This window comes from Panthera pardus, unplaced genomic scaffold, assembly GCF_024362965.1.
Source record: "Panthera pardus isolate Hobbes unplaced genomic scaffold, ASM2436296v1 HiC_scaffold_15, whole genome shotgun sequence".
In the NCBI taxonomy this organism is placed as follows: domain Eukaryota; kingdom Metazoa; phylum Chordata; class Mammalia; order Carnivora; family Felidae; genus Panthera; species Panthera pardus.
Window position 1 is genome coordinate 28,752,977 of NW_026526710.1, and position 72,089 is coordinate 28,825,065.

General features: G+C 45.6%; 1 protein-coding gene across 1 annotated transcript; it reads right to left on the bottom strand.

Annotated features, from left to right (window-relative positions):
* Window positions 1-11,649: 11,649 nt before the first annotated feature.
* On the bottom strand, window positions 11,650-45,853 carry APCDD1 (APC down-regulated 1). Its single transcript, XM_019418490.2, has 5 exons — window positions 45,167-45,853; window positions 32,271-32,454; window positions 28,703-29,234; window positions 15,196-15,517; window positions 11,650-13,729 (listed from the first exon to the last, which is right to left on the bottom strand). The coding sequence occupies exons 1-5, from the start codon at window positions 45,222-45,224 to the stop codon at window positions 13,278-13,280; spliced, it is 1,548 nt and encodes a 515-aa protein (XP_019274035.2). The 5' UTR covers window positions 45,225-45,853; the 3' UTR covers window positions 11,650-13,277.
* Between the last annotated feature and the right edge of the window lie 26,236 nt (window positions 45,854-72,089).

Genomic DNA, 72,089 nt, shown 5'->3' on the forward strand with positions numbered 1-72,089 from the left:
GATTAAAACAACTCGTCAATGAGCACACAAGTCAGTTGGTAGCAGCAGAAGTGCTGAGTGTACTAGAGAGTAAGTTAGTCACACCTCTCGAGCTTGCATTGTGCACAGGAATCACCTAGAGAGAGATCTTACTGAAATGCAGATTCTGATTCAGGAGGTCTGGAATGGGGCCTGGGAATGTGCATTGCTAACACACTCCCAGGGGACGCCACGCTGCTGGTTCGTGGTCCACACTCTGAGAAGCAAGGTGCTGAAGCAAGCCCTGAGCACCAGCCAGGCCTCCAGGATATTTTCTGGAGGGAACCGGACAGTCCACGAATCCAGGACACTGATAAGTGCAGGTCTGCTATAAACATTTCTATCCCACCGGGTTAGACTTCTCATTATATGAATGCAGAAGCTGAACACAGAAAAGCTGAAGGACTTACTCAAAGAGGGCAAGTGGGCAGTGGGTGAGCAGGCATTCAGATGTGGGTCTGCTTGGCTCCGAAGCCTGTGGTCTTCCCACTGGATGTCTTGCACAGATGCTCAGGGAAGGGCTACAGGAAATGATGGCAGTTCTGGCCAACCCGCCCAGAGGAAACAGCAAAAAGGAGAAAATAGTTTCCAGGGCAAGATCGGTGACTTTCGGGATCGCTGACAAATCATTAGAAGGGTCAGCTAAAGGTAAGAGGCTAGACATTCTCTTCCTTAAATTTATGTATTACCACAAACACTTGGGGCTTGCAGAGTTCCTATTAGCTTGTAATTATTTTTGTCATCACCATTTTCTCCAACATCCTGGTGCTTTTTGAGTGAATTGAGACTGGAAAGTTAACTTCTTGGCTCTCTGTTGTCTGGAAAAATGATCAGAAACTAGGCACAAATGAACAATTGGGCATAGTACAGTGATGTTATTGCCTACCTCATTCCTTAGAAGAAAGGTTGCTCCAGAAATAGAAAGTATTGTTTTGTTTTGTTTTGTTTTGTTTTGTTTTGTATCAGACTGCTCATTTGAATTCATATTCACTGCTTTATTATGCTGAAAATTGCACATGACTTCTTTGGATCTTTGGCTCAATCATCACTTTGATGTTTTATTTATTGATGCAAAAAAGGGACCTGCCTTTCAAGTTTGTTATCTCTCATTTCAATGGAATTTTTCAAAGTATCCAGAAACTAGCTTCATAGTACTGTCTACCCAGTTTGGAATTGGCACAAGATTCTGAAGTGTTATTGGTGCCCCTGGGTGTTTCCTGCCATTTAGTTTCAAGCTAATAAGGAAATGCAGAGGTTGGCTAGAGTTTGCTATGAATACTGTAGATAGACATTTGTACTGGAACACACTCAAAGAAGTTTCTTTAGAGAATGCATTTTATCGTACCAGGGACTTTGTTTTTTTGGCCATTGAAATGATTTGTATTTGGAAATCAGAGCCATTTCTCATCTTTGACCAACTCTTTGTGAAGTCTGAACTTCCATGTTTATGGAATCTGTCTGTGACATCATTCAGCCGTTTCCATGGCAAAGAAAGTAATTTTTAAAAAGTTTAGAAAAAGTCAAGGAAAAGACAATATAAAATGTAATATTGTTTTTGGAGAAATGTCTATTCCAGTACTGTGCCTATTTTGAAAATTAAGTTACTTCCTTTGTGTTTAGCTACTGAGTTGTAGTAATTCCTTATACCTTATATTTCTTGGAATATTAACCCCTAATTAGATATATGATTTGTAATTTTTTTTTCCTATTCCATAGGTTGCCTTTCTATTCTATTAATTGTTTCCTTTGCTCTGCAGAAGCTTTTGAGTTTGATGCAGGCTACTGATTTATTTTTTCTTTTATTGCCCTTGCTTTTGGAGTCACATTCAAGAAATAATTGCCAAGACCAATATCATGAAGATACTCTCCTATGTTTTCTTCTTAGGAATTTTACAGTTTCAGGTGACATGTTTAAGCTTTTAATCCATTTTTATTTGAACTTTGTATATGGTGAAGGGTCCAATTTCATTTTTTTGGGTGTGGATATCCAGTTTTCCCAGAATCATTTGTTGAAGAGGCTGTTCCCATGTATTTCTAGTGCCCTGGTCAAAGATGACTTCCTGTATAAGTCTGACTTTATTTCTGGGCTCTCTATTCTGTTCTATTGGTCTATGTCTTTATACCAATACCACACTGTTTTAATTACTGTAGCTTTGTATATATTTTGAAATCAGGGAGTCTGATGCCTCTAGCTTTGTTCCTCCTCAAGATAGCTTGGGCTCTTCAGGGTCCTTTGTGGTTCCATATATATTTTAGTATTATTTTTTCTATTTCTGCAAAAAATGCCATTGAGATTTTGAAGGAATTACATTGAATCTGTAGATCTCTCTGGCTAGTATGGACATTTTAACAACATGAATTTGTCCACTCCATGAGCTGGATGTCTTTCCATTTATTGTGTCTTTAATTTCTTTCATCAATGTTTTATAATTTTCAGTGTGTAAATCTTTTGCTTTCTTAGTTAAGTTCATTCTAATATGAAAAAACAAGCTATGAAATTAGAGGATATATTTGCAAACTATGAATCTGACAAGAGGTTAATATTTTAAAAATATAACTCTTACAATCCAAGAGCAAAAGAAATAAATATCCTGATTATACAATGAACAATGAAAAGAATTATGCACAATAATTAAGTGGAATTTATTTCAGGCATGCAAGTCTGGTTCAACATTTGAAAATCAATAAATGTAATCCATCACACCAATAGAGCAAAAAAAAAAAAAAAAAGGAAAATCACATGATCACATCAATAGATACAGTAAAAGTATTTGACAATATCCAACATCCACTCATGATAAAAATCCTCACTAAACTAGAAATAGAGGACTTAAGTCTCCAACTTGATAAAGACTACCTACAAAAACCTACAACAAACATCATCTCCAATGGTGACAAACTGAAAGCTTTCCCACTGAAACCAAGTACAAGGCAAGGACATCCCCTCTCACCGTCACTTTTCAATATCATATTAGAAGTTGTAGCTAATGCAAAAAGGCAAGAAAAGGAAATAAAATACATGCGGATTGGGAAAGAAGAAATAAAACTGGGTTCACGGTTGACATGGTCATCTGTGTAGAAAATCTGAAAGAATCAACAAAAACCTTCTGGGACTAATAGGTGATTATAGAAAGGTTGTTGGGACATAGGAATAATATACAAAAGTCAATCACTTTCCTACATAGTAGCGACAAACAAGTGGAATTTAAAATTAAAAATACAACGTCATTTACATTAGCACTCCAAAAAAATTAATCCTTAGGTATAAATCAAATAAAATATGTACAAGATCTATATGAGGAAAACTACAAACCTCTGAGGAATAAAATAAAATAGCTAAATAAATGAAGAAACATTCCATATTCATGGATAGGAAGACTCAATAGTTTCAAGATGTCAGTTCTTCCCAAATTGATCTATAGATTCAGTGCACACCCAATCAAAATTTCAGCAAGTTATTTTGTGGATACTGACAAATGGGTTCTACAATTTATGTAGAAAGGCAAAAGACCCAGAATAATTGACACAATATTGAAGAACTAAGTTGGAGGGCTGACACTACTGGACTTCAAGATTTACTTTAAAACTACAGTAACCAAAACAGTATAGTACTGGGGAAAGGATAAGCAAATAGATCAATGGAACAGAACAGAGAGCCCAGAAATAGACTCACATTAATGTACTCAGCTGATCTTTGACAAAAGAACAAAGGCAATACAATGTATCAACAAATGGTGCTAGAACAACTGGACATCCATATGCAAAAAAAAAAAAAAAAATGAACCTAGACACAGACATTTCCTCTTTACAAAAATACCCAAAATGAATCATAGACCTAATGGTAAAACATAAAACTCCTGGAAGATAACATAGGAAAAAAACCCAGATGAACTTAGGTAGGGCAATGACTTTTTAGATACAATACCAAAGGCATGATCCACACACACAAAAAAGTAATAATTGATAAGCTGGACTTCATTAAAATTAAAAACTTCTGCCCTGTGAAATACAATGGCAACAGAATGAGAAGACAAGCTTCAGACTAGGAGAAAATATTTACAAAATAAACACCTGATAAAGAACTGTTATCCAAAATATACCAAAAAAAAAAAAAAAAAAAAAAAACCTATTTAAACCAAAGAATAAGAAAACAAAAAGTCCAATTTAAAAAACGGGCTCAAGACCTTAATGGACACCTCATCAAAGAAGATATACAGATGGAAAAGAAGCATATGAAAAGATGCTCCATATCATATGTCATCAGGGAAATGTAGATTAAAACAATGAGATACCACCACACAGCTATTAGAATGAACACCACCAAATGCTGGTGAGGATGTGGAACATCAGGAACTCTCACCCATTGCTGGAGGGAATGCAAAATGGTACAGCCACTTGCAAGACAATTTGATGGTTTCTTACAAAACTAAACATACTCTTACCGTATGCTCCAACAAGAATGCTCCTTGGTATATAGCCAAAGGAGTTGAAAACTCATGCCTAGCCAAAAACCTGCACATGGATATTTATAACAATTTGATTCATAATTGCCAAAACTTAGAAGCAGCCAAGATGCTTTTCAACGTGTGAATCAATCAACTGCGGTACATCTAGAAAATGAAATGTTATTCAGTAGCAAAAAAGAAATGATCTATCAAGCCATGTAAAAACATGGAGGAACCTTAAATGCATACCACTAAGTGAAGAAGCCAACCTGAAAAGAACTACATATTGTATGAGCCAATGACATGACATTCTGGACAATGCAAAACTATGGAGACGATAAAATGGTCAATAGTTGCCAGGGGTTAGTGGGGTGGAATGGGGGAGAGATGAATAGGCGGAACACAGAAGATTTTTAGGGCAATGAAAATGCTCTGTATGATACCAGAATGATGGATACATGTTACTGTACATTTGGCCAAACCCATAGAAGGCACAGCACCAAGAGTGAACTGTAATGTAAAACCATGGACTTGGGGTGATAATGGTGGGTCAACATAAGTTCATCTATCCTAACAAATGCACCACTCGGGTGCCAGGATGTTGATAATGGTGGAGGCTGTGAATGTCTGGGAGCAGGAAGCATCTGAGAAATCTCTGTACCTACCCCTCAATTATGCGGTGAACCTTAAACTGCTCTAAAAACATAAAGTTTTAATTTAAAAAAAAAAATGAGCAAAGGACTTAAGTAGGCATTTCTCCGAAATGACATACAAATTGCCAATGGGTACACTAAAATCATTAGGGACCTGCAAATAAAAACCACAATGAAATATTACCTTCTACCTGCTAAGATGGCCCTTATAAAACCACTTCACCACCACCACCACAACAAACTGATAACAACTATTGGAGAAGATGTGGAGAGATTGGAACCCTTGTAACTGCTGATGAGAATGTAAAATGGTGCGGCCATCATGGAAACTAATATGGTGGTTCCTCAGATCCTTAAAAATAGAATTGCCATCTGACCCAGCAATTCCACTTCTGCCTATTTGTTCAAGAGAAATGAAATCACTGTCTCACAAAGATATCTGTACCATGTTCGCTGTGGCATTGTTTATAATAACCAAGATGTAGAAACAACCTGAATGTCCATCAACAGACAAATGGATACATGGGGTATATGCACATCATGAAATTTTGCTCGGCATTAAAAAAGAAGGAAATCCTGCAAAATGTGACAACACGAATGAGCTAGAAGTACATTATGCTAAGTGTAAGAAGCCACTCAGAAGGACAAATGCTGTATTATTGCATTTATATGTGATATGCAACATAGTCAAACGCACAGGACCAGAGAGTGGAATAGTGGTTGTCAGAGGCTGTGGGGCGAGGGAAATGGTTATTGTTCTTCAATAGGCATAAAGTTTCAGTTATGCGAAACACATAAGTTCTAGAGATCTGCTATACAACATCGTGCCTATAGTTCACAATACTTTCCTGTACATTTCAAATTCTGTTAAAAGCCTAGACATTCTCAATCTTCTTACTATAATAAAAAAATAATACATGTAATACATACCACGTTTGGCATTGAACTCTTCATATTGAAAATAAAAGCGTCAACTAATTCAAAGTCATAGTGACTACGTAAGTCACCTACGGGAAGATTAATAGAGCACGCCGGCAAATAGAAGAGAGCTTGGGGTGAAAACGTGAAATCTGATCTGAATTAAATGATCAGTTACTCCCCTCCCCCAAGTGGAGAGTGAAGTTTGTGTAATATGGAAAATATTTTTCACTCAGCATGCCCTCATGGAACCTGAGCAGTTCAGCTTCTCGTCCACGTCTCTCCTCTTCTTGTTTGCCCCCTCCCCCTGTCCAGCAGTTAACCTGTCTCCATGGAAATGCGATCTGCAATGTGAGGGTCACCACATGTGTGGGCATGGGCCCCGGAAGATTGGGTCAGGTAAGGAAGGACTTTACTGCTTATGAAAGTAGGCAGCTCCTTGGAAAGGCTGCCACCAGATTCGCCCAGATGTCCTAGAAGCACTAAGGCATCGTCTGAAAAAAAAAAAAAAAAAAAAAAAAAAAAAAGATTCAAATGCATATTTATGTGTTCTCTCTAATGAGATCAGATGTGCCACAAAGATAGAAAAACAAAGCTGGTCACCAAAAGTGGGGGAAATGAAGGTTATTTACGAAGGAATGCACCAAAAATGAAGGGCAAGCAACGAGGGCCAAGCCTGGTGGGGAGCCATGCAGGGTGTGGGAGGAATGGTTTCCAGAGAGAGCAGAGAAGACAGCTGTGTGGAGAGAACTGTCTGGTAGGAGCCGTGGCTCTGGCAGCTGACCAAAGTGAGCCAATGGGGAGAGAGCCAGGGCTCCTACCAGCCAGTCCTCTCCACACCCTCTCCCACCCCTCTCCTCCTGCCTATACCCCCATTGGCTGAAGTCGGTTGGATGGCCAGGGAGTGCATGGCTGCCGTCTGTGTGGGGACCCAGGCAGGGTAGAGTGGAGCCCAGATCTGGACCTGGAGAAACCAGCAGATACTACCCTGCTCAGCTTACCATGGAGTGCTTCCCCTGGACTCTCCTCTGGGCCTCTCCTGCTGAGCATGGCTTCTGAGAACTTCATCCTCAAGACGTAGGTGAGCCTGTATACCTGAAATGTCTAGGCTATGGCCTGGCTGATAACACCACCCCACAAAGGGGAGCAATGGCTGAATATTTGACTTGGGTGACAGAACTGAAAGGCACAGTGGAGAGCTGAAGTGAGTGATGGACTGAACAATGGCTATTTAGCCACCCTGGCAGATGTGGCTTTACCTGGACCGTGTGATAAGCCAAGGCCAAGATGAAAGTTGGCCTAAAATATACTTTGGCCCCAGAGAGCACGGACGCTAGTTCATGTACTTCTACCCAGAGGATCCCTCCCATGCACAACATGCTTTTTCTAAGGACTTTCACTGAGTGCATTAAATATCTCTCCGGCTTGACCCGAGGGGCTCAAATACCTGTTCCTCGAACCTTAAATATCAAGTGTGTGCTCGTGTGTGAGGAGCCCATCCTGAAGGCACCTTTACCCATTGGTCTAGTAGACCTTGGACCAACCAGGAAAGATCAGGACGGAATCATTTTGGGTTGGCTGAGGAACCGAGGGTCGTCACTCAAGCCTGACGAGGTTTGGAAGTTGAAAAGGCCCACTTGTTGCAAAGAGGGCATGGGTTGTTCTGTCCAGATGGTTCCCGAAGACTTCTGGGAGGAAAGAGGCTCCCTCGGCTTTCCCAAGCCTGATCCTGGGAGGAATGATTGGGAGTTTCACTCTCAAACTTAAAAGCAGAGACTAATGCCCCCTGATTCTCTCTTCTCTCTCTATCCTGAAATCGGGGACTAACATATGCTTCGTAACCTTTGCTTGCTGCGTCTCCACATGTTCTGGAAGGGTGGGTGATAAAGTCCCTAAAGAAAAACTGGTTTGTTTGTAGGGAATTAGGACAAGCAAACCATGACCAGACTTTTCAGCAAGAACTCCAAACTGCAACGCGTGGTACTAGGTTGAAGATTAAACAAAGCAATATATGTGGACAACCAATTATGATGCAATATATTCGGTGAGCCTTCAAGAAACGGCTGCCGTGCTTGAGAAAACCAGGCTGAACTGCTGGGGTATAAAAAAAAAAAAACAGCTCACGGAAAGCTCTTTGATTCCCTAATACTTGACCTCAGGGAGCTTCACCTTCATCATCTATAACATGAAATTAATAACGGCTTTTTGTTCTGCTCTAGAGCTGATCGAAGTTTCCAGGCAGTTTAATGCTTGTTTAAGGCTATTCGCTAGCCTTATTTTAACAAACATTTAACACCTGGTCAAATTTCATGGGCAATAGAATCTGGAACACGTAATGGGGAAGAATTGATTTGTACGTTGACAAAACATACACACGGTTAAAAAAACAGAAAGATCTTCCCATTGATAAAGGGCCAAAAAAGCATTGGAAATGCATAAAGATGTCCACCGGAATTGGATGATGATTGCCTCTCTTTCTACATAGGTGGCAGAGAACTCTATAAACGAGGTTCTTTCTTTTTAATGGCCCACGGTGCATGTATTGCTGTGCTCTCCATCTGATATTAGGAAGAGAATTCATTTCAAAAGCTTAATTTGTGCAAAGGGATTTTAAGACAAAGCAGCCCTATGTGTTCCTAAGGTGTCTTTTGTTTCCAGGGAGAGCAAGGCAGCAATAGCGGGAAGAGGTGTTTTCTTGTGAATACGAGTTTCCCAGGACAAGCTGGTTGCTTCTAATACAATGCAATATACTCTCTTTTGCTTCGAGACTGCACACTCTTTTCAGGGAATTTTTTTTTTTTTTTTTTTTTTTTTTTTTAATGCTCTACTTAGGCACCATGAGTTGAGAATACTGCGAGGCTGGTTAACTATTTTCTTTTACGTAAGTGATGCTGGGACTGAGAGGGTAAGACTGCAACATGCAACCGATATCCTAATTTTTCCATCTATGAGATATCTCAGTTTCAATGAGATATCTCAAGACATCAAACTGATTCCAGGGCAGATGCATTACCCTGGGCCTAGCATATGAGAACACAGACTATTTTAGTTAGGGAACAGGAAGATATTCTGTAAATGAGCTTTATTTATTTTAAAAAAATTTGTGAAATGTTTATTCATCCATTTTGACAGAGAGGGAGCACATGCACGAGAATGGGGGAGGAGCAGAGAGAGAGGGAGAGAGAGAGAATCCCAAGCAGGCTCTGGGCTGTCAGCGCAGAGCCTGACACGGGGCTTGATCCCACTGACCGTGAGATCATAACCTGAGCCCAAGTCGAGAATCAGACACTGAACCGACGGAGCCACCCAGGCCCCCCATAAATGAGCTTTCTTAATACACAGTGTCCCTCACCTGTTTGTTATAACCTTGATCTTCTGAAGGTTACATACGTCCTCTCAATCGTCCTACCTATGTTGCCTTATCTGCTGCAGAAAAAGCCCGAGCCTCAAGTGCCTAAAGTCCTCAGGAAATACAATTCCCAGCCTTCTGAGGATCTTTCTCAGCCTTTCATATCGCTTGAGAGGGAGACACTTCAGGAGGAATAAGAAGGCCGGAGCAGTCCTTGAGCGGCTGACCAAGCTGCCAGGAGCCCCTCCAGCTCAGGAGGATGAAGATTTACCCACCGGCTGCCGCGGCGGCGTGGAGGCCTGGGGCTGCAAAGTGCTGCTCTCTGTACCTGCAAACCCTCTAACCTCTAAATTCTAAGGTAAGAGCTACACAAGATTGATTAAGTGAAGGGGGTGTGGAATTTCTCAGGTGGTGTTCCAGAGGGCGTAGGGCTCTCAGAGGTGACTGTGTGGCAGATGTGAGACACCAAGAGACCAAAAGGAATCCACGGAAACCATGGGGGTGCCCACCGGTCGGATCCTGCAACCTGCTGCCCAGTGTGCCGTGCATTGGAGTAGAAGAGCTGTGTTTGCTCAGTGTGGCACCCTTTGTGGAGCACAACTTGGTGTCGGGTCTCCCCTGGAGTAATGTGATTATGTCACGTGAGCGATGTGACATAACATCATCACGTCTCAGTCAATGCAGAAGGTGGAGGTCATAACCCCCCCCCCCCCCAGTATTTTTTTCTCACGATAGTGTCACTTACTTCTGCCTGCTGGAACACCGGGGAAATGGGGCAATCATAAAATAGGAGTCCCACGTACCTTCAGAGACCGTTTACCCTGCAAGCCGGAAACACTCTTGGACCATCACAGGGATTTAAAGCATTAGTACTTTAGGACACGTGATTCCGGAAAGAGTGCTTACACATTTTCTCATGAATCCAGAAATCAGTGAGAAACATCTGCCCCAGCTACCTTTATTTATTCTTGACGTAGAGGTATCCTTACGAAAGATGTTTGGATTCATGAAAGCTTCAATGTCTCGAAATGGCCGGAAAGTTCTGTGCCGGGCAGAGAAAGTCTGTGTCAGAGTGGACCCACTCTCGCTTGTATTTCCACCCCACATCCTTGCCCCAATACCACCACCTCGGGATGGTCTGCGTTTTCCTTCGAGGCCAGCGTCCCGAAATGCCCAGTGAGGTGCCATCTGTCAGTTTCTGCACTCCATTGCCACGTGCCTAGTAAGTCTTGTAGGGACGACGGGGAGGGGGGATTACCACGTTACAATAAAACATGGCAACGTGTGTGTGGACTGTTTTGAACACCATCTTTGTTTTCAAGATATATTTAAAGAGTTGGTGGAATACAGAATGGCTTTTCTATGATTGGGAAAGCCGTCCCTTCAACCAGGAATCACAGGACTTACATTAATCCAGTCATGTTTACAAGGTGTGTGTAAAGCCCCATTGAGGATGCCCTGACCCCCAGCCTCTCTTGCAGGCGTCCTTGGTGCTGGGCACTGCTGAGAGTCACCCCCGTAGGCTGCCACGGCACTGTGGCATCATCGCGGACTGTTCAGGATGGCGGGATGGACATCACAGACACTGGGCCCGGTGTCAGCTACTACTCTCAGCAGATGACCAGATCTGTCATGTCCGCACAAGTGGGGGACTGGAGGCTCCAGGAGGCTTCTGAGTCCAAGGTCAACTTGGACTTTACAATGCTTGCCCAAGGAACAACTTCCTGATCCTGACCATCATCAGCAACTACCCAGGAAGGGAGCAAGTCTAGTTGTAGCAGGCCAGGGAAGTCTAGAAGAGCCATCCTTTATTTACTTACTTCTTTCACCAAACCTGGAATTTACACGTGGACCTGCCCGCTACTAACTTCCTAACCCTTATGTGTGTTAGCACGTCGTAACCAAGATAAGATGTGATAAATGTGGGGGATACAGCAAGTGACAGGCATACACCTAACTGAGTTGGTAACTTGTGAATAAATTATACTGGCCATTCTCTGTATAGAGTATCAGAAAGTGATATGACCACATGAATGCCACCTTGTCCCTAAGACACATATACATACACATACATTATATGCATGTTAATACCTATGTATTTGGATATAAGTATGTGTGTGTGTGTGTGTGTGTGTGTGTGTGTGTGTGTGTGTGTGTACTTTTTAAAAGTGTGAGCAGCTAAGTCTAGGTGAATGGCTGTGAATTAAATGGCTATAAATCTATCACTTTTATGGCAAATCACTGAGGTATTCTTTAGCGGTGAACATAGTTTTCCACATAATTTTATTATATCCTTTAAAGATAGCATTAGTATTAAATAGATCCACAGGCAAAATGTATTCTGTGGGAGTACTGTTGACATCTTTGTTTATGAAACTTGGCAGACATTTAAGTTAGTATTTTCATTTGAATAAACCCCCTCAGTATGCACCACAACTTAAAATATATTCTAAAGATAAAGCACTTTGGTGCTCCATGCTATCCATTTAACTTATCACCATCCTGAATGCTACAGCATTTCATAAAGTTAATTTTTAAATACAAGTATGACTCTTGACCTTGATCATGGTTTGATGCTCACTTCCGGTCGCATCCAGGCTTTCAGTGACTTGCTATTTCCCTCCATCAGTCTCTATTAGCAATAGCACTTGGTGTGCAGACAGCACCGTTTGTAATAATCCAAAGTAATGGGCAGACGTGACTCAGGCGCCCTCCCAGGGCCTGTGAGGAAGACGCTCACAGATTCTGTAGAAGGTGACCCTGAGACTCTCTGCCACACGGCCAAGGCAACAGCAGGACAGAAATCGAGTCAAGCTGGCACGTCCGATGAGGAAGCGGCTTTACCCAGAGCCTGGGTTTCACACGAGTCGAGGGTCTAGTGCAGCCCCCGTGAGGGTGCCTTCACTGCACTCTCTGAACGGCCAGGCCCCTTAACAGCAAAGCGTGGTCTCTGAACAGTCATCTTTGAAGGCAGCAGAGATGGCAGAGTGAAGATGTCTGGTCGCCCCTCACCAGAAACACCAGGAGCCAGGACGACGGTCCCACGAAGAGGCAACTGTGGAAGGAACAGGCACTTCCTATCAGTAAGGTGGCACTTAACACACTGTGACCATCCCGGAGGTCACTGTTCCTGTCTGTACTGCTTTTGATATTTGCTCAACCGCCCTCGTCAACGGGGCAGGAATAAAGCAGTGTGCGTCCTGCAGCCACCCAGAAGCCGAGTCTCCTTTCCCCACCAGTTAAAACAATGATACTTTAAATTATGTTGAAACTTTAATTCCAGATACTTTTGCACTCAACATCTGAAAGCTTGGATTCCCTCCTTTTTTTTTGCATAAAGGCTGTCGAGGTGGTTAAGCTAAACCCTGTGTCTTTCCCTATGTACATATCTACACCCAAGTCTCTTCTTTATTAATGAAAGGTGTCTTGATTGCAGTTCCAAACCAACTCCACACTGGATTCCCAGCTCGTAAAGCAGTTGAGGGAAGACAGGAAGCGACTGCGGTATAGTGGCAAAAAACACCATAGCTTGATATCCATTTAAGTTTAACTCGGAAATTTAATAATAATTACAGGGAAGAAAAGAAGAGGACTTAGCTGTCACCCTGCCCCCTCTACCACACACACTAGCTCGACACTCTCTGCGGTCTTAAAGTGCAATTACTCTCGAGAAGGCACCCAGGCCTGGGATCCCATGGACAGAGTTCAAAGCAGGAACTTCAAACAGCGCTGCTCAGGACTCAGGCCGGGAGGGAGGGGGCCGGACAGCAGAAAAGGAGCCACAGTTCTCGGCCATTCAAGTGCATCACAAGAAGTGTCCTTCCTTTTTGTAAAGAAAACCTGTAAGTTGTAAGGAATCCTGGTGTGGAAAAATATACAGCTTTTTAACAACTTCTATCTGAGGACGTGCCACTGCAGGAGAGTCAAAAGGCCAGCAAGCACGGCCAGGAGCAGGGGACGAGCGCTCCTCCCTGGCGCCCGGCTCCCATACTGGTGACCCCGGTGGTCCTCGGAGAAGTCCTCGGCTCTGGGCGCAGAAGACGCACACTGGACTAAGGGCATCTGATAGGAGGTGGCTCTCTTCTCAGGCCTGTCCGGACTGGACCCGTCGCTGGGCCTCTGGCCGTTGAAGAGCAGATAGCGGCCGCGGGCATCCTGCTCCATTTTGAAGATCTCGTACTCGGTGTGAGGTAGCTTGATCCCCAGCGCCACACAGCCGTTGGTGTGGGTCACGTCCTGCTGGACGCCCACCTGCCAGGAGCCCTCGGCCCCACACTCGTTCCCATTGAAGACGTTGAGGAGCGAGGCTGTGGCCGCATCCATGGGGGTGACCTTCATGTGGTTCACTGAGAAGGAGAGACGACAGGGTGGTGACTCTAAGGGGGTCGCGTGCGGTGAAGAAAGCACTCTGTCTGCACAGGCCACCTGCTCTAAACCCGACCCCGCGCAGCCACCCACCTGTCGCGGCCTCCCTAAAAGCATTCCCCAGTGGAAAGAGTTCCACGTGTTGGTCCGAATGACCATCACATTGAATACAATGCAGGTAGACTGTATCTGGTGTATAAATGCGGAGCCCAGACTGTGGTTGACTGCCTGTTAGTGTGAAATCAAACTGTCATGCAGAGGGTCTCCAAGGAGTTGTCTTTGGGAACACTGACTCTTTGGGATTGACAGAATATTCGACGCAAACTGGAATTTTATTTTTATGAAAGGTTTGGAGGTTTTTAGTTTTGCTGTCATGTCACACACCTATACTAATTAGCGGTCTTGGAAATTAATATTGGCCCATAGATCAGGCAACTAAAAAAATTAGGCTGAGAGCAAGGAAAATGTGAGTAAACGCATTAAATAAAAATCCCAGCGCTTGGAGAGGGCTGTTTTTGAAAGACCCCAGGGGATTATATTTTATGTATCCCAAGGCAGCTTCGGGGTGGAATCAGACAGAGACGGTTGTTCTCTTGGCCAAATCTAGCAAAAGGTCCATATTTCCTGGAGAAACTCTTTCTCTCTAAGCGGAGGGTTAAGATGCCCTGGGACTTATCTGGGTCAGCAGAAATACTTCACATTAAAAAGACTGAACCACGGAATGCCATCCTAGAAGGGGTCACACCCAGTTTCTGGGCCACCTCTCTTTTATTTGTCAATGACATGACTGACTCCATCTTAAAAAGGTGTACAAGCTGAAAAGATTCTAGAAATAGAGGCCACAAGGCCTCCCTTGCGGATAACGGCCTGGTGAATTTCACCCCTCACCGTACCTTCCTCGCTTAGGTAATCATTGCAAATCTCAAACCTCCTCCCCCCAAGCACATGACAACTCTTAAGCGCGTGACAAACTCAGCGCTGGAAAGGACAACTGTGGGAGCACCTGCGGTGTGACTAACACTTGCTCTTTACCGCCCACTCAAGAAAGCACACTGAATGCAGCAAGTAAGTGTGATGTTATCACAGGGGCAGCTCAGAGTCGGCATGAGCTGTGCACAAGAAAGGAAACATGCAGACTTGAGGCTTCATTACTAGGAGAACATGCTCCTTGACCACATCTGACACCGTGCACAGCGGGGTGGGCGGCTCCAGCACTGTGGCCCATGGGCTGAGCCACCCCTGTTGGCCCCATTCTGAGCAGAGAGGACCTCAGAGTCTGCGGCGAATGATGAACTTGAAGCAGAAAGTCCTCCCTAATCTCTCCCCCAACATCTCTACCAGAAGAAAAGCCCTTTCCCTCAGGCTCTGCCTGAACAAAAATGTCCCCAAACTGCCCACTTTCTCACCCGTGGGGCTGCTCCCTTGGGAGTCGAGGCGGGAGCCCTACCTTTGAACACAAACTCAGTTCCTCCCATGACCCTGGAGGAGTGCACGCCCCGGCTGTAGCGGCCCTTGGCATAGATGGTGAAGGTGGGGTGCTTGCAGACGGGGTCGGAGTAGTGGTAGTAATGCCCTTCCCAGGTGTTATTGTTGTCATGGAAGATGAAGTGGCGCGTGAGGAAGAGGACTTCGGGCCGCACCTCGCAGCGCTGGCTCACCCACTCGCCGTGCAGCCCGACAGTCAGGTCGGCCTTGGGGGGCAGGAGCGGCGGGCGGTGCTCATCTGACCGGTGGATGATGCGGCAGGCTATGCAGGCGTGGTCGTGGTTCTGGAGCCAAGAAACAAACACACGGAGAGACGTTTGTCTTCATGACAGAGCAGCGCACACAAGCTTCCTTCAAGTGAGGCTCACCAGTGGGGCCGGGCAAGGCACCATTACTAGCCACCTGGGAACCCAAGAGAGCTACACCCTTGGGCACAGACAGGAGGGTCGCGGTGGGTGTGTGCACGCGCTGGTGTGGGCTCAAGAGTGCACCTGTGAGCACCGACATCAGGGACTTGTCTATTTCAGCCGCGATGTGTACTCTCTTTAGAATGCTATCACACGTCCTGGACACTTGACTTCAGAAAGGCGAGCCTCATCTCATACCCGTTGGGACGGCTACTCTGAGAAACATCTGAGCCTAACAGTGTTGACAAGGGTGTGGAGAAATCGGAACCCTCGTGCACTGCTGGTGGGAATGGAAAACGGGGCAGTTGCTGTGGAAAAGAACTACCGTAGGATCCAGCAACCCCACCTCCGGTTTATAGTCCGAAGAACTGAAACCAGGGTCTTGAGGAGACGGCTGTTCACCCGTGTTCACAGCGGCGTTATTCGCATGGCCAAATGATGAAAACAACCCGATGTGCACGGACGAGTGAATGGATAAACAAGACGTGGTTCACGCATACAACAAAATATTATTCAATCTTGAAAAGGGAAGGGAATTCTGACCCACGCTACAACATAGATGAGCCCTGACGACATGACGCTAAATGAAATAAGCCAGACACACTTTGGCTCAGGTCACGATCTCACGGATTGTGAGTTCGAGCCCCGTGTCGGGCTCTGCGCTGACAGCTCGGAGCCTGGAGCCTGCTTCCGATTCTGTGTCTCCTTCTCTCTCTGCCCCTCCCCCACTCGTGCTCTGTGTGTGTGTCTCTCCCTCTCAAAAATTAAGTAAATGTAAATAAAAAATAGGCCAGACACAAAAGCACAAATAACCGTACAATTCCACTTCTAGGAGGGACCCAGAGTGATCAAAGTCAGAGACAAAGGAGAACAGTGGTTGCCAGGGGCTGGGTGGGGGGAGGGGCGGAACGGGGAGTTAGTGTTTGACGGGGACAGAGCTTCAGTTCAGGAAGATGAAAAAACTCTGCGGATGGATGGGGGAGATGGCTACACAACGGTGTGAACGTACTCCATGCCACCGAACCAGATACCCTAAAATGGTTAAGATGGAAATTCTGTGTGAGTATTTGACAGTTAGATTTTTTTTTTCCCACTAAAAACAATGATGAGACACACAAAATAACACACACAAAAAGGATAACATTCTAATTGCTGGGATAACAAGGGGAGCTGTGTAGTAAAGCAGGGGTCCTTTCAAAGGAAGGCATAAAGGAGGAGGCCGGAAAGAGGGCGAGAGCAGCGGCCTCTGAGAAGTCAGCACGCACATCCATTTGTGTCTGCTGGCCCCGAGGTTTCAAGGTTTATGGGCTCTTCATTTGCTTCCTGCTTTATAGCTTTAAGCCACTTAATTAGTGCAAGATAGTTGCGGCTCTTCCGGGACTGCCTCCCTGTTGCATTTGCTTCAGAACGCTAACAGAGCCTCGGGGACAAGGGCCGTCTGTTTAGGGTTGTGGCTTAGAAAACCTCCAGTGAGTAGAGGTGGCCAGGGACTGCCAGCCACATAAATGCTGTCTGCCTAGACGGCTCAGGGCGCCCCTCAAAATGCCACGGTCTAGAAGACAGCAGAGCTGGGTTCTTGAGCACCCGCGCCATTGCCTGGCTATCTGACCTCAGTCAGAGGACGCCTGTGTGCCAGGGGCTGCCTGCCCCTGGCCGTGGGGAGCGTCTCTTCGGAATTCTCCCTCCCACACTGGCTGTGGCAAAGCGGACAGAAGCACGAGGCAAATCTAATCAGTGCTGTCGCAGGAGGGTGACAGTTGTGGTCCACTCTCAGGGGGACAGCTCCCGGACACCGGCCTGGGGCTCCCCCAGCCACGGGGCCCAGGGTGTGCAGCTGCTCACTGGTGCAGCCCCAGGCCTGAGTAACAGGGACTGGCAGGCACTCCCAGGAGGGCACACACGTGTTTCCCAAAGTCAGGAATCCAACTTCCCAAGGCCTTTTCATTGCCAGCACTGACACAGCGTGATGTTCCTGCGCTTGTTTGGTTAAGTGCTCGGATGTCTCCGAGAGCGAGGGAGCTGCCCTCCCTCCACATTCTCCTCCAGGGAGAACTCAAGGCTCACTAACTTGTCACCGTGCTCATTAGAGGAGCCTAGAGTTGTCACTGAGGGGAGAGAAGGCTTCCTTTGCTAACACCGATTATGGCTTGTAGATGGTAAGATCAAGTGGGCCGCCACAGAGTGAGATGAAGGCCAAGTCCTCACTGTGTTGGGGTCCCGATGCATCTGTTACACATTCTGTGCACAGAAGGAGAAGTTCTGGCCAGGTCCTGGGAGCCACGGGCCAGCCCCATGCTTTCAGCTGGTGACCTTGGGCAAGTCACTAATCTCTATTCCAATGTCCTGATGTGTAAAATGGGGGTCATTCTACTTGCATAACTGCTGCAAGAAATTAGCAGTAGATTAAGATGGCTCCCACTCAGTGCACCCAGAATCACTTTGGGGAGAAACTTCTCAGATAAGCCCCAGGGAGCTGGATCGCAGGCATGCATGGCATTTGACAGGAAGACTAAATAAAGGCATGTCTCCCACTACAGGTGCAAACACAGGTTAGGGTGGATAAGATAAAAATGTAGTTAAAGCACCACCGAATGCAAACTGGTGCAGCCACTCTGAACAGTATGGAGGTTCCTCAAAAAAAGAAAAACAGAACTACCCTATGACCTAGCAATTGTACTACTAGGTATTTATCCAAAGGGTAGAAAAATACAGCTTCAAAGGGACTCAGGCATCCCCATGTTTACAGCAGCACTATCAACAATAGCCAAACTCTGGAGAGAGCCCAAATGTCCATTGACTGATGACTGGGTAAAGAGGATGGGGTATATCTATGCAATGGAATATTACTCAGCCATCAAAAAGGATGAGATCTTGTCATTTGCAACGATGTGGATGAGCTAGAATGTATTATACTGAGCAAAATAAGTCAATCGGAGAAAGACAAATACATGTGGAATTTAAGAAACAAAACAGATGAATATACGGGAAGAGGAAAAAAGGAGGAGAGAGGGAAATAAATCACAAGAGACTCTTAACTGAGGGTTGACAGAGGGAGGTGGGTGAGGGATGGGCTAGATGGGTGATGGGTGTTAAGGAAGGCACTTGTTGGGATGAATACTGGGTGCTGCATATAAGTGATGAGTCACTGAATTCTACTCCTGAAACCAGTAACATGCTGTAGACTAACTAAAATTTAAATAAAAAATAAAATAAACATAAATAAATAAAACAAAGTACCACCAAATTCAGTAGTTTTGTCATTATGTATTTTCTTAGTCAACTATCAGGAGGGGAAGAATCCAAACTTCTTACCCTGGAATGGGGTTCTGATACTCAAAGTCTGGGGTGCAAAGTGAACATAATGTCTGTAACACATATGAAGAGGAAGCAGCCTCTTAACTGCTAACAAGTGTCATCATGACCAGCACCTTTACCAAACCATACCTGCTGTCCCTGGTCCCCTGCCCCTGCCCCACACAGTCTGAGTAAAACCAGCCCAGTACTCAGATCCAAATCCCTGAGATTTCACAGACAGGACAGCAGAGTTCTGGTGCCCGGGCCTATTACAACAAGGATGCTGAGCTGTGCGGAAGACGGCTCTGGAAAGAAAGAGGACCGTCCAGCCTGGCCCAGGCTGTTCCAGAAAGGTGCCATGGTAGCACCTGGAGTCCACTTGGCATTTTTAAGAATAATGGGGCAGGGTCCTGACCTTTGAGATGGGGACCTGGAGGAAGAATTCCTGTTTGGCAACAGAGAAAAGCAGGCCACAAGCAAAGGAAGCTCGCCGTCCAGGAGTTGGGTCGGTGAGAATTTAGGGACACAATGGGAAGAACCTGGCCCTTAGGTATTGATCTTGCCAAATTCTTAAACTATTTTAATTGTGGTAAAATATACATAACACACAACTTGCCATCTGAACCATTTTTAGTGCACGGCTCCGTGGTACTAAGTACATTCACACGGTTGTGCAACCATCACCACCGTCTACTTCCAGAACTTTTTCCATCCTCCCGAATTGAAACTCGGTACTCAAGAAACAACAACTCCCCGTTCTCTCAATCCCAGCCCTCGACAACCACCCTTGTACTTTCCGTCGACGCTAGGTCCCTCACACAAGTGAAAGCATACAGAACTTACTGTTTTTTTGTGACTGGCTTATCTCGCTTAGCGCAATGCCCTCAAGGTTCATCCGTGCTGCAGTATGTTGTAGAATTCCCTTCCTTTTTAAGGCCGAATAGTATCTCATCGTATGTATGGACCACACTTTGTTTATCCATTCATCTGTTGACGAACACTCCATTTTTTGGCCACTGTGCGTAACGATGCTATGAGCACAGGTGTACAAGCTATTTAAGACTCCACTTTCAGTTAACTCTGGGCATGTGCTCAGAAGTGAAATTTCTGCATCACACTGTAATTCTGTGTTTAACTTTCGGAGGAACCACCATACTGTTTTCCACAGCAGCTGCGCCATTTTACACCCCCACGCACGGTACACAAGGGTCCCAATTTCTCCACATCCCTGCCAACTGGTATTTTTTTTCTCTTTTTGATAACAGCCATCGAAGGGGTATGGTGTGCTGTACTTTGATTTGTGTTCCCCTAATGAGGAGTGATGTTGAGCATCTTTTCGTGTGCTTATGGGCTATTTGTATATCTTCTTTGGAGACGTGTCTATTCAAGTCCTTTGCCCATTTTTTAACAGGGTTGCTTTTCTGGTTATTGCCGACTAGTAAATTTTGATAACAACTTTTGAGAAGGCATTAAAAAAACCAAAGATGTAGCAGACAGGGGTGGGATTTTTGACCTCTCTGTGGATATTATCACCAAGAGACCAGTTTTAGTCATGGTTAGGTAAAGGGGAAACCACTCTGTTTTATGGACAGATTTTTAGATTTTTGTGCTCTTCATTCCCACCATCTTTGGCTTGAATAAAACCCAAAAGACCTATAGGAACAATAATGGGGAAGCAGAAATTAAGACCTACACACTGTATTGGCTCTAACGTTTCTCTTTTTCAGGATGCTTTCCTCAAATCGCAGCTCTTCAACACTACTAAATGAGAAGTTTTTCGACATGAAGACTCATGTGTAGTATGGAATATCACTTGCTTTATGGAATTGCTCTCTTTTTTGGTCCACACTCTGATACATGATTCTCCTCTGAGAAGCTGTCAGTTTGTAGGCTCTCCCACTGGGCTTCTTTCTACATCACTCCCCTCCCTGATTCTTAGAAAGGGCTGCTTTGAAGTCTGGGTTTCTGAACACAAAAGATCCGAAGGTTAAAGCAAAGGGACCAGAATATGTCTCCTTGTTACGACTCTTTCCACCAACCATAAAAAGCTTTAATTCTGAAGGAGGAGGGGAGAAAACAAGATCCCTATGTAATTAACATCGTAAAAGAAAACAACCAAACTTACTCTAAAAATGAAAGATAAACCTTCAACATCATAAGCGAGCAATGTTCTAGGCAAAGAGTGGGGTTTTGCCCACTCTGTTCTCCTGCCCAGCGCCCTGGCAACACGTCAGCTAAGGGCAGCTTTGCACACACAGGACATTTGATTCTGAGGAGGTTCAAATACACCATTCCCTTAGCTTTACAACCTCTCAAAGAGACCACGGGGACACTTCACAGATGAGGCCACCAAGGCACAGAGAGATAGAATAACGTGGCCCAGATGACTTTACAAGCCAAAAGTAGAATCTGGAGCATAATTTGGTCTTGGGCTTTGCTGAGCGCTACACCCTGGCCCCAGGCTGTCTCTAAGGCTGAGGTCCTGCAAAGAACAGATGTCTCCCTGTCAAGGACTCGGGTCCCTGGGTAAAGGTCTTCTCTGGCCGATGACTGATAGGGATTCTCTAGGCTTTCTCTCGTTCCTTGCCAATATTTATTTCTGGAGAGCCTTGGTCCGTCGACAACATTTGCTGACAGTATCCACTTGTTTCCAGCGTCTTCCCAGAATGGAAGAAATTACTTGATATCATCTTGCTGTGAACAGATCAACTAGAAAAGCAGGATGAATAAAACATTTCTTGGTCTAAAAGTTTTGCTCAAAGAGGAGGAGAAATGGGCACAGATGATGGAAAGTTCCTTTCACAGAGTTTTCTTCCATGGGATAAAAAACATTCATGTTTCTCAGGAAGAAACCTGCCAATGACTGAAGCTGAAAGCTTTTTTATTTATTTATTTTTTTTTACAACTCCGAATCTCCACACATTTGATTAAATTTCTACTGTAGGTATTCCTCCACATACAGACTTCCCAGGACCTCTCCATTTCACTGGAGAACAACTTCATCAAGCCTTTTGAAACTAAGACCAAAGTACTCTCCCTTTCTCCGACTTCCTGTGACATCTGGGGGGAGCACGGAGGGTATGATAAAGGTTCGAGAGTGACAGCCTGATTGCTTGAATGCGGTCACCAGCTATTTAACAATATGAATAGATTAGGCCAGCATTCATCACAAATGAGAGCTGACCACCTTGTGGAAGGGGCCTCACTGGGTGCTTTTCAGATCTGGGATCCCAGGAGTTCATGAACTTGGGCTCATTCTGACCACCTCAATGAGTCATGATGATTCTGCTTTCAGGAGGAAGCAAGGGGAACAGCCACGGTCACACCTGTTGTGTCTTACAGCAGCTTTCGGGGCCACAAGCGGTGGCTGATGGTGCCCACGAAGGGACGGGGGATGGAAGGCAGATGGAAGAACACAGGCCAGGTGGGTTGCTGACTCTCACGGATCACATCTGTCTCCCGAGGCAGAAGTCAACTCCACACTGTCTGCATCCTGGAGTTTAGAAGGGGCACATGTTTGGGGGTGGGGGGTGGTCTTTGGGAGCAACCCTTCATTTCCTAGAACGGCGTTCTCTAAGAAGTCTAGAATCTGAGAGGTTAGCCCACAAACGCCTTTCCAGTTTGCAAAACATCAGCAAATCACACAAAAGACAATTTTGCCTCCACCTTGCCTACACGTACACACTATGTACAGACTCAACAGCCAGATGTAAAGGGCCCTAAGAGGCTGGTTCTTTAAAACAAATGACTTCAAAAACGTTTCAGAAGAAAATTTCTCATAGATGTTTTTGCTTGTTTCTTCTACTCTTATCAATTTAAATTCATTTAAATAGTTGAAGTAGATTCATTGTAATAATTAAATTAAATCTGCTGTAAATCCAGCAGACCCCAAGGTCTGGCCCATCCAAGGGTCCACCCTCCTTCCACTCTTCCCCCAGAATGGGCTTCCTACAGACTTTGTGGATGGTTGATTTCTGGCACGCCCAGGCTCTCACTCCGTCCTCTGGGCTCTCTTGCTTTTTTTTTTTTTTTTGCTTTTTTAAAAAATTTTTTAACATTTATTTATTATTGAGAGACAGAGACAGACAGACTGTGAGCAGGGGAGGGGCAGAGAGAGAGAGAGGGAGACACAGAATCTGAAGCAGGCTCCAGGCTCTGAGCTGTCAACACAGAGCCCGACGCGGGGCTGGAACTCATGAACCGCGAGATCACGACCCGAGCCGAAGTCGGATGCTTCACCACCCAGGCGTCCCTCTCTTGCCTTTTAAGGGCTGAAATGTTTACCACTTGTTCCGTCCCTGACAACAAGTATTTCCTGGTCTGCTAACTCTTTAAATAAAGCAACCTTGCATGTCTGTTTATCTGCTGAAACACTCTGGAGTCGAGAAATGTAATGAACTGTTTCTGCAGTAAAAGTGTATGCCAGGAGCTGTGAGGCAGAGCAACTGTATGGCATTTCATACTTTGGCCCAAATAAAAGGTCCACACAGGCAACCCTTTCACAGTCAAGACCCCATCACTCAACCCCAGTCATCAGCTCTGTCTTCCCTTATGATGTGCAACATTTGCTGCTTTATAGTAGACACCCAGCCCCGGCGAGCTGGGCCACACTTCTCTTTAGGATTCATCCTTAATGCGAGACGGGCTTTCCTAGGTCATGACTCCTTGAGCTCTCCGGTCCTCTATCACCTCTTCCATTCCCTGTCGCCTCCACGAAGCCCGTCTCCTTTCCCTACGCTGGCGGGAAGAGAAGGAACACGAGATCTTCCACAAACACCATGCACGGCTCCCTCTACTGTTAGTTCCGTGACACCCACTCACCCACCCGTCCGGGGTTCCCGCCAAGCACATGCCTAAGGAGGAGCCACTTCCCACGGCACAGCCATCTCCCGGAGCTGGCCCGAGAAGTGAGCTGCCCACGGCCCTGGTCCACAGTCTCTCTGATGTCACAGATAGCAGAAAGTCTCTGTATTTCTCACATACTCTGAAAAGGCTTGGAAAAGCAAGCTCCCTCAAAACCGAATGCTCGTTCACAGTCTAGAAGTTTCTACAGAATTCAGGACAGAAAGCCCATGAGTATTTCCTTCTTCCTTTTCAGTCCTCAGCTACTCTTTAAAACACTTCGGTGCTTGTCCTCCTCCGATGTGCTATGCATGTGCTGGGGCAGAATACTTGAGATACACGGCTTGAGGAAAGTTGTCTGGTTTCAGACAACCCCTTTGATTTACGACCCTGTGGCTAAATCAGTGCAGGATTTTGGCGAAAGACCAATTCCATTTGCTTACAAGTCTGATCCTGAGGCTCTGGCGTTTCCCGGGCAATCATTTGCTTTTAATTACTATTTGATTCTACCACTGAAAGAATTCGGCTGGCTAACCCTTCAACTGCACAAAAAATCTAGGCAGAGGGTGACAGCTGCCCTGATGTTAAGCTCAGTTCAGGCAAAGCCTCTTCTTTCGGGGTTATTTTATGCAGTCCTGATTTTTCGTAGCAAAGGGTAGCCAATTTCATCCTGAAAGAATCCTCCCGGCACACCTGATTCTCTTCAAAGGCAATGTATTTGCCAAAGGATTCTGAACCTCACAGCAAAGCTGTATAAAGCTTAGAAAAACAAGTTGATTTAAAGTTTCTATTTTTACACGGTGTCCCGTTTCCAGAGGGGCTGAGACTAGTGGTTTCAAACTCAATTTAGCATTTAAACTAATTTTCAGCCAGGTCTCTACGGACCGGCAATTAGGGGGAGGCAAAGAGTTCAAAGAGGCGGGTGGCGGGGGGAGTGCGGTCTCTCCGGATGTGCTCCCAGCCCTCCTCCTTCCCGTTCCCAGCGGGTGAGGCGACCCGCCACTGGCCAGCAGGCAGGGAGCACCTGGGGCTTTGCCTGCACCGAGTCTGGAAAGGCACCAATGGCCAAGTCCGTTTATTCTTCTCGTAGCTGTCCTGGGGAAGGATCTAAAAACTTCCTGAGGACCTGGCGGCATGCTGCAGGCCAAGACGTTCAACGCCAGGGACAACAAGAGAAGAATGGGCCCTTTCAGCTCCCAGAGCCACACAGACCTCACTGGCCTTCGAAGGACGCCCCTGGCCACGCGGGCTGGCAGTCGAGGCGGTGGACAGCACGCATCGGCCCTGGACGCCTGCCTGGGTCCTCCTCCCAGCCCTGCTGCCGTCTTTAGCTGTGGCCACTGCACTCCTCTGAGCCTCAGGGTCCTAACTTCCCCAATTCATTGTAAGTGTGCATGGTGATTCTGTTTAGATAATATGGGTTCATGGCACAAACTGCAAAAGGTACAAAAAGGTATACAGTGTTGAGGCTCCATCCAACTGTCCTCCAACTGTTCCCTTCCCCGGAGACAATCATTTTGTTTCTCACGTCCCCTTCCAGAAATACTGCCCCCTCTGTAAGCTTATCTTGTTCTCCCTTCATTATTAGTTTTACACAGTGGTATCATACTGTTCATACTCTTCTATACTTCTTCTTCCTCCACCCCTTGCCCGTCCCCTTTCACCCTCCCCCTCCTCCTTCTTCTTAACAGTACTCCCAAGGTTCTTTCTACCTTTAAAATTTCTTAAATCAGGGCATTAGGATTGGGGCTTAAAGGATCTATGTCTTAAGAATCTGGGTAAATGTCCTCACAATTGCCTTAGCAGGGGAGGGAGCAGAAAATGGAAGGAGATGCTTCATAGTGAGTCATCATCAAACACCTGGAGGCCCGTGGTCAATGTCATCCCTCTAGGAGACACCTGCCCAGAAGGGCTACCTACTCCAGGAGTGGGGAGAAAGGAGCATTGGTGGAGGGCCCTTTCCAGATGGCAGGCAGCATTCCGCACACCAATCCAATCGATTCTTATAGTCTTACTACTTTATAGAAGAAAAATTAAGGCTTCAGAAGGTCAGATGACACAACCAACACCCCGCAGCTGATGGACACAGAAGAGAATTCCAGGATTGGCTACCACCTCCGAAGTCCATATTCTCATCAATTTATCCAGACAGTGTTAAAAAAAAAAAAAAAAAAAGCATGTCGCCCACTTTTTTGTTTACAAAAATCCTAAGGTCAGCCTTACAACTGTCATCCTTAGTCCCTGTGCCAATGGTAATAACTCACAGTCAAGACATTTTTCCTCCAGGAACCACAAGTGTGTGCCTTTGCCCTCCCAACAGACAGGCTCTGTTCAGTGAGTCGACTGACAGCACGAGAAATCCCTCCTACAGGTCTGGGAAGGAGTGGGAGAGAATCTTCCAGAGCTGCACGTCTTAGGGATACTGATTTTACCTGTCAGGCCTCCTGATGAGGCATGCCACAAGTACCACAGTGAATTCAGAGTGAGGGCGTAGAGGTAAGAAGAGAAAGGTGTTATGGTTAAATCTGTTTTTCTTTTCAGTCCTAAAAAGAGCCTCCATAGGCATCTGAAGCCGAGGGAAAGGAATCTGAACCTGAATGTGTGCAAGCTATCAGCCCAAGGTCAGGTGCAGACAGCAGAGCAACCAGACTCCAGCTCGGGCAGCTCCAGGGCTGCACCTGCCTCTTCCTGCAGCAATTCAGCCTCCTCCCTCGGACTCCCTCCTCCATATTCAGTTCCCTGCCTCAATGCTCCTGCCTCTTGGCTGTCTGTTGTTGAGCAGTGTCTCTGCTGGTGGGTGAGCAGGCCACGAAAAGGACTCTCTGTGCATAGCAGGTCTTCATAAAGCTTCAGAGTGGGACCCGGTTGGCGCTCTTGGCTTGCATAAGGTTTCTGGATTATCTGTGGGCCATTTTGATTCATGACATTCTTACCTCTCATTACCATAGATAGTTGAAGAGTTGGCTAGATTGTACTCAGAGAAAGCCAAACGTTTGGAGGAAAGCTCCTTTCCCTGCTGCTCTTTCACACCAGAGATATCAAGAGCAGTTCTACTCATAGGGCAGCCGGTGGCTCAGTTGGTTAAACGTCCGACTCTTGACTTCACCTCAGGTAATGATCTCACGGTTTGAGAGTTCGAGCCCCACATTGGGCTCTGTGCTGCCAGCATGGAGCCTGCTTGGGACTCTCTCTTCCCCTCTCTCTCTCTGGCCACCCCACTCACATGCTCTCTCTCTCAAACTAAACAAACATTAAAAATAAAAAGGAGGGAAGTGCTGTTTAGCAGCAGCATTCAGCACCGCCTCTGGATGACACCTCCGCCTGGAAGGGTCCCACGATGGTACTGGGAGCCTGTGACTCCTAAAAATCTCCCCAGAAACCGCACCCGTGCCCCGGTGCCACTGTCCTCTGGATGCCTTTGTGTGATGTGCATTTGGGTGGAGCTTCAGCTTCTCAGCTCCTCCCCCATCCTGAGGGGTGCTGGGGGATCCCAGGCAGATACTGGGACGAAGGCAGGCAGGAAAGGCCACCCTCTCCCTCACTGCCCTAACTCACTTCTTCCTCCTCAGTGCATCTGGCACCTTATGGCAGGACACAGTCAAGCTGTGAGCCCAGGGAACGCTGGGTCTGGGGCCCTGGGCCCTCCGTCTGGCTTCACCTCACACGTGGGGACAGTCCCTGGTGAGACGCATCTAGAGGAAGCAGCCTCCGCCAAGTGGGCTTCCTCAGCAGATTTCCCACAATTATAATAAAGGCGACTTTCATTACAGGAGCTCACAATAACACAGATAAATAGAAGATAACACCAAGTGGTCTTTGGCAGGGAAAGTACTCTGGGATATCTCTACCAGTCATAAATGAACTCAAAGGACTAAGAAAAAAAAAAAAAGATGAAAAATAATGAGTAAACTGTCAAACAGAAGTCAAATGGGGCCCCTCATTTAGAAAATCATTGTTCTAGAGAAGATTCCACAGAAGCCAATCTGATGCAGGGGAGCACTGGAGAAATCTCCCCTGGCACCCTCTCCGCACCCCCTCCCTGTCTAGAGCTTCCCCAACTTCTGCGGTGGAAACGATCATGTTACAGGCTGACACGGATTCTGAGCCCATGGGAAGGAAATGCTTTGTGAATTCCAAATATAATTACTGGACTATCATTCAAGAAAAGAACATTATAAGGTTTTAATTGTTTCCTGCCCCCCTCCGTCCTCCCTGGTGATTACAGTGACTTTACATTTCACTTAGTCGAATGGAAAGAATGTGGGGTCTGGAGAAAGAGGGCTGGGTTCAAGTTCCAGTGCAGAACCTCCCTAACTGGGTGACCTGGGGCAAAAGACAACCCCTTGAATCTCTGCTGCCTCTCCCTTCAGCCCAATAGGGTGGCGACATCTGCCTCAAGGGGTCGTTGTGAAGACTGACAGCAGTAACGTGGGTGGGTGTAAGACCACAGCCTTACAAGAGCCCTGTCGCTTTCCCTCAGGCACCCCTCTGCCTCCTCCAGGGCTGGGATCATTGCTGTCGTTGTCCCTCCCAAGTGTGGTTATAACATCTTCAAATTCCCTTTATGCTTTCCTCTTAGAATCAAAGAAGATATTCCTGGAGGGTTAGAGCTAAACAGAGCCTTATGAATCTTCTAGAATAACCACCCCAGGAACCCCTAGCATACCAACAACCCCGCTACCACCACTCATGTCAACAGGAAAACCACAGCCCCTGGCCGCAGAGCAAGGTGGTGGCCCAGCCAGGCCTCCTGCTTCTGCTGCGCGTGCCTCCCCGTGCAGCCCTCCACATCTCCCCCATGACGCCGGGTGCTTCCTCTCATGGGGCTCTTTGGGCCCCACTGACACGTCTCCCTGCGGGCCACTCATCTTACTTAATAAAGAACAAACAGCCCGCAGGCCGGGAGGGCGGTCAGCTGCAGGGTACCTTGGCATTCTGCAGCGGGGGCTGGTAACTGGACGGCCGATAGAACATCCTCTGTGAGGCATCGGTGTGGATGTCCCCGAGGAAGAGCTCCTCCACCAGGCGGTCCAGGTTGTGCTGGAGGTACTGCTTCTCCACGCGGATGAGCTGCAGCTCGTGCATGGCGAAGTTCACGGCCTTGGTGCACTCGCAGCCATTCTCTTCTCGCCACAGGTCGTAGGGCACGTCCTGCACCCAGGGGCCCCCGGCGGGCACGAAGCCGGGGCACGTGTGGTTCACCAGCTGGCTGAGCCTCTCGGCGACGGCCTCCGTGTGGCAGACGACCTGCACATTGTGCAGCTGGTAGTCAGCCTCAGTGCCCCCGCGGATGATCCAGGAGGCCTGGCGCAGGCGGACCTTGCCCCGGATGACGAGGGTGTAGGTGGGGCTCGTGCACCTGTTGCCGCCATAATAGAACTGGTAGGCCTTGAAGGTGTTGTTGTGGTAGAATCTGTAGGACCTTGTGATGAACTCTGGGCCCGACCTCACTTCACAGCTGGAGGAGAAAAGGGGAAGGAAGGCATTTTAAAACCCAAAGGCATGCGGAACAGATTCGTTACCCTGTCAAGAAATCATGGTCATGATAACAAACGTTTACTCGGCCGGACATTACTCTCTGCCTTCAGAGACACCAATTCATTGAATTCTCACAACAACCTCTGAGTAAAGTAGTACTGTTTCCATTTTACAGCTGGAGAAACCAAGGCACAAGAGATTAGGGAATGTGCCCCAGGCTCCAAAACCAGCCAGGAGCAGGAGCAGACCAGGAATCCAGGCAGTCTGGCTGCAGGTCTGTGTTCCTAATCTCTCTACACCACATTCTTTCATTCATTTCATGAACAAGCCAGGAGAGCCCAATCCTGCCAGCCTCACTTCCACCTGGGGGCCTGACTGCAGACAAGTGTCTTCCTTTCTGGTGGGATGAGGGAAGAGTATAGTGCCGGCCTATGAAGGAAGTATCCTTATGCTAGTGCAAAAATAGTTGATTTCCTGAACAATTCCCTTTTATGGACCTTGTCTAGAGCAGGCAGGTGCTGGATGTCTGTCATCCTGAAATGGAATCCAGTCTGGGGAGAAGTCACTTAGAGGCACTTGCACATTCACCCTCCCATCTAGTGAAAATTAATTTTCCCTCTCCTGGAAAAACAAAGGGTCCATTAGTGAAAAAGCAAAGCTAACATAACAACAGATATAAGGGTTCCTTTCGTCTGTGCTGACAAAATGACAATGATAAAATGGTTTTATGCTGTGGCTTTAGATAAATGCTGGATTCCTAGGCCAGAAATACTTGGACGAGGTCTACAGGGCACAAATGGCTCACAGGAACTGATCACCGCTGTACCTGTGGCCAGTTCCTGTCTCTGCAGCACAGCCCGCACCAGAGAAATGCTGGAGAGTTTCTTCAACACATCGGCCAAAGAGCCAAAGACTCCGTCCTCTGTAACCCTCTGCTAGATCCCACTCTCAGTTATATCATGACTTACATGTCATCAGTTTTGACCTTATAAATCTGCTCCAATCTGTGATATGTATATACATATATATATATATATATATATATATATATATACACACACACATATTTTTTCATATATATATACACACAATGTAATATCAGAACTCAATGTGATACACAATATATCATATATCATGTTATATCTATAGTATTTACTATATATTATTTATAATAATTTTGGTTTGAGCAGATCCAGCATCGCTAAATCAAGCAGTGGGGCTGAAATCTCAAAGGCCCGTGCTTCTCAAAATTGCTAACATTTCCTTTTTTTCAGCTCACACACTGGAGAGAGGTAAACATTACTCCAAGCGGGCACCTCCCTCTGGGGAGGGCGGTCAGTGAACGTCCGATGAGGGTGCATGCACAGAAGGCACTCAGAGGAACTCGGTAGAGTCTGCAGAGAAGGCTTGGAAGGAGACAGTCGTAAGGCTCCTCCCCCCCTAGGAAGGAGGCTCCCTTTGGCGTGAGTGGTTAATGCAGTTTAACTGCTCATCTGGGCACTGGTGGTGGTGTGCCTCGGGGGGCCCCAGAGCTCGGCGCTCTGAGCATCTCAAGTCCTCCACACTCCATGGACCCACCACCTCCCTCACCTAGGCCTCCTCACCGCTAGATGCACCTGCTGCGTCTTTTAATTGGTCACCCTCACATCACTTTTCTACCACTCAGCCAGGGTGCCCGTATGAAAGCATGGTCTTTGCTGCAAACTCATCAAAGACCTTCCAGTTCTCCTCTTGGATGGTAAGTCCAGTTCGGACAGACGTGCTGTGGCTGGCCTTGCCCGCCTCAGGAGCCTCCTCTGGAGCTGTTCTCCCCAGATCAGACACCCAGGTTTACTGTACCTCAGCTACAAGGATTCTGGGTCAGTTCTTTCTCCAGCCCAGCCTTTGCTAGTTCTTCCAGATGGAAAGCTCTTCCCCGGGTCTTTGCACAGCTAACAACATCCCAGCTCAAGTGTCCTCTCCTTCGGTAGCCTTTCCTGACCCCACCCCCATCCTAAAATAAGGTCCCTGGTATTCCCCTTTAGCACCTGTTGTTTTTTTCCCTCTTCATAGCACTTCTTTGTATGTTTATTTGAAAAATTCCTGAAGACGGGGACCATGTCTTGTTTTGTTCACTGCTATGTACACAAAATCTAGAACAGTACTTGGCACACAGTAAATAGTTATGCAATCAATAAATATTTTTTTGAATAAAATGATAAATTATTAAAAGCACATCACATTCAGGCTGTGCAAATATTTACCATCTCCTTATTTTAAGAAACCCCACCTTTAGAAAAAAATAAAACCTCTGGGTCTTCATCATCTTATAAAATTCCTTTTTTGTCTTCTCTGTGTGCATTTGATCCCTCCCCAAGGTACCTGGAGGCTGCAAGGGAGAAGTGATTAGATCCCAGAGTGAGCCTTGTTAATTCTCAACAATTTAATGGGTAGGGGAAAAACTGCAGGTCTGCCTCTAGGCTATTTTTAAAAGCTCTAATGGAAGATAAGCCAGAGCTCAAACTGGGATAAATCTCAGCTCTGCAACCTGGAAAAGAGTCCAAGATATACGCCCTGGCTAGTAGAGGTAGCCTGAGTACTTTTTCACGTACTCTTAGAACCCTGAAGCCGTATATTAAATTACCAGAATATGGCTAGAATATTTAGACCATCAGAACCTTGCAAGTCATGTTTCAGGGTTGGTGAAACACAGACTCCTAATTTCACTTGCTAATGGTTTCTTTTCATACACGAGTGGTCCCACAGACTTCGGTAAACAAGGACCCATTCACTCACACCCCTTGGTTAACAGTGGTACATCTCTGCTTTAGCTAAGATTTCTACAGTACTTAGCTCTGTTTCTTTACCAACCAGAGTTTCAAAGTGTTGCTTGGCTTTTAGTTAGAACTTAGATAACACCTACACCATTGCAGATAGGAGAGAGTCTCTGTGCATCTGAGAAACCCTAAGAAAGGCCTTCCAAAGACGTTGTGCTCTCTGGTCCCTCCCTGGCCCGGTCCAGCCCTGGCCCTCTTACCCAGTGGACACCCAGTGGCCCTCGATCGCTGGTGGCATCTGCACAGTGATCCTGGCGCCATTGTGGAGATGTTTGAGCATGTGATGGCACTGTGATTCCTTGAAAGCCCTCCAGGCACTTTTCTCTAAGGATCTGGGATGGGATCTGCTGTCAGGATGAAGGAGGGCAGAACCCTCTCCCAGCCCTGAAAGAGAAAAGTGGAAGTTCGCTGAAAGGAGAACTTGCAGCAGACAGGAAGGAGTCAGGCTGAAGAATTGCTCCTTGGCCGGAAATCACTGCAAGTGGGAAACGCACTCCTACCCCGCCATGCTTATCACTGTCTCTGTTCTCGTGGAGTTCACATCTCAAAGGCAGAGGTGTCCCTGGAGACCGTTTCCCAGGTGGGAAAGCCGAGGCCCATGGAGACAACACGGACTCGCGGGAGGTCTCTTGGCTAGTTCCTGGCAAAGCCTGAGCTCAAATCCGTGCATCTGTGAAGCAGCAAATAAGGTCGTGCATCCAAACGAGCAGCTTACCGTGCAGGCAAATGAACGTAACAGGGACTGAAGAGAGAAAGGAATATGTCCCAAGGGAGGAGTAAGAAAGGGGTCGTGCAGGGACACATTTAGGGGAGGAGGGGGAAGAGTGTGGAGATCAGCCTCAGTGGAAAGGGAAAGGGAATTGTGATGGAGGGGAGAGAGGCCCAGGAACAACTCGGATGGACTCCCATCTGACATGTGCTCCCTGGCTTGGCTCCCAGCTGTTCCCACCAAGCCTTCCATCCTCTGGCTCTGTCTCTGGACGGACACCCTCCACGGGCTGCCCATCAGTAGGGTATAAGTCATATTACCCGCCCGACACTGGGGAAGTGTGGGACGCTTTCCCCCAGTTACATTCCTACTCCAACTCTTCACACCCACAAAGTCGGTGACAATACAGGGCTCTAATAGGAATAACTACAAGAAGGCTGTACATTTTTATTTCCCACGGGTAAAGGGATATTAGGACTAAGTTTGTCTTCAGTATAAGTGGTTTATGTTGCCGGACACTTAACCATGCAAAATAGCCACCAGCCCCACGTTCAGAATAAAGCCAAGCTGGCAAATGAAGTTATAATCTGAAAACCCATTGTTCTGAGATTCACTCCTGAAGTAATTAACACATTAATACGACCTCATCGTGGACCTACTAAGTACTCAGCACCTTGTTAGCAACCCCCCCCCCCCGCAAAACACCAGTTAGACAAATGTATAAAAACAAAATAGAAATATACACGAAATAAATAAAATGCATCTGTTAGAATGCTACCTATGAGGGGGCAATCATATATTTTTTAATCAACACCTTAATAACTTCATAGAGAAACCATGGCTTACAAGAGAAAATTTAATTTAATTTAAAAATGAAACGTTAGACCCAGAATATGGTGACTTACAGCAACATGATGAAATCTACTGGGAAAACTCAGACCCACAGGTTGATAACATTCAGATATTTGTAAAATATTCAGATTTTCAGATATTTGCCATGATTCAGAGGGCTGAACGAATCCTTTGTGGAAAGTCCTTGGTACTGAGAAGACAGCAGTCTCCACGTGGGAAGTCTGGGGCTTTCCTCTGAGCAACGTGCTGGCCGTGGGCTAGAGCAGGGATTATTCTTATGTATCTTAAATGAAGCGAACAGGGAACGAGGCAGAGACACCTATGGGTACAATTCAACTAAATGACAAGTGTGAAAAAAGATTCTAAAACGAGATGATGGTGCTGTGTTCAAATGGCATGCAACCTCACCACCAGCCCCGTGTCGCCCAGCCAGGTGATTGGGACCCCAGCCAGGTGATTGGGACCCCAGCCAGAATGAGAGAAACACTCAAATCCGAAATCCACGTTGGGCGGTGTCGATGCTCGTGGCTGTTCCATGAGGACCTTCTTTCCCGTGGCCCCTGCTTCCAGGGAGGAAGGAAGAGTGGCATTTCTCGGTGCCCTTTCTGCCTCCCTCATTCACCCTTCCCCAGTGAAGCCCGGTGCAGGATGGAGAAGGAAACAAGTGTGTGTGACCACGCCACTTTTCTCTTTCTTTGACAAACTGGCCTGTTTTCAAAATATAGTTCACCCTTGAACAACATGTTATATGTTTTATGTACTGTATTCTTACAATAAGGTAATCTAGAGAAAATAAAATGTTATCAAGAAAATCATAAGAGAAAATAAATTTATAGCACTGTAGTGTCTTTATTGAAAAAAAAAATAGTCCACATGTAAGTGGACCCACTCAGTTCAAACCTGTGATGTTCAAGAGTCAACTGCTAGTGTATCTTGATCAGCTCCCACACTCGCCACGTAGTAAGGACCCCACCCCTTCCGATGTTTGACTGTGGCACTAGGCCAGGTGGAAAGTCTGAAAACTTCAGGGGTGAACTGTTAGCAATCCTATCCTGGCCATCATCTATATGGTATCTTCTGATTTTTATCACAATCCTCATGTTTTCATGTCTTCATCTGTCTGAGACCTCTGTTGATCTGTCAGTTGGCTTTGAACTAGAGGAGGGAGAGGGGGTACTATGGACTATACCTCCCACCAATCCCAAGAGTTGTAATTATCCTGATGATGGGAAGCATTTCCTGGATTCCCTGTTAGGCAATCAAGAAATGAAAGACAGTACAGCTTGCTGTCTCTGGTAGGTCAATGGACTGTGTGATCAATTACAATGTTAATTCAAGTTACAAAGCAGTGGGAGTTGGGGAAGGCTCTGCTTTAAATGCGACACTAAGCATTTAGTAAAGAACCATCAGCTCGCTATCAACCAAGCTATGTTCTAAAACTCGATTTGTAAGCCCCTTTATACCCCGCAACTGTTTTCCTGTAAAGATGATGAAAGCCGGGAGGATAGTGGGTATGGGCGAAATATCTGGAGCTAGGCTGCGTGAGTTTGAAACTGGATCTGCCACTTAAAGGATTTCTCTGAATCTAAGACGTCAAGGATTGTTAAGATGCATCATTATTTTACTACTAGTGACAGAACACTTGTATTTAAATGAGGACACAATGCCTGAACTACAGTCCCGAGATACCCTGAATCAGAGTAGCATTTGCTACTCTGACATTGCTTTTATCTGTTCCAAGAGATTTGACAATGTCTCTTGCCTCCGGCTGCAATGCTTCACACGTGACAGGCAATATGTTTGCTTTGCAAGAATCTCAACAGCAAAACAACAAACACAGCCACACCGTTTTGTGGGTATCTTCCTTTCCAGGTAATTGATCACTGCTAACATGAGAAAATATAGAATTGCAGTTATTCTTCCAGTGATAAGTATTTGCCTCATTGATGTCACACTAACGCTCTGCTGCTCTATTATGAGGCCACTCCAATTTTCACAGTGGTTTTTCTTTTCAGCTCAAAGAGTGTAATTTATCAGTAAGTTACGGAGAAAGCAACCAAGCATGCGGGCTCAAACGTTTACTCTACTTTCAAAACCAACCTGTCTGCAACTAATCCATAGACATGGAGTCGCAAGGACACACACAAGGGAAGTGATGGGATGACAGTGTGTGCTACTATGTCCAGGTTCACAGAGGCAAAGGCCGTATCACCCCCTGACTGCTCCCGGCAGGCTAACAGGGACTAGAACCCCCATCGACCATAAGATGCATATCCACTGCAGAGATCTTAAAATGGGAAGAAAATGTGTTTCTTACAACTGATGAAACACACCATTAGCACTGTGACCTTAAACAAATGACTTAACCTCGCCAAGCTTCTGTGTACTCATCTGTAAAAAGGGGATAACACTACCCATCTCTTAGGGCTGGTCTCAGGATTATCTGAGACTGTCTTCCTTAGCACAGGCACATAGTTCTCATTAAATGTGTTATTATTTTAAATAACGATTAGGCTCTTAGACTGCCCTCAAAAAGTCCATTCTAACTAATAGGACAGGTAAAATAATGGGAAAAGTCATCCAGAGCTAGGCCCCTCTGGGCTCTGAGAATGACACGGGGCTCCCCGGCAAAGTTAACTGGTGACCCTGATGCAGAAGGTGGGACCCAAAGCACCAGGCTCTGTGGTTGTTGACGAGTTCTACTCAGTTTAACAAATGCCTATTCACTGTTACTTTGTATATTTCAGGAGCTGGAAGCATGACCAAGAATGAAGATAAGTTTTTCTGACCTTGAGGCTCTTAAAGACTCACTGGCCTGGATGTCAAAGAACAAGGGTGGAGATGATGAAGGAGGGCTCTGGGAAGGAAGCTGGGAGTTCAAAGGCAGAGGAAGAGGCAGTGGTGGTCAGGATTTGCATGGATCGTTCATAAGGCCAGTCACACAGGAAGGGAGCCTACCGTGATGCTTTCTAACCGAGGGTGGAAGAAATAAAACCCCAGAACCGCCAACACACAAACCATTTGAAAGCAGGCAAAAGATCATTACATCACTTGGGTTTCTAGAAACATATCTCCACTTGGCCATCGCTCTCATCAGACAACGAGTAAAGCTCACAGACCCAGCAAGGCTGTCAGGGGAGGAGAGTGGTAGTGTGAGCAGCCAGATGGAGAAGAACTCTCCAGTTAGCACAGCTCCTCAGCACACAGTGAGTTGGGGTTTGCACTGGTGGCTGATGCTATACTTTTAGCGTAGAAAAAATGGGATTTGTTCCCTTTCTATCTTTGCCCTTTGAAGTACCCACCACCTTGGTTACCACGAAGGAGCAAAATTAAATGGGTCACGTGAGGGGCGCCTGGGTGGCTCAGTCGGTTAAGCGGCCGACTTTGGCTCAGGTCATGATCTCACAGTCCGTGAGTTCGAGCCCCGCGTCGGGCTCTGGGCTGACGGCTCAGAGCCTGGAGCCTGCTTCAGATTCTGTGTCTCCCTCTCTCTCTGCCCCTCCCTCATTCATGCTCTGTCTCTCTCTGTCTCAAAAATAAATAAACATTAAAAAAAAAAAAATGGGTCACGTGAAAGTAGGACCTGCTGTATGGTAGGAGAAACTCTTTGGTCTGCAGTCAACTGCCAACAGTGGTCTCCAACGTTTACTCGTTTTGTCTGGTGTGGAAACTCTGGGAGGCCTTCTCATGAGTGCTACTTCTATTAATTGGCTTAGAATTAAAAGGCCATTTGAAGCACCAAGTCTAGCTGCAATAGAGGTCAGGTATAATAGCTCTCCTTATCCCCCAAGACTTCCTCCTCTGTTTCAGCCATGGTGTGCCCTCCAAGGAGACCAGCCTTACTAACCCAGGGACCCCTTTGTTCATTGTATCGCTCAGAGTATGTCAACTCCAATTTGGGACTGAAACTAGTAACTCATTCATCAGAATGAGAAACCATCAGAATGGTTCTGAAGGGCCAGACTCTGTTCTAGGCACCGAAGCTACACACATTATGCCCTGAGGGAGTCTCAGTTGGGCCAGAAACCAGACCCCGAGTGGGCTTGTAGAGGGCCTCATAAGGACAGAGAGAGCAGGCTCTACATTCATCCTTGGAGGGTTCATGGAGGGGCAGCCATGTCTCAAACACTGAACCAAAGTGGTCTAGGCAGAGTGTGCAGCATATCCAAACATAAAGAGACAGGAGGGGATCACATAGGAGGAACTGGGGATAGACTCAGGGAGGGGGGACCACAGGGCGGCCCATGAGAGAAGAGCAGAGAGGCAGGGCCGTGATCAAGAGTGTCACGGCCATATTGAGTGTGCATTTCACTGGAAAGGTGAAGAGAAACCATCAAAACACTTTAAGCTATGTCACAGCACAATAAGAATTCCAATTGGGGAAGATCACTTTTCCCATTTTCGGAGGGATGGGAAACAGATAGGAAAGAGGAAGATCCATTATGAAGCTTCTACTATGGGTCAGTGTATCGTCTGGTTCAGTGTATCATTTTTGCCTGAATATATGAGAAGGGAACCACTCTGGACAAATAGCAGTAAATCTCTTTTGTAGTCTTGGGAGTTTTTTGTACTGGCCATCTCTTGCGTGTTGTAGAGAAGGTATATGAGAAGTTATAGTCAAAGAAAGGAAAGGGGGGGGGAACGGAGGAAGGGAGAAAGGAAAACAAGAACCTATACTAATTTAGCACTACATCTGAAATAAAACTTGTGCAAAATATTTCTATGTCCTACTTTAATTTTAAATTGTGTAAAGCCGTCATCCTGGTACTTAGCAGTGTAGTAATCAAGGATGGTGACTATCATAATGGTTCCTGTCTGAGTATTCCTATTATTTATACTAAACGCGCTTGTTATATATAATAACTTTTTAAAACCTCCACTTAATTGGATTACCTATGTAACTGGAAGTGTTGACTAATCACAATATCTAGTTGTTGAAAATTCGGCCATTGTGTGTTGAACGCAGTTGACATTTACGGTCTTTCTTTGATGATTTAGGTTCTCAAAGTGGCTCAAGGTCATTACTAGGAACATCAGTCCTTGTAGGATGGTACTTTGGATACAGAGATACTGGGGTGAACAGGTAATAACTCTGTTTAAGCCATGAAAGTTTTTTTTTCCCTCATTTTTTTTAATAAGACAAGAGTGACAAAGTCTGTGTGTGGGAATGCGGGTGCAAGTAACATCAACAATTTGGTTAACTGAGGATTCTAGACATTTTGGCTAATTGAGAAGACTAGTTCATTGGGTTCTCATTTATTAAGATTTTTGCTGCAAATGAATCCAAGGGAAAGAGCACCTCAAAGGATTAAAAACCAACACCCCTACAATAAGAAAGTGACTGTGAATTCAGTCCCAAAGGCAGCTTTGGGTGGGTCATGTAATATGTGCCTTTTATCTATTTAAAAGTAAAAATTATAGTAATGGTAATAATAACTAAAGTCGAAGGGTTATATAGATTGCCAGTCTGCGACACCAACTAAACTGGAAGCTCTCCACAGCATCGTGCCCTGTCCGGCAGAGGTCCAAATCAGGAAAATGACTTCGCCGTAAGATGGTCTCCAGCATTGGGGGGGGGGGGGGGAGGGGGGTTCCCTGGCCTGGGCTCAGATAAAATTATGATGACAAATGCGTACTTCTTTCAAGTGAGTGTGGGGGAAAAAAGTAGATTCTGGAAGGAAATTATTCATCTATTGAAAAAAAAATTAATTCCTGAAGGTTTTAGGATATAATTCTACAGATTACCATTTCTAGAGAACTAAATGAGACCCTGGAGCTCTGGAGGGTTTATTCACGTGTGTGCCTGTGTGTGTGTGTGTGCGCACACATGCACACACACAAATGATTTACTCCCAGGGAATAAATCATTCTATACTAGTAATCCAAAATGACTGTAGAATGACCTTAACCACTATCATAATTGTAACAGTCTACTGTTCAGAGGCTGATAACTCTCAATGATATCAATAAAAAAACCATAGATTTCCCAAAATGAAGCATAGGGTTGACCACTTACACAGAGATTTACACCCTAAATACAAAGCATATGGGACCAGGTGACTGTTTATACCACCGAATTCACCAGATTATGCATTCAGAAAGCAGTTCTTGGCATAGTTTTCAGAGGGAATGAATATAGTACCTCTCCTACAGTCATCCATGGCAAACCTTGTTCCTAAACCCACGGTGTTGTCAGGAAGCAAGCCAATCCAGGGACAGGGACCAAACAGAAGAGTGAAGGGTGGGGGTTTGGGGAGGAAGCAGGGGCTACTTGCATTTTGAAAGTCAATATTCATTCATTCACCAAGTAGCTGAGTGCCTACTACCTGTGAGGTTCTGTCTCAAGCATGGGACATTGTTTATAAATGAAAGGAAAGGTAGGTATACCCCAAGTCCAAATTGCCAACTTTTCAGTAACATATTAAAATTTTTGAATTTTCTAGATATATTCCAGAGTTTTTCCCCTATCTAGATTGAGAACCAAAAGCTCCAAACTGCTTTATGTGTCGTAAAATGCAAAATCAGTGGGGAAGGAAACAATTTTCCAGCACACTGGGACTGAACCAATCTTTGATCAGGTCAGTCTTTAGAATATGTGGTTGAATGCTTCAAAAAAATTTCAAGAGCTAAATAAGCATAATGTGAAAATATTAACAATGGTTGTCTCTGGGTAGAGGGTTTTGAGCAATTTCTTTTCTTGCTCATTTCGCATGCTCCTGTTTTCAATAACGTGACATATATTACTTGGATAACCAGAATGAGAAAGTATTCTCAAGTTAGAACTGGTGTGATATGTAAAAACCCAAAGCAGATAAAATGTGACTGATTAGATTAAATGAAGGTAATTACTTGGCCATGAAATTGCCCAGCCCAATTATATAAGCAGTCATTACTGTAAATGTATGCTTTACCCTGGATTCTGCTAGATAAGCCCCAGCACAGTTTTCCACGTGCTGGAATAAAAGCACGCACGCATTGCAGACAAACTGGATTTTACGACCGTGTGGGTAGCTGTGCCTACCAAACTCTTATCCCAGATTGTTTTTTGAGACAAAAGCTAAAAGAGCTGCTTTGCCAATCTTTAAGCCTTTTTATCTAAAGGATATTATATTATAATAAAGTCAAGATTTCAAATTCCTGGCTCCATTCAGCTGTCGTTGCAAAGGAGGTAATTTTCGATGTCCTTTTCTTCTAATGCCACAGTCCCCAGGCTAGACACTGAGGTTGAACTGGAGCCACAGACTGCGAAATTTGCATGTTGCCTCTGAAACTGACTGCTGCTGCCACACCCGTACTCTTCAGCTCGGTCGTGTGCATGTGCGTGCATGTGTGGTGCGTGCGCATGGAGTGTGTGCGTGGTGTGCACGTGGTACGTGTATGTTTGGCGTGGTTTGTGGCGATTCTCAGCAGGGAAAATACTGCAGTCATCTAGAGCCTGCCACGCTCCCAGCTCTGCTTTTGTTTCCTCGCCCTTCGATATTCTTTGGGGCTCTGCAGGAAAGGCAGTGTGCGTCTCCTCACAGCTCCTGTCCCTAGCATGCAGGGCCTCTTGGCCCAGAGTAGGACCTCATAAACGTACCTCCTGAACGAGTGGTTAGCTGAACGAAACGGGACAACTCCCACAGAACAGAATACTCTTAATGATTTTAGGGTGGCACTGTATCATTTCTCTGACCTAGATACCTATCATGTGACTTTCCTGAAAAATTCTATTCCCGCATTAGAAGGAAACAAGGATCTATATACACAAAATCTTAACACAGCAAGAAGCTGTGCGTGGATGACAGTGGCAGGTTCTGTGCTTCAACTACATACACGAGACTCTACAGAAGACATGTCCTCCTGTGTTAGCTGTCAGCAGATATATACAATCACTAACATCTCTTTTTATGTTTCTAGTCTTAAACGTTCTATGCTCCACTTTAATTGATTACATCAAGTTGTCATCAGTCTGTCCCTAAGCAGTATATAATTACACAGTCATATCATCCACTTAATGTTCGATTCTCTTCTCATTTGGGGAGAAAAAAGAATAAATGTGGCTATTATAGATCTGCCTGGCCACATGTTTGAAGCAAGTCCATTTATTTCACAAGAGAATATTTAACATCTAAGACCCTTGCTCCCTGTTATGTACTAATGAGTCATATTTCTTTTCAAGATTTCATTTTATGACCAACAGGGAAAGGGCGCAGGAAACACAATGTTTTCTTGGTTACAAAACCGGTCTTCAGAAAAATGGTATTTCAAAGATTCCTATCTTACCCTAGTTAAGGGTTTCCTTAGATTTTGTTGGTGAAGGTATCATTAGGAAATCTACAGGTTTTGTGTGTGTGTGTGTGTGTGTGTGTTTCAAGTTTTGCTAGAATATGCTTGAATGAAAGGGAATGGCTCAAAAGTGCCTTCACCTTTCAAAAAAAGTCAATGAATTCTGAACAAGTAAACAGCTCTGGGGAATAGAACATCTCCCCCAGCATCAGTTCCAAAACTTAAAATCAAAGGTTTCCATTAGCAAAGAGAGTCAGCACTTTGCTTCGCATTAAAGCACCACTTATTCTGGAATACCTCATGCTAATCTGTGTTTCTGGAGCCGAATGATTTTTGTGGCTTTTCATCTAAGCAAAGAAAACAGTGATAATGGACATCTTCCAGCTGCATTCTTCCGTGACATTCAATAGGTTTTTTTTGGATTAAGAAATGCAATTGTTTTCAGAAGCTGAAGGAGAAGAAAGTAAAACTGACATGTATACTTTTATTCCATCAAATTTTGAACTTGAGTTTTGCACTACATTTACAGCTTTACAAAACAGCAAAAACAAACAACAGGCTCGAGTCTAGCTGGAGCCTAACTTACTCACCAATAGGAGCCGGGGGTGATTTATGACTTGCAATGAGTTGAAATAAAAGTAACCAACAAACTGGACAAAGACTGGAGGCCAAACATCATAGTTTCTACAGCATCCTCATGCAGAATCTTCATGAAGGCCCTGTGCCCTTTTAAATCTCATTAATGTCACTTGCAGGTGTAACAATCTATAAATGTCTGAAACTACATTTATTAAAGTTGGTCACAAATACACTCATAACTCTAGAAAATGTGTTTTTACCTACTAATAGTTACCATGAATAGACAAATAATGTCCTATGGTTAGCAAAATAAAATGCCTAGGTATCGAGGGAAAAAAATCATGAAGCCATTCTAAAGAGATCTCAGGTAATCTTCAGACTCATAACTATTAAAATATATGATCAAGTTCATCTGTCACTGCCAAATTTGTAAATGCTTGTAAAACCCCTCACTATAGAATAGGACACATTCATCAAGGCAGTCTCCTGGATTAAGTTGATTAACACCCATTTTCTGTTAAAATTACTTCCATCGGGTAGAATCAGGAAGAAAAGGGGGAGAGGGAGCATACTCCATTCCTTCTTGGTGCTTTACACTATCCTAACGAATTATGACAAGCCCTTCTTAAATCCCAAGGATTCATGCATTGCACAACTATTCCATCTGTTTATTTTTTGTGCTAGGGTCCAACACTCCCTGCAGGATCTAAGTTGATCTTTGAGCAACTTCAGTGTTAATAATTTTGCCATTGCAGATTCACTTTGAAATCGGATAGCTTTTTGCAGGGTATCAATGTCATCCAATTAAACTTCGCAAACTCCTTTTTTATCTTACATCCTCTTCGTCACACAGGCACACACGTGCACACAAGCACGGGGTCTGCCCCCCTCCCCCTTCCTCGGGTTACAGTGCAGACTGGCCCCTTCCTTCCTCCCTCCCACCACAAGGTTCTCTCCCCAGCACCACCGGGTCTGGGTAAATCGCTCATTCCAAGACGTTCAGGCCAACACGGACTCAAGTTTGGAGATTAGGGGCTATACTCACTAAGGATATACTTGGGCTCTTATTACGAACTATTAGTTACTATCCCAGCTTGGACTGGCGGGGCCGTAATTACAACCCCCACCTCTGAAAAGAGAGAGAGAAAGTTGGGAATGAGACGGTCCGCACTGCACATCTGAGGACCACTTTTGTAGTGCAAAAGGCAATGAGCTTATGCGAAAAAATTCTGTTTATGCCAAACTCTCAAGTAATTTCTCATTTCAAAAGTCATTTGACCACACTGCCATTTTTGCTCACAGATATTACAACAGATTTTTTTAAGGGGACAATTTTGTCTGTTTCATCTCTCTCACCCTTTTTTTCCCCCCTGGTGTGTGTGGCAGCTGCTGTTTGATCTGTTCATTGGCTCTGATTTGTTTCATGTTTCAGCCAAAGATTAAAACTGCTCTGTAATTCTAAGCAGATGGGCCTAGGAGCGCAACCCTATAATTATACCTTCTCTCCCCGGCCCTCGAACTGCAAGCCTTCCATCCTGACTTTTAAAGTCTGGGATCACTGGGGCTCGGGGTACACACCTTGGCAATCAGGCAGGTCTGGCCCCACCAGACACCTTAGCAGGGCTGCAGGGCTGGAGCTGTCTGCCCTGAAGCCCTACTACAAAGAAAAGAGCCACTTCTAGCCCCTAGATTCTCCCCCTCTTCCCTTCCTAGATCTTGGGGGGGCTGGGGGGGGGGATGGGGGGCACAGCTTGGTCTTCAGTGCTGGCAACAATGCATCAATGCATTCTGAAGCTCCATCCTGCTGCAGATCCTCAGAAACCCAGAGTGTCCTCGAGGGTGCTCATCTGCCCTGCAGGGGTTGTGGAGGCCACGGCGTTGACGCTCTGCCGAAATGTCAGGTGTCCACCATTAGGGAAAGTTCACTCTGGATTTCTGAATCAGCACAGTGCGTTCTGCCACCGCCTGCAGCGAGCATCAACACCAACCTACCACAAAATCTGCCTTATTTTTCTCAGGGCAATTCCTGGAACTCTTTGAAAGCGCTGATGAGTTCTCCGGCTAAGGGGTTACCGGAGCCCCTGAGAAAATGTGGCACACGAAGCGCAGAAACAAAACCATCCAGCGAGAGTATGCGGGAGATGAGGGTCCCGGAGAACCTTAGCAGACTGGTTTTAATGACTACACCGTGGCCGTGAAAGTGTCCCCTGCTCCTTGAACTGCACCCAGTCCACTTGGGAGAGAGCCCCATCGCCACACCTCGGGAGGCACCAGTCCTCTCTGAGGCCACAGAGAAACCCGCGCGGGCTGCTTTTCCCCCTTAAACGACCACAGTTTCGCTTTACAGACCCACAAAAGCCTGGACCACATCAAGAGCCCCTCCGGCAGGCGCCGTGACACTTTGGAGACGGGATCGCCAAGCCTGCGATTTCATGACAGTCTGGACTCTGAAAATCCAACAGGCTGCCTAAAAGTTTTCCCTCGAACTTGAAGCAATCCATTCAGGAGCTAAAAGGTGTCTGTGTGTGAGCTCTGCACCCTTCCAGAAAGCAAGCTCCAGCCGCAAACCAGCTCCGGGCGCCGCCGGGGAACCCGCGAGCCCCCCTCCCGGGGGTGGGGGGCGGGCAGGGGGTGGGGGTGGGAGCAGCGGCTGCGCCCGGGTTCCGCGGCGCCGACGGAGGAACTCACCGTGAAGCAGGAGGGCCGGGAACAGGTACGCGAGCAGGAGGCGGCACAGACCGGACATCTCCAGTCCTCCTCCGGGACCGCGCGAGCCGCCCGCCGGCCAGGGACGCCGCTCCCCGGGAACGGCCGCGGCGCCGCGCGCGCTCTGTCCCCCCGCCTCCAGCCCGGAGGACGCGACGAGGCGGCGGCGCCCGGCGAGGCGAGCGCGGCGGCGCGGGGACACGGGCGGCCGGCCCAGGCCCCGCGCGTCAGGCGGCCGCGGCGCGCCCCATGCCCCAGGGGCGCGGCGCGGGGGCTGCGGGGCGCGCGCTCCCTGGGCGCCGTCGGGCCCCGCGCGCCCGGCCCGGCCCTGTCCGCGCTCCCAGCCTTCAGGCTCCCGGGCCGTCCGCGTCCCGTCCCGGCCGCCGCCGCCGCCTCTGCCGCCGCGCGCCGCTCCGAGCTGCAGTGGCCGCCACCGCCGCCGCAGCTGCAGCGTCTCTTCATATTTCCCGAGCGCCGCCGGCGGGGCGGCCGTGCCGCGGGCCGGGGGAGGGGCCGGGGGAGGAGTCGGGGCGGCGACGCCGCGCCACCGCCTCCCGGGCCGCCGCCGGGGGCCGGGGGCGCGGAGACTTGAAAGGGCGGGTGGGGCACCGCCTCTCCAGCTTCCCCCTCCAGCCTCCTCCTTGTCCTCCTCTCCAGCCCCTTCGCCTCCTCCCGCCTCCTCCCGCCTCCTCCCGCCTCCTCCCGCCTCCCCGCCTCCCGCTCCCCTCCACCTTCCTTTCCCCTCCCGTTTCTTAGCCTCCTCCCCCCCGCCGGCGCCCCCTCTCCTCGCCCTGGGCTCAGCGCCCCTTTCCCCCTCCATCTCCTCCTCTTCGGCCTCCGCGCACTCGCAGGCCAGGAAAGAGGTGCCCTTCGCCGTCCCGGCCTCCCCCTGTTCTCCGTCCCCCCCCCCTCCCCCCCGGGCACTCTGGACTCTTTCTCTTCCCTCCCCAGAGGTGGAGGCACCACTTTTGAAAGTAGTTCCGAAAAGGGGCGGGGAGGGCGCTGTAGAGCTAGGGGGCTCATGGCGAGGGGGGTGGGGGGTCTGAGAAAAGTCCACTTGCAACGATTGGGGTGTGTGTGTGTGTGGACGCGTGTGTGTCCGCGCGCAGGAGAGAAAGGAGACGAGGAGAGACAAGAGGTTACTGCAAAAAGAGGAGTTGTGAGTTCTGGAAAATTGCTCAGGGTGGCGAGGCTGCAGTGCCTACTCCCTGGGGGGGGGGTGCAGTGTGCGCTTTAACCGGCCGTCCTACCGGGTGAGCAAGGAGCCCGGTCACATCCCCAACCTGTGAAGCGAATGGTGTAGGCAGCAGGAGCCCTTGCTTCCCCCGCCCCCTCCCCCCTCCCGCCAGCCTTCCAGGAGGCAAATGACTTGTTGAAACACGGGAGAAATCTCTGAGAAACACTCGCTGTCGATCTCCAAGAAAGTGCACGGAGGCCCGTTTTCTGGTTCCTCCTCTCTCCCAGCCCAAATCTTGATTTTATTTATGTTCTGTGGGCCTTTGGGGGGTATGGTCAATTTTACAGACCCAAAGGCAGGAACGGCTTCCACTTTCTTCATTCCCCAGAGCCCTGGTACAAGCTGTTTGCCTACAGGGCAGCTCCCCTGGGCTGATGTGCCAGGGCTCCCTGATTTATCTGGAGGTCCCTCCTCTGCGGAGCTCCTCCACGGGCCATTCAGCAGCTCCCAGGAGGTTTAACCAGGCTCCTAGGCTAAATGTCACCTCCTCCTCACACTGGGATAAGGGAGCAGCCACGGGACCAGATGAATCAAGAGACCGTTTCTTGACTCTGCTGCTGTTTTTCATAAATAAAACACTTAAAAAGAATGCCTGACTTCCCAAGAGAGTTCTCTGCCCCTTTGAACAATGTAACAATTCAACTCCTTGTGCTCTAGACTTTCAAAACTAGTGGGACCTTAGCATGGGCGTACAATTTAGTAAAATAGATAAGAATACATTTGACAGTTTCTACTTTTCCCTTCTTTTCTTTCTTTCCTTCCTTCTTTCTTTCTTCTTCTTCTTCTTTTTTTTTTTTTTTTGAGAAAGCCATGAGTCTTTTGATGTGATAGTGCTGACACTGTTTGATGTGCTTCAATTTTTATCACCATCATTATCATCTTTCCATCTTTAATACGAGGGATCATAACATGTACCACCTGCCTGGCTCACAAGGATGTTGTGAGGGTTACGTGCCAATGTTTGCAAATCTCAAAGATGAAAGACTAGCTGTGTGCGAGAGAAGGGAAGGCAGAGCAGCAGCATTGTTTTGTGTTGGGCTTGAATCTCTCTGGGCTCACTTTGTCCCCCGGTCTCTGGCTTGTCCCTGTTACGAGGTTTGGGTAGCAGACTATGACTGGTTGGATTTGAATGTTGCCCAAAGGTCAGTCGTGTTTAAAGCAGGAACTTGATTTCCTCACGAATGTTGGGCAGTTGGAAATGATGTAAACAGCATACTTGGCTGCTTAAGCAGAACATTAGCCTTGTCACCAAGAACACATACTAGGCAGTGTTTCGCTTCTCTATGCCTCCTGGTCATTTGATGCTTTTCTAGCCTATCCGCGAAAATTTGAAACAAGCAAGCAACAGGACAGAATGTTAGGGTTGGTGTGTTTATGAATAAGCACTGGGTGGACAGTAATTGAAAAATGTTAAGGTCATTCATTACATGTTAGCAGAAAAATTAGGTAATATATTTAGTTAAATAATTACTTGATTCTGTTACTTAAAAGGAAGAAGAAGGAGGAGGAGAAGGGGGAGGAGAAGGAAGACAAGGAGAAAACCAGCAGGCCAGCCAATAATTTGGTGTCATCTTGACAGTCAAATTGATTCAATTTTTGTTTTCCAACTGGTTTTACTGGTGTCGTATAAACATAGCCAGGATGATGTCATCATTTTAAAATGTGTTTTTGCCAGTTTATTTTCCACATGTAGTGTCATAGGTTTAAATGTTCGACCCTCAACTCTCAACATAACATCCAGCCAGAGTCTCTGCTCCCTCATAGCCTTCCGCCTTGTCGTAGGAGTAAGGTTCACTCTCTGTGTTAAATTTTAGTTTTACCCTGAGTGTACTCTCTTCTGGAAGAGAATAATGAAAACGATGTTAGATATTTGTCTCAGAGTGATTACACAGTGTGTGGCTATCTGCTTAAAGTAATACAGTTGGGATGAGGGCCTTTTCTAGGAGGTAATAAGGTGGCTGTGAGCTCCAGCTCAGAGGCGGGCCCCTGCCACCTGCACGAGAAATTCCCCCAGGCCACTTGTGAGGATCGAGCCTCGAGCAGGAGCGTGTGTGGCCAGGTCCTGGTGATAACGGGAGAGTCCCTGGCAGGGGTAGGGGGACAGGTACCCTCAGCAGCATCAACAAGTGTGTTAGAATATTCAGAGCTACTCATAATTCACTTTTGCCCGGTCGATGGAGAAGAGCAAACTCAAAGGGTCTGAGTTCTCAGCCACCCCGCAAATCAGAGGCACACTTGGAACTCCTAGGAGTGTTCCATCACCGGCTCACGAGGTGTCTCACATGCTCAGCAAGTGGTATTTTCCCAAGAACACTGCTGATCCTCACTCAGAAGCTCTACAGTTGGCCCCGTCTTTGAGTCAGAACCAGCCCTTCGCTCTTCCCGGTAAACTCCAAATCGTGAGCACATTCTCTGGAATGGACTGTGCTGGCCCCAAAGCTTGTGTCTCGGGTTTTAGTGAGCGCACAGTAGTGGACAGCTCAACAGCATCATTGCCCTGGGAGGTGCCAGGACCAATGTCCTTTAAAACCTGTGCTACAATTTGGTTTCCTAATCAGTCCTTGGGGAAATTGATTAAGGGTGGACGATCGTGCAAGCCATTTGCAACTTGGGGGATTCCATGTCTTTTGGTTCTCGAAGAAAATGATAGTTTTAAGAAGGGTCAGAGGAATGAAAACATTAATCTTGAAATATGTTCAACTATGAATAAGGTTGAAAGCATTTTACTACGGCCGCGTCCTCAGAGGATGGGAAATGTCCCTGGGAATAGGCTTTTCTCGAAATTTGTTAGACGTCAATGCCCAGTCTGTGACACCGTGGAAATGCCTCTGAGTATCAGAGTCTGGAGGATAGGAATGGTGTCTAGTCATGACTTAACCCTTTTAGCACCTAGGCCAGTGTTTTCAGTGTTTTGCCCCAGCAGGACTTTAGCAGTTGATAGCAGTATTAAATTTAAAAAATCTTTTATAGTTTTCTCAGAGACAGAGTTAATAAAATTATCCTGAGGAGTCCTTAGAAGGGGACGTACGTCTGAGTTACATTTTTACAACACATTAGTTTGAACAAACTATTTTGAAAATAAAGTGTAGTTCAGATATATTTCTGAGTGACATGGTTGTCTGAGCTTCAGAAATTAAAGGTTACATTCCATTTTATACTCATGGCGGTTATCAAGGGAAACCAGTAAAATGTTTGTGAGCTTAGCATTCATTCATTCATCCATCCCAACACATACGGACCACTGCCAAATACAGATGTATGCGTACAACGATCCAAAAATAGGGATAGGTATGCAGGAGGATGGCCCAGTTTAACCACCCATTCATCCCATGTCACACGTCTATTTGGGGGGCTGATAACAAGACTGAGGACCCTTATCACCAAAGGAAAATATGAGATCAACAGGGACAGGAGGCAATAAAGGACCTTGGTAACATTTTGGTCTTTACTTTCATGTGCCTCTTGTAATATTCTTCCTTGTAGTGCTGGTCGCCCTGGTTGTCTAACTGCTTTATCTGCTTAACGAGATTACTTGGCTCTTGGAGGGCGGGAAGAAAATTGGGTATTATGTTTGTATCTCCTCCCCCAGCCCCTCCGCAAGTCTTTCCATAATGGGCATTTGTTGGGCTGGTAGATGAGGCAGGATAAGATCAGACCATCAAGAAAGAGTCTTTATGAGGCCAACACTACCCTAAGCCACCGCAGCACACAACTACAGAAACAGGAAGACACAAAAACACTGGTATTCAATCCGAGCACGCCCTGTGTTGTTATGGAGCACATGGCAACGCTCAAACATGTTTGTCAAATGAGGCAGTGTGACACAGTTGTTAAGGAGCCAGATTCACTAGGCCCAAACCTCTCAGCTCCAGGACCTTTGGCAAGATATTTAACGTGGCCGTGAGATGGGCGTAACGGTAACGAATACCTGCACGTAGCCAAGCAGTATGTAAGCGTACCCTAAAAAAGAACTCACTGACAATGATGACTTCAGACTAGACCATACGTTGTCAGTGATGGTGAATTTGCCCCCAAGAGGGTGCAAATTGAGTTTCGGTGCGGAGAGGGGACGACGACGATGACGAACACAAGGGTTTGTGGGTCTCCAAAGGGGCACAGTGCTTAAACAGGTGTAATGTATATTCACATTCCCTACAATTTGATGGGCGTGGGAGCAATTAGCAATAAATGTCTAAAAGGCTCGTTGGGGACCAATAATGAAAAAAAGTCTGAGAAACAGTACTGGAGAAATAAAGTTTCAGGTCAGTCCTATTATAGTTCATCGTATATCAAACATTTACCATAACTTTATTTCTTTAATCCGCCTGGTATGTTTTGATTACGTGAACCCAAATAGGTTTTACTTCCGCTGGCCATCTGGTGTGGCATTCTACCGTCTGATTACACCCTCATCATATCACATTCAATATTGTTGGTCTGTGATTTAGATACTTTAACTATTACAAGCCACTTCACAGATGGGAGCACTAAGGCCAAAGAGAGTAAGTGGTTTGCCTAAAGGTCACGCAACTTTAAAAATTTTTTTCAACGTTTTTTATTTATTTTTGGGACAGAGAGAGACAGAGCATGAACGGGGGAGGGGCAGAGAGAGAGGGAAACACAGAATCGGAAACAGGCTCCAGGCTCCGAGCCATCAGCCCAGAGCCTGACGCGGGGCTCGAACTCACGGACCGCGAGATCGTGACCTGGCTGAAGTCGGACGCTTAACCGACTGCGCCACCCAGGCACCCCAAGGTCACGCAACTTTAGAGGGTAGGCTCCCTAAGAAGGTGCTATTTTCAACTCTAATGCTATACCGCCAAAAATAAATGCCTCTTACCTCTCCGAAGGAAAAGGTTTTTGGGGTTAGGTGAGTGTTCAAGCTAAAAAACGCATTGCCCTACAGGCTATCAGGACACTGATTGCAACTGCCGTCTGGATGGTTGGTGCCACGGTTCTCTGTTTTACATGTAAAGCACCCAAACAGTCTAATCTCTAGAACAGATGATTACAATCTGTAAACTAGGAGGGGTGAGCAGATGGTCACGTGCTGCCCGCTGCTGTGAGTCTCCGAACTCAGCATTAGGACGTGCCCAGCCCTTTCAGAACATTCGCATCCGTGTTACTGTGTTTTCGGTTGTGCGCAGGCCGAGTGATGGATGGGCTGTGTGGGTGCGGCTGTGCGCAAACGCATTTCATCTCCCCGAAGCACAGGTCTCTAAAGCAGTGTTGAGCTTAAGCAAAACGGTACGCCGGGCCGCCGACTGCGACCTCACCAGGTCCGTAGCGATGCCTAACCTCCACGTTGGAGTAACACATCCCAGTTCTCAAAAGGCTTCCAAGTACATGGTCTCTTTTGATCTTCATGCAATTTTGTGTAGGCCAGAGGACAGTCAGGCCTTTCGATTTAGAGATGCCAACTCCAGTTTCAGAGAGGATTACGATGTCTGTGCTAAGATCCCCTCACGACACAGAACACTTCTCAATTTTGCATCTCCACGCACCGACAACATTACTTTAGTTCTATCAGGGCAGAGCAGGTGCTAACTTAGAATCTTTTTATTTCCTTATACAGAACGTGGTGTCTTTGCTGCCCTTATCCTTATGGAGGCAGCGGGGGAAATCTTTTTTTTAAAGACAGACAGCACTCAAAAAGCACCAGAGTTTGGTTAAAAATAAATTAATCATGGGGCGCCTGGGTGGCTCAGTCAGTTAAGCATCCAGCTCAGGTCGTGATCTCATAGTTCATGAGTTCAGGCCCCGCGTCAGGCTCTGTCACAGCTCAGAGCCTAGAGCCTGCTTCAAGTTCTGTTTCTCCATCTCTCTGCCCCTCCCTCCCTCATGCTCTCTCTCTCCCTCTCAAAAATAAACATTAAAAAAATAAAAAATAAATTAATCCTACTAATCTAGGAAAACTGCAAGTGTACAGACAGTTTATTTTCTCACATCTCATCTCTAGATTTTCCATCTGCTTTAGCCTAAATTAGTAGCTATTGACAGATTCTCCATTGGTTAGATGGAACCTAGTGTTTTACTGTAATGGAACCATTGAGTCAAATGAAAAGCAGCAAATACGCTAGCAAATCATGCTGGAAACTGGATAAGGAGGTAAGAAACTGAGTCGTCTACACCAGCCAGGCTCATAGAATAAGATGTCAACAGCCAGTAAGTCCATCCAGAACAAAACATCACGCTTAGGAAGGGTTCTCCAGTTGTAGAAGTCTAACGCTGATCGGTTGGTTGACCCCACACCCCGCTGCGGGGCAGAATGGCACCACTGAGGATGGCTGCACAGTCACCATCACACATGGTGTCGGCAGGTGGAGTCGAGCAGGTGGTCGAGCCGAACAGTGGGGCTGTTGTCCTTTAGGCTGGAACTCGTTTCTTTCACGCCGGAATGGGAGAAGGGTTGAGTAACTCCAAAACAGTCGGAGGAGAAACAACTGAAATGCGGAATGAACACTCCCACACTTGGAGAGATGGAGTCTACCTGCAATGGGTGGGGAGAAGCCCTGGGGTTAGCCAGAGGGTTCACAGCCACGAGTAGACTGAGGGCCCTTGAACTCGGACTTCCCAGAAGTCACACAAGCTGGGGACCGGGACCAGACCCCGCGTCCCCATCTCATCTCAGAAGTCTTTCACTCCCACCTGGTGCTTCAAATCTGTATTTTCTCTCTCGTAGTGATCAAAAACTTGGAAAGCAGGACCTTACAAGGCATTGTTTGTTAAATTCATTATGTTTGGGATTTCCTTGTAAAAGTATATTCTGCATAATTAATTCTTTCCTTCATGGCATCAATTCTGTCCTTGCTGCTTCTGGAAGTACCCTAGATTCTTCTGTCCTGGACCCAAATATTTTCTACCTCACGAAAAACTCCTAGTTTATAAGCATGCAAGTTCACATTGTAAACTAAGTAATTGGACTTTATCTGTGGTACTTGTGATTTTTTTTTTTCTTTTTTGTGTCCATCACAGTAGCTGTTGACTTTGAGCCCCTCTGTGCAGGATGGCCATTGTGATTCTGTGAGATGAGCTGTGCTGCTGGGGAAAACTATTCCTGAAGAATTCACTCATGTTGCAGATCAGGCCTGGGGAGAGATGGACAAAGGAGAGAAATTTGAGGCTACATTTTGATACATACCTTCCTAGATCCTCTGACTCATCTTTCTAATATTTTAATGCAAAATGAAATGCAGAGACGTTTTCCTTGCCATTGCATAACTGGAAAGTATGCCAAGACTAGGTAGCTCTCCAAGAACACGGCAGGTAGAGAAAGGGGCAGTGCTTAATTCCATGCTTCACAGACGGGAAGGTAAGGCATTCCCAGCCCATGCTGAATTTAACATGGTGCCATGTTGCCATCAATTCCATGGAAGCCACTGTGGCAGACAGGCCCCCTGAGCCTGGATGCTTTTTAGAGGTGGGACGGCTTGCTAGAAGCCCATTTGAGGAGGGCTGACCCCACATATTATAGTTGAATTCAATAACTCAGGTTTAAAATCGTAATCCAGTCCCCTGAACAAAGTTTGTGCACAGAAGACCCTCCATTCCCCACTGCCAAGCACACATCCACTCCTCTGTCACAGAGAAATGACCTTGCCGTGGAGCCCAAGCATTTGTGCAGGGCTGAGTCAGGCTGCAGGAGGTGGGTGCTGCCACGGAAGAGGCGTAAAGCACTATATAGACAGCCATAGTCATTGTGACGACCACCAGAGGACAGTTCCCCACGTGCAGTTGTCTGGCTCCAACGCTTGTTGAATCCTCATCGTCAAGTGTCCATCGATAGATAAAACAGATAAAGAAGATGTGGTATATACACAATGGAATATTATTTGGGCACAAAAAAGAATGAAGTCTTGCCATTTGCGACGACATGGATAGAACCAGAGAGAATAATGCCAAGCAAAATAAGTCATTCAGCAAAAGACAAATCCCACACGATTTCACTCATATACGGAATTTAAGAAACAAGGCAAATGCATAAAAGGGGAGGCGGAAGAGACAGACCAAAACACAGACTCGTAACTCTAGAGAACAAACTGGGGGTTACTGGAGGGGAGGGGAGAGGGGGATGGGTTATGTAGGGGATGGAGATGAAAGAGTACACTTAGAGATGTAAATTTAAAAAATAAAATTAAAAATAAGTAAAACATTAAAAAAATAAAGAGTACACTTAGTATGATGAGCACCGAGTAATGTATAATTGTTAAATCACTATATTGTACACTGGAAACTAATATAACACTGTATTTTGACTCTACTGGAATAAAAATTAAAAAAAAAAACAAATTAAAAAAGCAAACACCCCTCCCCTCTCCAAATTCTCATCTTGGATAATAAGTGATGCTGATGTCACATTCCATTGCTGGTCAACTCAAAGTGAGAAGTTGGTGGTTAGGCATGTCTCTGACCAGACACTTTTGCACAAGCAATCCCTGAAATCCTATTGTCACAAAATAATTTGAAAACAAATAGCACCTGTCTCCAATAAGTCAAAGAACAGGAACAATCTAAGAGCGCAGAAGAATAAGGAAAACAAACATGACTGAGCCATCTTGAAATAAAGTTGCTACACACAGAGAGCCAAACACAAAGAAAAGAAAACATTAAAAACCTTTCTCCTTTGTCCAACAAATATTTACTGAGAATTGAGCCTTATTTCCCCTCTTACACATCCATCAGATCTTTTTTTTTTTTTTTGGAAGCATTTTTTTTATTATAATTTGTTGTCAAGTTGGCTTGGCAGTACGTACTGCATACAGCATACAACATATGCTGACACACGACATACGGGGTGTAAAGTGTGCTCTTGCTTTTTGGGGTGGATTCCCATGGTTCACGGCTTACATGCGGCACCCAGTGCTCATCCCAACAAGTATGCTTCTCAATGCCCATCACCCAGATCTTAATTCAGATGTCACCTCTTCCTGGAAGCCTGCCTGGACCTCAGGCCGTGGCCCACACGGCATTTCGCGGACCGATGCCATTTCACTTGACTCGATGGCTGTGGGAAGGCAGGGGCTCAAGCCAGCATCCGGGACAGGCAGTGGCACAACTGTAAATGAAATAAATGCCTGTTGCATAATTAAAAGAACGGATACATGTTCTAGGTGTCTGGCTGGGTGCTGGGAGCTCACAGCCAATGTGAAGTGTGTGTTGAGAATCATAGTTCCTGCTGGACACACTCTGTTGATAACCTGAGTCAGGGCAACATGAGACCACGGGGAATCTGGGAGACCATGAAGGGGTAGGTGGGGTGGGGGTATTGTTTTCAACTCTGCTCCTAACAGTTAATGCTCTCAGTTTCCCCATTTGTGAGATCAGGGTTTGCTTAGGCCTCTCCCAGTACTGAGTCCTGTCCCAAGGAAGGAGCAGAAAAATTTTTATATCCACTGGTCTTTCTCTGGGAGGAGAAAATGGAGCCAGAGGGCAGTCACCCTAAACTTATTGGTTGTTTCACCAGCACTATGCTATGTACCTTTCAGAAGCCATTGAAGGCATAGCTTATGAACCTGATCCTAAGAAATATGTTCTCCAAAGGATATTCATTTTGGCATGAGGCAATGATGTTTTTATTCAGCATCTTTAAGTTTGCAATCAAGGATATACCTGGTGAGGGCATGTCTGTGAGAGATGGAAAAGACATAACCCAGTGTGACAGTGGCCGATTGCTTGTCTAACACCTATCCTAGCCCTTTGATTTAGTATCAGCATCCTTGTGTTTGGGGTGGAAATGTGGCCCGCTGAAATCCTGCATTTCCCAGTGTTCCTGACGGAGTGACAGTGAGCTAAAATTTACATCAAGTTAAGATCGAGGAAACTCCCTCCATCCCTTGTACCTCACGTTTCCTTTCCATGCTGAGCTCCAGCTACCCTTGAATTAACTCATCCGCTTGTTCTCCCTGGTGAGCCATGAGCTATTATTATCCCCATCTTACCCACAAAGCAACTGAGTACCACAGATTCCAAGGCTAGAAAGAGGCTGAACCAGATTCAGACCCAGGCATTTCTGAGAGATTCTCTGCTCCTAACTGCAGCACTGTACTGGGCTCAACAAGGCCAGCAGTCAAAACTAGAGATGCAGAGGATAAGGGGGCTGGGGGGGGGGGGGTGGGCTTCATCAAAGAGGTGTAGGTGGAGCTGGGCCTTGGAAGGGTGAGGGGGAGTTGAAGAGGTGTGCGCTTTTCCCTGGGAGACGGGGTAAGACCCCTCCTGTAAGCAGGGCAGTGAGAACCAGGAGGACCCGGCAGAAACTGTGCATAGAAACAAAGGCAGCTGCAGGACAGGACAGAGTGGAGGCAAAGATGGCCCCAGGAGAAGATCTGTGCACAGTCTCCACCAGTCCATGTTCGTGCCCCACGGTTCTCTGATGTGTCTGTGAACAATCACTGTATAAGAGGTGAGGGCAAAGGTGAGCTGCCCCAGGCATCTGCATACACAAGCCTTTTCTGTCTCTGTCCCCGCCTCCCTCTTTTCACACACGTACAGCCACACACGTGCCCCCCCCCACGCACGTGCACCTGCACATTTGCAAATATATGTGGCTTTGAGGACATGTTTGAAAATGAAAATCTCTGAGGTTACAAGGATAGTCACACACGTGGGGGAATTAGCACTGGCAGATACACTCCTGACTTGAAAACCACCGGTTTCCAAAGATTTCCCACGAAGGTCTGCTACATGATATCTACGCCCTTTCCAAACACGTGTGATAAGAGTGGCAAGAACCACACTGATACACACGCTGGCGTCTTTTCCCTTTTTCTACGACAATGGAGGCAGCGTAACGGTCAGAGGTGCGGGCTTTGGGTCCTGGCAGACCAGATTAAGTTCTGACTGTACCGTCTGTGAGCCCTTGTGCAAACCAAATCTCAGGCTTCTCGTCTGCGAGATGGTCGTAATAGTAAAATAGTTACCCCTTGGTGCTGGTGGGTGTATTAGGGATGTGAATTACGTAAAGCACAGCACCTGGTCTTCAGAGGAGCCTCACTGAGGTTCCTCTAGGAACCAAAAGGGGTGGGTCCAAGGGGCTGCATCTTGGGCTTCCTCCTTGTATGCCATCCCTTGTGCTGGGCCTCCTATTATAACTATTGCTTAAACAGCCCAAGGGCCTTCTGTGTCCACTTTAAATCATGCTTTTGTTCAATAAGCATTGACTTAGCATCCACTGTATTTCAGACACCGTTTATGTAAGTGCATTGCTATTTTCACCAGGAAAACACAGAAGAGCATCGGGATTAGAGGAAGGGTCTCAAAAAGATGAATTTCCCACCCTCATCTCCCTGGTGCTGCTCGAGGTCATGCTCAGCGCTCATCTGACTTGGCTTCCTCCCTTCCTTCCTTTGTCCCATCCTCCCCAAAGATACCAGAGTGTCCTTGTATCCTCTGCCCTTATTCCCTAACAAAACAAGAATTGACCTCATACATTCATTCATACAAAAACGCAAAGAATAAGTCTGTAGTGTCAGCATTTTTTTTTTAACGTTTATTTATTTTTGAGACAGAGAGAGACAGAGCATGAATGGGGGAGGGTCAGAGAGAGGGAGACACAGAATCTGAAACAGGCTCCAGGCTCTGAGCCGTCAGCACAGAGCCCGACGCGGGGCTCGAACTCACGGACCGCGAGATCATGACCTGAGCTGAAGTCAGCCGCTTAACCAACTGAGCCACCCAGGCACCCCTGTAGTGTCAGCATTTAAACTGCAGACGACACCCTGACCCAGAATGAAGCTGGAGAGGTGGAGTTTCAGGCATCGGTTGGAAGTACAGAGGGCTATCCAAGAACCGTTTTGAGTAACCACTCGACGATCCCAGAGCATCTCAGTTGGAAGTACAGAGGGACATCCAAGAACCGTCTTGAGCAACTACCCTGACCCCAGAGCATCTCAACTTTGCGAAACACTCGTATTGCCTGTGAGCCTCTGTGCTTGTATTTAAGAGGCTGCTCGCTCCCTTGTGGGGGTGTGAGTGAGGGAGTGGTGGAGACTTGTTTATTTTGAACTCTGGGGAAGCCAGATTTCTCATTATGGCTCTGGTTGTTTTGTGTATGATTTCTATCTGGGAGTGGAGAATTTGGTGACACCACTGGGGTATCGTCTTCTGGTTCTGTTCTAACTTGTAGAAGTTATCTAGTTCTATTCTGTTTTCCACTTTATATAATATACCTTCAGCAGCTAGATTACCTGAACCATGAATTGGGTTGCAAAACCTTTCCCTCTCCCATGTGAAAGCAGAGAGGAAGAGGAGACATGGCTGTAGTTAGTCACCATACATATTTAGTTAGATTTAGAGGACCTTTTGCTTCTCATATGTAAGAAGGTTCTCTTCTCTCCCCCACTTTTACTATCCTTTGGCCAGTCACTATATCTTCTGTAAAGTATTACTGGGGAAAGGCTTGACATACGTGGAATAACCGAAAGCTCTACCTGGCTTTCATTCCATGGTTTGCTCAGATTGCCGTATCTTGGGTTCCCAGTGGTGATTTCTTCATCATCAGCAAGCCGAGATCAAGATTTCTGACTCCTGTTCTCTAGTAGCCAGTGGCATTATGGAAGAGGTCTCCTGTAATAGATGGGAAGTTGGTGCATTTCAAGAGCTGGACAATGATCCTATCACTGAATATGCCAATGGTGCTCTGTGTTGTCCAAGAGCACTTTATGAAATGGGAAAATGCAGATGACCCCTGGAAGAAGCACTTTGCGTGGGTCTTTTTTTTCAGGGACGCAATGGACTTTACAAGCTCTAGATGGACCTCAAGATGGGTCAAAAACCCCAAACGTGGTGATGGTGGCCTGGGACTGGGGTTTGCCTAGCCTGAGACCTACGAAAATTACTCTGCTGTTTCAGTATTAACTAAGGAATATATAAATCTATTTTTACTTGTGGGACTTGGTATGATGACTGTCAGCTATAACAAACTTATTTGTAACCCATTATGAACATTAGTATATACCTGGATCAAATAAATAAATAACTAGGACAGACTCTGAAAACAGCTTCCTATCACTTCTTTCATTCGGAAAGATGTTTGCCCTTTTGCAGATGAAAGCAGACATTTTCTTATCAGAGTTCCAAAATGATTTTTTTTCAGTTTCTAGTCCTTTTGGATGCAGATCTCTTTGAAATTACAATAAATAGAAATTAAAAAACCCAGAAAACACAGTAAAATGAAACATATTTTTCTGGATTGCAGTAAGCCTGGTGATTCTTTATGAGATGGGAAACACAAAGAAAAGTATTTTTGTGGGTTTTTTTTTTTTTTTTTTTTTTTTGTCCTACTGAGAGGTGGGCTGTCCATGTTTATTTAAAATGTCCCCTTTATTTCCTAGAACAATTTCTAGGAATCTGAAGGTGTCGCATCTTCAGTTTATTCAGGTAATTTCAAGCAGACACAGAAGGTGTTACAAAGGAGAAATGGAGTAGTTTAGCTTTAACTCATTTGCTTTTCGGGGTTCGGTTTTACTTACAATCCATAAAATACACAGCGCGGCTAAAAGCTAGCCTGAAATTACGCACACAAAGAAAAACAATAATAACATTAAACGACGTTGTGTCTCACTACACAATGAAGCTGTCTTCAGGCAGCTGCTGAACAATCGAGCTTTGTGTGGGTGTGAGGCTGGGGGGTGCCCGCTCCATACATTCACAGAATACGCATGATAATACGGATAAACTGGAGGAAAACAAAACCGAGCTGGATGAAGTTCACATGTCAGCCGGTTGACAGTCTCCCGTGAGCATTTTAGCACTAACATTCATACAAAGAGGGAAAATATTAAAACCGTAGCATAGAGAACCAACTCCCCTTATGAAGTGTAGGAAGTGTAGACGGTGTCACTAGATGAGACAACATGGCTTTGTAAAAGTAAACTAAACCATCTGCTGGGCAGGACCAGTGCGCAGGGAGGCGTGACGGGGACTTGTATGTGCATTGAAGGAGCATTCGGAGCGCTGATTTTCCATTGTCCCAACTTCAGTGATGGCATCGCTCGCCCTCAAGACGGCTGACAAGAGGGATGTTCAGTTAGGTAGCACCCACGTGGTCGGGACTGGCTCAGACAAGGCAGGAAGGCTGTTGATCACATGTTTAGGAAAAATTCTGATAACGTCTCCTGGTAGGTGTTGAGTAAGATAACACCACTTACTCATTGATGGGGGTGTCTGGCCCTGAGGCAATACTGTCAAAGGGAGACCACAGACCATTGCCTGGTGGAAGACAGATTTTTCTTCTGCGGCTTAGGGCGATGAAGCCAACAGTGGTTCAGGCAGTTTTTTTCTTTTTTTTCAGTGACACCGAAAGTCACGGCCACATCCATAGTGACCCAAACTGGCCGTGTCGACAGCTGTTTCTCAAACCCGCCTTGTATACAGCAGCAACAGTCTGAATGAGCAGCTCAAAGCTGCTCCCAGGTTTCAGATCGGTTCATACCGGATCAGATTGTTGAGGGAGGTCCTGTCGGGGTCAGGAACACGTTGCTGGTCTGCGTGGTGGTAAATGATTGTGTGTCTGGGGGAAAGCGATGCGTGAGACTGGAGGTAAGGGCGTGGACTTTCGTGTTCCATGGGCCTCGTTTCGTATCTTTACTATAGCTGCGGGGCTCTGGCGCATTATCCAATCTCTCGAAAACCTTGTTTGCGCGTTTGTAAAATGGTAATGACACAGTGGGGATCTCATGGCGTTGTGCGCGGATTAGCTGAGTGACACAAAAAAGCTCTGTGCACCGTGCCTGGCACCTGGTGGAAGTCAATAAATGTGTGTTTAGTGGTGAAAGCTGAGCAGCCTTTGAGATAAGCTGAGCAGATGAGCTCCTAATGGTGCCAGCCCGTGCCAGCAGCCAGTCTGAGAGCCCCCTGCAACTCTTGACGTTTTCCTTGAAATCTGTTTGAGTCACTAATTGTACAAGCTAGGGTTCTTGGCTGTGAAGCAATACAGACCAACTTTAGTTAATTTAAACAGAGAAGCATACAGCTGGTCACTGCTATCACTGGACCACACTGTGTAGATTGCTCTGTGGACACCTTTGACACTGGACCCCGGGCTGGCCACTAGAACTGCTGTCCCGACCCGTCTAAAGTGGTGACTAACTTCCCCCGCTGGCCCCACCCACAGCAGAACGGATTCCTCGGGAACCCTTTTTGTCACCATGAGCTCCAGCTATAAACCTGGAGCGGGTGAGTTGGACTGGCACCTTTGACACCCCTTGAAGTCACTCTTTGGGGAAAGATGGGCTCTTCTTGTTCAGACTTTCTGCACTACTGCCCCCTAGGGGCTGCCCAATTCTGTGGTGGGGACCCAGTCCGTTCCAGCACCTGGGACCCATGACTCAAGAAGAGATGCTTGAGGACTGGACAGTGGCGGGGCTCTGGATATTTCAGCCCACCTGTCTGTAATGGTCTCAGTCTTCCCTAAAGCTCAGAAGGTGGGAACTGGTGACTCTCCTTGCAAAAGGCATCTATGGGGTTAATTGACAGAAAACAGTGAGCATAGAAAGCAAGTTTGCTTTGTATTGGAACATGAATATGGAAGAAGACATCACTGAATTTTGAGAAGGGAGGTCAGCCGAGGGAACAGGCTGAAAATCCTGAGCATATCACCAGCTACATTTCCGCACGGGGGTGGGGGGTGAGGGGAGCACCTGGGTTGCAGGGAGGTCAGTCCAGCCTCTGCCTTGTCGCATGGCTCCAGCATGGATTGAGTCCCTACCCTGTGTACTGATGAGGTTTGAAGAAGCTCCTCGTGCCCCTACCGGGTGCTCATGGAACTTTTACTCCTCCTTAAGCAGAGCCAGGAAAACCCATGGGAGATCACCAATGCTTTTCCTGCTCCCAGGTCCGTGACATGGAGGGGAAAGAGTTACCAACCTCCACTTTCTCTGGATATGACTGGCAGGGGTTGATCTGACATTATATAACGTAGTTATACTTTTGCCTATCCCTAGACTTCAGATTGGAGGCAGGAGGACGGGATGCACAGGCATGATTGGGAAAGCCACAGACGGTGATTTCCAAAGTGGTCCCTATCCACTTCCTGCTTCATGAGGGGACAGGAAGAAGATCGCAGCATTTGTACTTACTTTTATCCCTGTGTTAAAATAAGAAAAAGATGCAGGTTTCCTCACTTTTCATACAGAGACTGACCGTCACCTTCAGTTGGTCTGTGTGTCAGGGGGTCTCAGGTCTCAAATGCGCAGCCCTAGCAGGACCCTTCGGTTGGCTGTTTTCACAAACTAAGAAATCTGTTTGTTTATTTATTTATTTATTTATTTATTTATTTATTTATTTATTATTCTGGGAGAGTGAGAGCAGGGGAGGGGTACAGAGAGAGGAAGAGAGCGAGAGAATCCCAAGCAGGCCCCACACTTTCAGTGCAGAGCCCGATGCAGGGCTCGAACTCACGAACCTCAAGATCACGACGTGAGCCAAAATCAAGAGTCAGGCGCTTAACCGACTGAGCCACCCAGGTCCCCCACAAACTGAGAACTTTAGATGGGGAATGTTCATGAAACTTTGTAATGAGGTTGTGAGTTAACATACCTTTTGTACCACCCTGAGGTTTACTGTTAGTCATATGGGAACGTTTTTAAGAGAGTCATCCATTATAAAATAAGTAGTATCTTTTTTCTTATTAATAAGGGACAGCATGCTTCGGAAACTCTGACCTTTTCTTTGACAATAAGTCCCTGCCAGTGGAAAGCTACCTGGCAGAGTTTGGGGGAGGGGGCAGATGGGAAGAAGATGAGGGAAGTAATCTGTTGAAAAGGCAAGACACAAAAATAAGTAATCAGCGGTTATTTATTATCCTCAAAGCAAAGGTGCCTTTAAAAAATAATAAATGAGGAATAAACTGGTTTTCGAAACAGACTATTGCTACCCTCAAATATTCAAAATATATCTTTGCAATTGTTTCAATCATTATATGATTTGTTGCTAAAATTGTATCAACACCCTCATATCTCTATGGCTAAAACGCTTGGACATTTTCTAAACTGTCCAATTTAATGCCCAAACATTCAAGTGCAAAACTTTCTGATTAGTTTGCAATGAAACAGAACAGTTCAAAGTCATGATTGACATAAGAAAATGAAGTTGTTCAGCCAATTTCACTGGAAATCTTGATAAAATTGGTGGACAGGATTGAAAAATGAGTGTCATGATTGAAAACACCCAACGCATACAAAGCTTTTTCCATTTGGAGGGATGTAATTTTGAGCATTGCCTACTTCAGCCATCAGAACTATTACAGTGAAGAATGAAGATAACCATTTAACTTTCTTTATCACAAAGTATCAAAGCAAGATTTTCAAAGATTTTTTTTCAAGGGAGCATAGTCAATCACAAAGCAAAGAGAAAGTGTTTAATAGCATTAATACTGTTTAAGATACTGTTTAGTCTGCCCTTAGTTCATCCTTTTGAACATCATAGTCACTACGTATGTTTAATTGCGGATGTAGCAGTGATGCCTTTTTTCAAACTGATAGGTGCATAAGATCAAAAATGTTAAGAGGCCACAGCTCTAGATGTTTCATAAAACTGGCAGAACGGAATCCCTTCCTATAGACAAGGCAAACGGAACATGGTCTTCATTGGTTAGAGGCATGTACCATGTAAGGCAAACTGAAACCTCAATGGGTTTACTGAACTGTGCTCATTTTGTGTCTCAAATAAAAAGTTAAGGACAGAGTTGAGAGTATTAACTTGAGAAAATGTGTATAATTTTCCACGTTTAACTGTTTATAAATATATTGACTATTCAATTTTTTAAAGCATGCCCTAAGTAAGTGTCAAAAGTAGCTGGCAGTGGCAGAATAAAAATGACAGCAATACAGACGTGATTGACCGAGTGAATATAGTAAAAGGAATTTTAGCCTGTTTGAGTTCTATTTATCTTAAAATTTATTTCCAGCTTCTAGTTTTGACACATTTTAGATAATGGTTTACTAAGTATCAGAGTCTTTTTACAAAAAGATTCTTATAAATACTGTGCTCTAAGGTGGAAGTTTGGGGAATATTTATGCCACATTTACCTTATCAAAAATATCGATATATTCTACAGGTTCAGTGAAATCTACTTACGTTAATTTAGTTCTCCGTGATTAGCATTTTACTTGATTTTGATTACGGAATCCCGTGGAGCTGGTAATGCAGCAGCATCTGGGTTTTTGGTGTATTTACCTGTTTGCATGTCACTTCCAGCTAGTTTCTCATTAATCACCACCCACACGTAATATATCTGTATGCTCTTTTCACATCACATTTGTGAATATAGCCGAACTGCGTAACCCTGAAATACGTGGTCTGTTCAGCTCCTACACACAAAACTAAGTTACAAAGGCAATATAGTACAAGATAATATCTGTTAGGAATTTACAATAGCTATTGAACAATTACTAAGATAGCCAGTCTATCAAGCGTCTATAATGAGCCAACCACTCTTTCAGCAGTGAACAAATAAACCAACGAGTCAAAAACCTCATTTGAGTCATCATAAATCTAGGGCGTTTTCTGTATGAACTCCATTGTAGGTAATTACGTGATTGCATATGGTTTTGTTTTATGTCTATATATTCAACAAAATGGCACAGATAAGCTCTTTCAACAACTATCAATGAACATGGGTCAAGCTGAACACATTTCAAACAAAATCTCCAACGTTGCTACTAATGGCTTTAAGATAATTTTTAAATGAAGTTTTCATATTATTGCCTTAAAAACTTTCCACTTAATATTGACCCTAAGTTTTCCCAGTCCTTCAGAAATCCAGGGCCCTGGCATAGGATTTGCTTCCTATTGAGTATTGGGGAAGTCTTGCCCCAATTGCTTCCAGATGTCTCTCCCTCACCCATACCAGCAACTCTGGACCATATGCACTTGTTTGGGGGAGGGAATAATCCTTTTGAATCAGAATCTGTTTTTCCAATGTTCACTGTATGAAACTGGACCATTAAAACTTGGACATTTGATGTGGTCCAAATTGCATCTCTTCTTGTGCATTTGATGAATGTTAATTAGTTGTTTTAGGTTTTCTTCTAATGATTTACTGAAAAAAAAATCTTCCCTAATGTATACTCTTTCAAGACAATGCTATATAAAACATACATCTCAAATGCCACATGTGGTTTGCTGAAAACAATTATGTTTCTTCACTGAAAGGTTTTTTTCTTTCTTCTTTTTTTTTCCCCCCATAGTTTCACTGAATCTTAAAATGTCAAGTAAAAATGCTAGGGGAAAAAAAAAATCAATTACATTATATTCAGATGAACAAATAACATGTTGCCTCAAAAGGCAGAACTATTTGTTTGACCACAACATACAAATATCAATATCAATGTATATGCACACACTCATATGCTTGTGTGTGTGTTTAGATCTGTATCTTCAGACCCTAAATGGCAATCATAAACTTTGAAGATTAGGTCTAGTTTAAAAAACAAAAAGAAAAAAAAAACTATAAAGGGGAAGAAAGCTTTGAAACACGTCTGTAAACCATGTGAATTGCATTTAGGTTTTTCAAAGAGAATTGAAGGCTTTTAATTTCAACAGAAGTAAATTGCTGTCATTATTAATAGCAGACATGTGGCAGTGTTTTTAATTGAGACCAAAAGTGTGGGTTCTTCATAGTACAAAGACAGTGAGAACTCAGAGGCAGTGAAATATTCAAGATCAATTTTTAGTCCCCCAGAGGGGTTTTTTTTTTTAATGCCTAAAAATTCAGTGTGCAGCCTTAGAGCTCAAGGGATAAGATATTTTGAAAAGTAGTGATAATCCTTTGAGCAGGAAAAGAGTGTCTATCATTAAGATGAAATGAGAGTGGCCAAGAATTGTGTCTTTTAATGAGAATTAGGGTAAAATTTACTCATACAGGTGAACACCTGCTTCTTTGTCATTCTCTGATCTTCTTTCTCCCACTTCTCTACAGCATTGTTTGACTTAGGGAACTAAGTACAATTTAGTAAGTCTGTTCCCTTAATAAAAGAGTTAATAAAACTGCCCAAAACTTATCAACATGGGCTAATATCACCTAGAACTGGCCTCCTGGTCATGTAGAGCAGGGATTTGGCAGGGCTGCTTGGGCTGGGGCCCTTGCTCAGGAAAGGTTTCTGGAGCAGTGGTTCCCATACTTTAGGAAGCATCGAAATCCCTTGAAGGGCTTGTTATAACATAGATTGCCAGGCTTTACCCCCTAGTTTCTGATTCAGTAGGTCTGGGGTGGAGGCCCAAGGATACACATTTCTGACATGTTCATAGATGATGCTGAACCCCTACTGGGGGCCCACCCTTTGAGAACCACTGTACTGGAGGATGAGGCTCTTGGCTGGGTTTTGTAAAAGAAGAAAGAGAGGATCATTCTAGGCTTACACAATACCAAGGGTGAAGGCCCATATAGGGATCCTCTAGGGAGCTATAATAGCCCTTAGGGCTGTAGAGAAGGGCCTCAGTAGGGATAGCAATCTTACCAGTTGTTGAGTGACTGGGAGGTTCCCCAGGATGCAGGACTAAAACCAGGACAAACCTGGGTGAACCTAGATGGTTGGTCTCTTGGGAACAGCAAGGGATAAAGCCAGAAAGGTGGGCATAATTCACACGCTGGTCTTCCTTGGAGCCAGGTCATAGGGCTTTAACTCCAACCAGGAAGCCATGACACCCATAAAAAGGGCCTTCAGCAGAGGAGAATCATAATAAACTTTGTGTTTTAGAAAAATCACTTCAAAAGGCTCATGGATGTTCTCGATTAAAAGAGGGAGGAACAGCAGGCAGGCAGGGAGGAAGCTGCTGTAATGAGTTCAGGGAATCCAGTGAGAACCGACATGACCTGAGGCAAGGTGCTTGAGGTGTGACGGGTAAGGGGCAAAAATGCCAAATATGCTACCAGACAGAAACACTGGACCTGCTGCCCTGGCTTCCGGGCGTTGAAGACTGGAGGGTGGCTCCCGGGTTTGTGGTTGGGGGTTGAGTGGATGGTGCTGATAAACAGACAGGTATAGGAGACTGTGAACGTTTAAACCATTGGCCAAGCCTACAATATCCACTACGGGAGGAGCCACACTGCTTCTTTGTCCACAAAGTGTTTATGGTGACTCTGACATCGTCCTAGTGGGGTGGGTATAGCGTTCGTCGTGGTCTTTAAGGAGCACAAGGATAGGAGTAGAAGTGAGAAGCTGCTTCAGCAGCTGTACCCAGAACACTCTCTACTCGTGGACTTCCTTTCAGGGAGCCATTTTGCCCCTTCGGGGAACGCCATTTATTACACTTCATTTGTGGCTTTTGACTCCTGCTCTGACCCCGTGCATGCTGGTTTGTTCTAATCTTTGTTCCAAGTTTCGCATCAGTGAGGGAGTGTGCGGACTTGGGCTTTGTCCGTCTTTGGGAGTACACTAAAGTGACTAATACTGGTTTTTAAGTGAATTTCTATTGCACAGAATTAATCCCTTCTCCATTTTCGACTCACTGGGCAATAGTGCTTCCAAACATAATCTTTGTGAACCATGTTGACACAGTGGGAGTGTTTCAAGACTGCCCGAGGAGCACCTTCTACTTAACATCACTGCTAATTGAAAATAAATCCCGAGTTTCAGCGTGAGTCAGCTAGCTTAATAGGAGCTCAGTGTCGCCTCTATACCACGGCTGCACAAACAGAGGCCACGCAGGCTTTTTGCCTTCGGCTAGGGTTAACCAGTTTAAAATTCAGACACAGGTGAGGGTCTCGGAAATGGCTGTGTGTGCAGAGTGACCAGCACGGATATATCCCCTCCCCTGATCACAAGGAGACCAACACTTGCTACCTAAACAGACGTTTTCTAGTAGCTCTTAGGCATCTTTGCCTTGGCTTATTTTAAGGGGTGTGCCCCACAGTTCCAACAGGGGCAAGGCTAGCTGGAGATAGGACAAAGGGTGAAGGCTATGAGGTTGATCTTTGGGGCTTGATTACACATTGCCCTTCTCTACAGACACCCCTCCTTTCAAGGTTACGCTTTGCCCCGCTTGCCGTGGAGCCTCAGATGTCTCCTGCCACTCCCAGGCTATTGTGGGATCCTGCCCAAGTTAGCCCCATTGAGACCAGGCCTAATATTTAAGCCTTATGACTACACTTCTGGGGGTCCCACATCGGCAACTTGAACCTGTAATGTGAGCCAGTGGCCTCCCAAAGAAGAGTCTGGCAAACGACTCTTGCCCAAAGGAAATTACTCCAGTTTCCCCATCTTGAATTTATTCTTCCATCCTATCTGTCCCTTAGTTCTTCATTGACTTCAGTTCTCAAACTGACCTCCTTTGGTGACATATTCAGTCTTTGGAGTCTCTGCTTTGCAGACATCTTGTTCCTTGGCCAGTTCTGCCCATCAGCTCTGCTTTCTTCCATCCTCATTCCCCCACGCACCTGCTGATTTTGGGCATGGTTTTTCCTAGCTCCGTTCAGGCTTCCAGCAAACATCTGTCATCCCTTCAGATCTTTGTTTTTCACTGCCAGCAGGTTGATAAAAGATTTGATAAATGAATTCATGTGGATGTAACCATAACTGATAAGTCAAAAGGATGATAATTTTTGAAGGGCTGGTGTCATTTTATGTCCTTCAGATTACGCAATATAGGCAGGTGTCTTCTCTACTTGTCTTTAAAGTTAGTTCTGTGCCCAGAACTGATTAGTGGTGTATACAACCCTCTCCTTCAGGTCTGCTATTTTTTTACCCCCTAAGGCTAATTTATTTTTTTTAATTTTTTTTAATGTTGATTTACTTTTGAGAGAGACAGAGACAGAATATGAGTGGGTTAGGGGCAGAGAGAGAGGCAGACACAGAATCCGAAGCAGACTCCAGGCTCTGAGCTGTCAGCACAGAGCCCGATGCGGGGCTCGAACTCACAAGCTGTGAGATCATGACCTGAGCTGAAGTGGGACGCTCAACCGACTAAGCCACCCAGGCGCCCCAAGGCTAATTTATTTTTCTTCAAGAATGACTACTGTATCCTTTTTGTAAAAATGGCTCATAGTTGATATAAAAGTCTAAGCAATGCAGAAAAATATAAAGAAAGGGAAAAAATCATCCTAAACCTCATCACGAAGAATTAAGTGTCATTAGCACTGTGTGAACAAATTTCCGGCAATCTTTCTGGGCATATATACAAATCAAAACCAGACAAAACATTGTCTTATAAACGTGAGATCATGCTGTGCATTCTATTTTTTAAAAAAGAATGAAAAACAATTTTTCTTCAAGTAAGCACAAATGTATGTAAAATAATGGGATTTCAGGAATTCAGATCAATTTGTTTCTCCGTGAAAGAGCCTTTCCTGAAGATATTCTTCTATGATTGATGGAAAAGATCAAGACAACATTAAATGGCAGGAGGCATTTGTTGTTTTAAAGTACATTTCACATTTAGATGTGAAAAGTGGGATATTTGCGTACATTTATTCTTCCTGCCTCCTCTCTTAGGTCCTATATGATTTTAAGATTTATAACATCGATATTCCATTTTCTAACCCTGGTTCTCTTTGTAAATGATTCCTTACTCACCATCTGTTCTTTTACTGTGGTTATGCCAGTTCTTACTTCTTTACTTTGATTTATCACTTAATTGGCTGGATTTCATTCTTAAATGCTTGAAAGGAAAACTTGGCCAGATAGCATATTCCTGGATCACTTGTCTTTAGAATCTTGTAAACATTGCTTCAGTATTTTCTGGCATTAAATATTAGTCCTTGGTTTCTCCATTTATTCATTGGTCCATTGGTTATATCAATATATAGTTTTTCAAGAAGGACTCAAGGATACCATATTTCTGGAGCTCTTTCATGTTTGGGACTGTTTGTATTTGAATGATATCTTGGTTGGGTGTAACATTCCTGGATTGTGCTTTCCTTCCCTAATAACATTGCTCCAATGTATTTTGGCTATGAATGTTGTTGTGGACAAGTCTGAGGCCAGCCAGATAGTCTCTAGAAGCTTCTCTATTTGGATGACTGAAGAATTCTTGATCTTTGTGTGGAAGGTTAATAACAATCAGGAAAAGTCTCAGCGGTCATAATTTTTGCATCAACTTTCTGGAAAACGTGTCCCTGTGGTTCGGAGGTTCCCTTTTCCCTGCATCTCAGGAAAATTCACTTCTTAGTTTGAATACTTTTTTTTTATTTATTTATTTATTTATTTATTTATTTATTTATTATGAATCACTCCCTCGTTTTTTTATTTTTTTAATATGAAATTTATTGTCAGATTGGTTTCCATACAACACCCAGTGCTCATCCCAACAGGTGCCCTCCTCAATGCCCATCATCCACTCATTTGCTGACATTTTTCTTTAAGGACACTAACTTTTATGAATTACGTTCTCTTTGTTGTAATTTGTCTTTTTCCTCTCCATTTACTCGGATTATTTGAGTCCATTATTTTATGTTAGTAATTGACTTCTGACTTTAACTATTTTGCTGCTTGTTGTTTCTAATCTATGTACTGGCTCTGTAATGGTGTTCTTTCCATGCTCAAGTTATTTCTTCAGTTGTGTGATTCTATAATCCTTAACCTGTGTTTTTCTGAAATCCTATTTTACCTATTGTTTTCTGGAGTTCTTTATAATGTTAAAGCAGTGACTTTAGGTACAGAATGGATTACTCATGAGATATCGGCTTAAAAGGAAAATTGACCGACAAAAATCACCAATGTTAAAATATAATTTTGACTTTAAGTTTAACCCACAAATCTAACAGTTCTATGTATAAATGTAAACCAAAGCCCAAAATTAATCCTGTAAGTTTGAGTTACTTTATCTCTATACTTATTGTTCAAAGTCCCATGGGTTGATACATTTCTATCCTCAGCAAAGAGGAATCGTTTTTGCCTTCCCACGTGACTAGGGTTTCTGGGACCAAACTTCTAGGCCTGGGTGGAGTTGCTTGTCAATCAGGGATCCAAGCGAGCATGCAGGAACTGGGGGCGACGCTTGCAGGGTGAATTTATCCAAGTAAAGACGTCAGGCATCGTTGTGTAGGTGGTGTTTTGCACCAGGGTATCTTCACGGGAGGATTATGGGAGCTGAAATCCAGCCCGCACTCTGCTAAGCCTTGGCCCCGGCAAGGCGGTGCATCAGCCTGGAAGAAGGGCCCTTTCGCCAATTGCTCTGCCCAGCACGCTTTCCTTTTTCTGGTTTTTGTTTGTTTGTTTTGTTTTGTTTAATTTTAAGTAATCTCTACCCCCAACGTGGGGCTTGAACTCACAAACCCTGAGATCAAGAGTCGCATGCTCTACCTACTGAGCCAGCCAGGCACCCCTTGCCTTTTTCTAACCGGTGTAGCCAGAGAGGCACTTTTTTAATTCATCAACTTATTCTCCTGTTGCCTGTGCCTTTTTTCTAATTTGTACAAAGGCACCTTACACAGTCGAGTGCTAGTGATGATACCAAGCCACAGATGAATATACTCCACCGGTCTGTTGGCAGTTAGGTCAGTAGAGAACCCCAAACCCCCACTTTTAAGTGGAATTTACTTTTCCAACCAGCCCATCCCGTGCTCACTCTTCCTGTGTCCAGTTCCGCTCTTCTGTTAAGTGTTAATCTCTGACTTGGACAGATGGAATTCTGCACTGTGCTCATGTTACTGCCAATTTATTTTGTGACATCATAGATTCAATTAACCTCGCTACTGCCTTGTTGGATTCGGCATTATTTATTTATTTATTTTGG

Coding starts and splice junctions, on each gene's coding strand:
- APCDD1 (XM_019418490.2), bottom strand. CDS start 45,224: ATGTCCGGTCTGTGCCGCCTCCTGCTCGCGTACCTGTTCCCGGCCCTC. Junction 15,518..28,702: donor CCCCGCTGCAGAATGCCAAG/GTACCCTGCAGC, acceptor TCTTGGCTCCAG/AACCACGACCACGCCTGCAT. Junction 13,730..15,195: donor AACTGAGTTTGTGTTCAAAG/GTAGGGCTCCCG, acceptor TCTCCTTCTCAG/TGAACCACATGAAGGTCACC.